The sequence below is a fragment of the Gossypium hirsutum genome, chromosome A04 (assembly GCF_007990345.1).
Source record: "Gossypium hirsutum isolate 1008001.06 chromosome A04, Gossypium_hirsutum_v2.1, whole genome shotgun sequence".
Classification (NCBI taxonomy): Eukaryota; Viridiplantae; Streptophyta; class Magnoliopsida; order Malvales; family Malvaceae; genus Gossypium; species Gossypium hirsutum.
The window spans coordinates 76,986,029-77,058,117 of NC_053427.1; the positions used below are offsets into that span (position 1 = coordinate 76,986,029).

The 72,089-nt window shown below is 31.3% G+C and overlaps 1 protein-coding gene, 1 long non-coding RNA gene and 1 other non-coding gene across 3 annotated transcripts in view; all 3 read left to right on the forward strand.

Moving 5' to 3' along the window:
- Positions 1–504, forward strand: part of LOC107950832 (uncharacterized) — a 1,099-nt gene extending 595 nt beyond the window's left edge. Inside the window, exon 3 of the long non-coding RNA XR_005925694.1 lies at positions 287–504. This is a non-coding gene — a long non-coding RNA (uncharacterized lncRNA). The remainder of the gene's footprint in view (positions 1–286) is intronic.
- A 37,455-nt stretch (positions 505–37,959) lies between these two features.
- LOC107948585 (GDSL esterase/lipase CPRD49) lies at positions 37,960–42,563 on the forward strand. The gene is made up of 5 exons (XM_016883194.2): positions 37,960–38,226; positions 41,030–41,107; positions 41,241–41,381; positions 41,841–42,055; positions 42,192–42,563. Exons 1-5 carry the CDS (start codon positions 38,116–38,118, stop codon positions 42,364–42,366), a joined length of 720 nt encoding a protein of 239 aa, XP_016738683.1. The 5' UTR covers positions 37,960–38,115; the 3' UTR covers positions 42,367–42,563.
- A 26,655-nt stretch (positions 42,564–69,218) lies between these two features.
- Positions 69,219–69,325, forward strand: LOC121228636 (small nucleolar RNA R71). Its single transcript, XR_005926212.1, has one exon. It is a non-coding gene; the product is annotated as a small nucleolar RNA R71 (small nucleolar RNA).
- The last annotated feature ends 2,764 nt before the right edge of the window (positions 69,326–72,089 follow it).

Below are 72,089 nucleotides of genomic sequence, written 5' to 3' on the forward strand. Positions count from 1 at the left end.
TTGCCTCCGTTTTCTTTTCCAGATTTAATTAGAATGGTTTTAACCCACTAATGATTTCAGGTGAAGAATATGATGGTTAGATTTTGGTGTGAATTTGACGTGTTTTATTTCTTTGGTGTGAATTTGACCTGTTTTAACCCAGTAATGATTTCTCATCACCCAATTGCCAAATAATTTGCTGTTTGCTGTGACTTATTTCTTTTTAAAGATGGGGTGATGTGATATAAATGTAGTTTGCTTTGGTTCTGAAATCTGGATCTGGTTTTTGTCTGCGTTGCTTTCTTAGCTTGCTGGGTTGGAGCTCGTTTCATTGCTGCCAAATTTGGATATTCTTTGGCGTGGAGGTAAATTTTGTAAAGGCAAATTTTATGTTGCAAATAAAAGGTTTTTAGTTAATCATCTTTAGTTAATCATCTTGCTGTTCGTGGTAGTTATATACCCGTTGCATTTTGGTCAGCCTGTCATGTATTATGCAAATCCCGAAATGGTTTTAAGCAAGTGGACTTTGTTTATTTAGTTATGCACATAATACTTTCATATTTTATTTGTTGTAGAAGTTGGTATCTCACAGTTTCTCATCAAATGTATGCGAGTAGTATCGAATGCAAATTGTTTTAACAGCCATTTGATCAATATATAATTATTTATTGTGATTATTTTGTTTAGATTTTTTTTTGGAAGAAAACTCATAAAATAACTTAAAGTTTATTAGCGTTGTACATGATGGATTGTGGGTGTTCTTCAATAAGCAAAGTTTAAGCTAAGCTTGGCAAGTTGTGGGTCACTTTCTTTCCATCTCCTTTAATAAGGAAGATTTGGCATTCTTCAAAAGTATTCATCTTAGCCTGCTGTTTCTCCATTACAGCGATTTTTGGAGAAGCATAAAAGGGTAACTAATGGTAGTATTTGGGTAACTAATGGGTAACTAAATTTGAATATCTCAAACTATGGGTAACTAGTGGGTAACTAATGGGTAACTAATGTATTATCATCTTTATGGCTGTGGATTCTAGAGTTTAATCTGGGTTCCTTTTAAACATATGTGGCAACTAGGACAATAAGCAAAACTGTTTTATATGTCAGTATATATGTAGTCTTGGTTATTGTGTTATCGAGAATATATGCCTTTCTTACCAAATTGGGGAATCTAGTTTGCCTTTAATACATTAAACAACCTGATTATTTTGGATTATATTGTGATTATTTTGTTTAGATTTTTTTTTGGAAGAAAACTCATAAAATAACTTAAAGTTTAATAGCGTTGTACATGATGGATTTTGGATTTTGTTATATTTAAGTTTTATACTAATTCTTTCCTGTTTATTTGGAACTAACTTACTTATGTTTTCCTTTTTATTTTTATTTTTTGCAGTAGTTTGCTTCGAAGTCCAGGAAATTGAGGTATTTATTCCTATGTTTCCCACCTCGGTTTTCTTAAAAAAACACCTCCAAATGTTTAAATTTTGGATTTTGTTACTTTAATTATTATTTTTGAGTTTTAAAAGGGAGTTTTAATTAAAAAAAAATTTTTTACGCTGTGGGTATTGGTTTATTTATCATTTTTTATTTATATGTTGCTGGCTCAATTTGCATGTTACTTTGCCAAATTTTTCCATAACTGCAAGGTATAAACTATGATTGTAATTCTTGTACGTATTTTTTACCCAAACAAAAATAATTACGCAAATGATTAAAATTCTTAAATCAGTTTATATATTTGAGTAAGTGAATAAATTATGGGCAAATAGTGGATTCGTTTTAAAGTGAACAAATTATCGATTTTCAAGGATCTTGTCAATTAATAAATTATCGACGTTAGTTCTCATTTATGCGATTGAATGTTAAATTTATTACTAAAATACATTACTTACTAAAATAAATTACTTACTAAAATTTGTTTAAATTTATTACTAAAATACATTACTTACTAAAATACATTACTTACATAAATTTGTTTAAATTTATTTCTAAAATACATTACTTACTAAAATTTGTTTAAATTTATTACTAAAATACATTACTTACTAAAATACATTACTTACTAAAATTTGTTTAAATTTATTAATTACTTAAATACATTACTTACTAAAATTTGTTTAAATTTATTACTAAAATACATTACTTACTAAAATACATTACTTACTAAAATTTGTTTAAATTTATTACTTAAATATGTTACTTAAATTTATTACTTAAATATGTTACTTAAATTTATTACTTAAATAATTATAAATAAGATGCATAAAAGTGCTATACTTACATCATACATATCTTACGTAACCAAAAGATTGCTATAAATAAACCATTTATTAAAGAGTATACCTTATAATTAAATTTTGTTATCATGTTATCATAAAAGATAAAATAAAATATAAAAAAATATGTGGAATATTAAAATTGACTATTAAAATAAAATGTTATTTTATTAAATATTATTAATAATTATAAAAAAATATGTGGAATATTAAAATTGACTATTAAAATAAAATGTTATTTTATTAAATATTATTAATAATTATAAAAAAATATGTGGAATATTAAAATTGACTATTAAAATAAAATGTTATTTTATTAAATATTATTAATAATTATATTAGTAATGTTATTAAATTATATATTATTTTATTAAATAATACATAATAACTTACAACTTACATAATACATTTAACTTACATTACTTACATAATACATAATAACTTACAACTTACATAATACATAATAACTTACAACTTACATAATACATTTGACTGACATAATACATTTAACTTACAACTTACACAATACATAATAACTTACAACTTACATAATACATAATAACTTGCAACTTACACAATAATTATAAATAAGATGCATAAAAGTGCTATACTTACATCATACATATCTTACGTAACCAAAAGATTGCTATAAATAAACCATTTATTAAAGAGTATACCTTATAATTAAATTTTGTTATCATGTTATCATAAAAGATAAAATAAAATATAAAAAAATATGTGGAATATTAAAATTGACTATTAAAATAAAATGTTATTTTATTAAATATTATTAATAATTATAAAAAAAATATGTGGAATATTAAAATTGACTATTAAAATAAAATGTTATTTTATTAAATATTATTAATAATTATATTAGTAATGTTATTAAATTATATATTATTTTATTAAATAATACATAATAACTTACAACTTACATAATACATAAAACTTACATTACTTACATAATACATAATAACTTACAACTTACATAATACATAATAACTTACAACTTACATAATACATTTGACTGACATAATACATTTAACTTACAACTTACACAATACATAATAACTTACAACTTACATAATACATAATAACTTGCAACTTACACAATACATAATAACTTGCAACTTACACAATACATTTAACTTACAACTTACACAATACATTTAACTTACAACTTACATAATACATAATAACTTACAACTTACATTTAACTTACATAATACATTTAACTTACATAACTTACATAACTTACCATTGCAATTTCTGGTGAAAATCAGACTTCAAGATCTAAGAAATGGACCGGTCTTGGATGAATTTGTTAAGGGTAAGCGACGGTTATCGAAATGGAGTACAGACTTTTCTAAATTTTGCATTTCAATATGCAAGCCAAGAGAACATGATTCTTTGCCCGTGTAAGAAGTGTGTCAACATAAACTGGCATTATCGTGAAGTTGTATACGAGCATCTAATTGTTGATGGGTTTGTTCGGGGTTATAAACAATGGTTATTTCATGGAGAATGCCCGCCTAGTACTTCCTCTTCAAGTATGGATGTAACTTATCCTGATACTGCTTACCATCAGTCTGGTAGAGGGGATGACATGGAAGGTATGTTGCGGGATGCATTTAATATGCACAATCATGGTGTCGAATCATTCCCAGCGGACTTTATGGCCTCTGATGATTGTAATATTGGTGGAAATACTTTTACCGAACCGGGAAGTAGTGTACGTCATGAAGAGCCGAATGGAGAAGCGGCGAAGTTCTACGCGCTACTTAATGACATGAACGAAGAACTGTATGAGGGATCAAAATTTTCAAAGATGTCCTTCTGTGTTCGTCTTTTTCAATTAAAGTGTTTGGGAGGGTGGACGGGAAACTCGTTGACAATGCTGTTAGAGTTTTTGAGAGAAATGTTCCCGTTTGCAAAAATCCCTCGGTCCTGCAAAGATATGAAGAAGATGATAAAAGATTTAGGCCTTGGGTATAACAAAATCCATAGTTGCCCAAATGACTGCATGTTGTATTGGGGCGATCGGAGAAACCAACAGTGCTGTCATGTATGCGGCCACTCTCGTTGGACAAGTAGAAACACAGAAGATGGGAACGACGATGAAAATGATGCACAGTCACGGAAGAAGCCAGCCAAGATTTTACGGTATTTTCCGTTGATACCAAGGCTTCAAAGGCTTTTTTATCGTCGAAGACAGCGGAGTCAATGACATGGCACCATGATGGACGAACCGTTGATGGATTACTAAGGCATCCGGCAGATTCTTTAGCTTGGAAATCATTTGACAATAAATTTACAAGCTTCGCAAGTGATCCTAGGAGTGTGAGGCTTGGGCTAGCATCTGATGGATTTAATCCTTTCAAGATCATGAGCACTGCCTACAGTACTTGGCCAGTAGTGCTTGTTCCTTACAATCTGCCTCCATGGATTTGCATGAAGCAATCTTCCCTAATCTTATCTATGATTATCCCTGGAGAGAAAGGGCCCGGGAATGATATCGACATTTATTTGCAGCCACTTATTGAAGAGTTAAAACAATTGTGGGTTGGTGTTGAGACATACGATGTGCTGAGAAAGGAGAACTTTAATTTACGTGCAGCTTTAATGTGGACCATTAATGACTTTCCCGCTTATGCCAATTTATCTGGTTGGAGTACCAAGGGTCGTTATGCGTGTCCTTGTTGTGCTGCACAAACATGTTCGCAATGGTTATACAATGGGAAGAAGTTCTCTTACATGGGGCATCGTCGGTGGTTACCGGAAAATCATAGATTTAGATTTCAGAGTTCTGTATTTGACGGTACTGAAGAGTTCAGAGAAGCTCCTTCGCAGACCAGTGGCTCTGAAATCTTGTTCATGTTGGAAGATATGAATTTTATTTATGGGAAGATGAACCAACCGCCAAACACGCAAAGAAATAGAAGATCCAATGATGAAGCTGATGATGACTCCGATGAAGAGGACGATCCTAATGAGGCGGAGTTGTGGAAAAAAAGAAGTATTTTTTTTCAGTTACCTTATTGGGAGCATCACCTTCTACGACACAATCTTGATGTTATGCACATTGAGAAAAATGTCTGTGAGAACATTGTGGGTACAGTTTTGAATGTCGACGGAAAATCAAAAGACAATCTTCAGAGTCGACTTGATTTAGTCCAAATGGGAATCCGACCTGATCTTCATCCCAATCCACTTCCGAATGGGAAATATCAGTTGCCGCCTTCTATTTTTTCAATGTCAAAGACGGAAAAAGAATTGTTCTGCACGGTGTTGAAGGATATAAAGGTTCCAGATGCGTATGCATCAAATATATCTCGATGTGTTAGTGTTAAAGATAGAAGATTATATTCGCTAAAATCACATGACTATCACATCTTGATGCAAGATTTACTGCCAGTGGCTCTACGATGTTGTATGTCCAAGAAGGTGACGTCTTGTATAATTGAACTATCCAACATAATGAAAGCCATTTGTGGCAAAGTTTTGGACGTTCAAGAACTTCAGAAGGTACAGGATCGAACCGCTTTAATTTTATGCAACATGGAGAAAATCTTCCCACCTTCCTTCTTCACCATTATGGTTCACTTGATAATCCATCTCCCGCACGAAGTAATTCTTGGCGGACCCGTTTTCTATCGATGGATGTATCCCATAGAAAGGTGTTAATTAAAAGTTTTAAAGTTTTCCTTCATTCACCTTTATGCCTTTAGTTTCAATAATTAAGAAATGTTGTATATTATGTTTAGGTTTCTATCCAAATTAAAGTCTTACTGCCGCAACAAGCGATATCCAGAAGGATCGATTGCTGAAGGCTACTTGGCAGAAGAATGTATGACCTTCTGCTCAAGATATTTGGAAGATGTTGAAATAAGGTTAAACAGACCAAATAGGAATGCTGGACTCACGGACCATAACTTAGCCGATACTTATTTGTTCCAAAGTTTTGGAGAACCAATCGGAAAAGTTGAAATTACAGAATTAGATCATTTATCGTGGGTACAAGCACATCGATATGTTCTGTTTCACCACGATTTATTGGAACCTTTACGGAAGTAAGTTCTACAAATTTGATAAATATTTATCAAACTAATAATTGTTTATCTTCTAACAAAGATCACATTTTTTTAACACAGTGAGTACAAACAAATATTGAGATCTCGTTTGCGCTCCCGAAGAACACAACATCGAGATATCAATAAGTTGTTTACAGAATCATTTTATGAATGGTTAAGCCAAACGGTATGCAGTTCGAGCTTCCGCTTACAAATAATAATGTTTTCTCATAACAAATGAATTACTCAGTTTACTTTCCATTCAATAGGTTTGGAGCGGGAAGAACGTAAACGACGATGTTAAATGGCTCTCCCAAGGTCCAAATCGAGTGGTTAAAAGATATAGTGCGTTCCTCATCAACGGATTCAGATTTCATACAAAATATCGCGAGAGGTTGAGGAGAACGCAAAATTGTGGAATTGTTGTCAATTCTGCAATTACGAGTTATGCTAGTGCTAGGGACAATAATCCTGTCGAGGGAAATGTGGAATATTTCGGACAACTTACTGACATAATTGAGTTGGATTACTACGGCAAATGGAAAGTTATCTTATTTCGTGGTGATTGGGCCGATGTTAATACAGCTCGTGGAATTAAGCAAGATCAATTTGGTTTTACAATGGTGAACTTTGACCGATTGATTCATACAGGACAACAACTGATAGATGAGCCGTATGTATTCTCATCTCAAGTCAAACAAGTTTTTTACTCAAAAGATCCAACTGATGAGGGTTGGTACGTTGTACTCCGTAACATCCCTAGAGACTTGTTTGATATGGGCAGTGGAAGTAGAGATAACATCGAAGATAGATCAGTAACTTTACCCTTTCCAGAACTAAACTTAAACGATAATATCCCTAGTACTAGTGCACAATTTGGATGGGTTCGTCAGGATACCGATGAAGATATTTACGAATAATGATGTAGTAAGATTTTACGATTGTTTAATTATATATAATATCATAATTTAAATCTTCGTCTTATTATATGTTTCAACTGTTTTATATGTGATGTTATTGTTGTAATTAGCTATTAAGTTATTAACTATTTTATGTGTATTGTAGATAAAATGCCTAGAAGAAAAATTCTAAGGGGAAGCATTGTTCAAAATAATCCAAACTCGACAGAAACTAATAGTACTGAACAACAGACAGCAGTTGGATCTTCAAATGTTCCGATTACAGCTGAGGATCCTACAGAAGTTCAAAGTAATTTTTCATTTAATTTACATGCGTGTTTCTGTTATAGTTGATTTATTTTTCAAATTCTTATATTATAATATACCATTTGTAGCTGAAAATGGTGGGACGCGCAGAGGTCGAGGACGTACGCTACTTAGAGAGTTGTACGAGTTAGATTCAGTCGAGCGTGTCAAAGTTGGACGAAACAGTTTTGGTCAGCCTGTTGGATCAGAAGCTCGACTTTTAGCTGGATACATGGGCATTTTAGCACGAAATCCGAATATGTTACCTATAAACTACGAGTCATGGCATCAAATGCCCGATAGCAACAAAAACCAAGCCCTCGATAATATTAAGGTAACAAAATGTTAATGTCATCTATAATGCTTGGGAAATAGTTTCATTTATATTTACTTTATTAACTTGTGTTTTTTGTTTTTTGCAGGCGAGGTTTGCTTTAGAGGTCTCGGATGCTTATGTAAAGAAGGCATTGGGAAAAGATGGAGAGACAACAAAAGTACTTTGAAGAAAAATTATTATAAGACAAAAACAACCCTCGATGAGAAATTGCAAAATGTCCCGCCGGGTATGTTGAGTACCAATGGGAAGATGCGGTTAGATTTTGGCATTCGAGTAAAGGCGAGGTCTGACGTCCTTCTAAACTATTGTAATTATTTTGGTTTATAGTATTTTCTATTTACGTACTAAAAATTTCATAACGTAGGATCGTGAACAAGTTGGAATAAGCAGCAGGCAGAAACAAAAATTCACCCACACAGCCGGGTCGAGAAGTTTCGCATGTGTAGCTGAGGCGGAGGTATTTTTAAATTTTTTAATATTGTCGAATATGTATAACTTTCTATTAAATAATATTTATACTACTATATTGTAGGAACGGTCGTCCGGTCAAAAAGTTGGACGCCTTCAACTTTTTGAAATTACACATAGGAAGAAAGATGGATCTCCCATGACTCCTGAAGCTGCTGAAATAATGGTACGTTTACTTAATACGATTTGACTTATTTTAGTTATTTATAGTGTTTATTTTCTAATGGTTTAATTCATTGCAGTTAATGCGACTATTGTTATGTTGCATATGTTTTTCAATATATAATATTGTGTTCCTAACTATGTGATATATTTATTAGGAAAAACTAAATGATAAAAAGGCGGAGTACGAAGCAATTGCTTCTAGTGATAGTTCGGTTCATCTTGAAGATATTGATAATCGGATTATTACTGAAGTTTTGGGTCCTGAAAGGTATGGTCGGGTTCGATTTCAAGGATCTTTTGTTAGCCCAACCCAATATTTTGGATCCAACTCCCACCAATACATGGCTTCGGGGAGTCAGGCTCAAGCTGAAGTTCAGAGGTTAAAAGACCAAATGGCTCAGATGCAAGCGACTACAATTGAGGTTCAAAGGAAATATGAAGAACTCCAGCTACAACTTAAAGCAGAGGCGGAAGCGAGGGAAGCAGCGACTGCAGCGAGGGAAGCGGAGGCTGCAGCAAGAGAAGCAGAGCAGAGCAAAAAGTACGACGAACTTCAGCAGCAGCTTCAGATTATGATGAAGATGTTTAAGTCGCAACTTCCACCTTCATAGTGTATGACATAAATATTTTTATCATTTTAACATTTAACATTTAACATTTTTTGCAAAAACAATATGAATTCACTTTTATTTATTGATATTAATATTATTTTATTCCCTTATGTTAAAATATTATATAAATTTATTGCTATTGGTTGCTTTTGAAATGTTGCTTTTGAAATTTTGCTACAGGAGGGCAGAAAAAATGAAAAATTTAATAAAAAAAATCCCAAAAATAGTGGCGTTTTTGTATAAAAGCGCCACTAAAGAACATGTTCTTTTGCGGCGTTTGTAAAAATGCCACTAAAGAACATGTTCTTTAGCGGCGATTAGAAAAAAAACGCCGCTAAAGAACATGATCTTTAGCGGCGTTTTCCCTTAAGCGCCGCTAAAGAACATGTTCTTTAGCGGCGTTTTTTTCTAAGCGCCGCTAAAGAACATGGTCTTTAGTGGCATTTTTTTACAAACACCGCTAAAGAACATGTTCTTTAGCGGCGTTTTTTTTTAAGCGCCGCTAAAGAACATGATCTTTAGCGGCGTTTTTTTCTAAGCGCCGCTAAAGAACATGATCTTTAGCGGCGTTTTTTTCTAAGCGCCGCTAAAGAACATGGTCTTTAACGGCGTTTTTGTTTGTAAACGCTGCAAATATTTGCGACGTTTTCATTAGCGGCATTTTTTCCGGCGCTTTAAGAAGCGCCGCAAATATCTTTAGTGGCGTTAAAAAGCGCCGCTAAAGGCCTAAAAAAACGCCGCTAAAAACTTGTTTTGGTGTAGTGATTGTTACTGAATAAAGGAGGACTTGAAAGGAGAGTTTTTTTGAAGGGCATAACATAGAAATTTCCCATAGCTAAGATTTTCAGTTGAAAGAACACATGCAAGCCGTTAGTCTTTTAATCCTCACCCATTAATCATTAATTGAAGTGATTATAGATAAAAGAGAAGAATTTTAAAGATAGTGGAATGTGATTCACCATTATTTTGATTTTTTTAAAAATTCATTTTCAGTTTTATTTTATTTATGAAATTTTTATAAAGTGGAAACAACATTTTAGTTTTTAAAAATGTTTGTATAGCACATATATATATATATAACATATTTGGTTTAAAATTATTTGGTCAATTATATTTTATTCTTTACAACTATTAAATATATAATTGGCTTTTATCTGAAAAAAATTTAAATCTTTTAAAGAAGTGTTTATTTTTATTTTTGAGCTCAAGCGAATTTAGCCTTTAATAGTTTGAAATCAAAATTAAGACACACAAGTTGACTAAATAATGATGATTTATCTAATAAAAATGAGTTTCATTCGAATTTTTAATTTCAAGTTTAAATATGAGATTTTAAGTTGGAATTTAAATTGAAAATTTTCAATACAAATTAAAAGTTATATTTTATTCATTTATAAATGTTTTGATTATACCATTACTCACATGACACTATAAAAAAAAATTCAATCTCTTACTCTCATTGATGATAAGATGACTTTTAAAAATATATAATATATAATCATGATTAATTAATTCATTTATAATTTAATTTTTTTATATTTTTAAAAATTTTGCATAAATATAATGGATTTCAGACGTGTATTAAACATTTGATTTCAAAATAAACACATAAGAAAATAAAATTAAACAAACTACATGTGGTTTACTTTCATGTGCAGGTATGCTTCAAAATAAAGTTAAATTGAGTTTTTTCAATACAAATTAAAAATTCTATTCTGTTTTATCAGAAGGGTTTTGATTACACCGCTACTCATGTGATAATATGAAAAAAAAAATCCCAATGATGATAAAATGACTCTTTTCCTTAAAATATAAAATACATTATCATCATTTTTAAAATTCTTGCATAAAAAAAAATATAAAAGTTGAGCCTACATTTGCAATTCTAGAACATTTGATGATATTATTGTTAGAGATTACTTGATTTGAATTTTGTTACTTGTTGAACGAATAAATACAATGATAAAATAAGGAGATTTGTGGGGTGAAATTAGGGCTACCCGGTCTGGCCCGAAGGCCTGCCCGAAAAATAGGAGGGTTCGAGTAAAAATATAAGCCCGAAATATGGGTTTGGGTAAAAAAATGAGGCCCGTTTAGAAAACGGTCGGGCTCTAGTAAAACTTTTTTTGCCCGGGCCCGAATTAGATACTAAATATATATTTTTTAATTTTTAATTATATTTATATTTTATTTTCAATTTTAATATAATCACTTTTTACTATATTTTTAATTTGTGTATTGTTTTAAGAATTATTTTAGTATCATTTTTTATTTATTTCTTGTTTTAATATTTGTTTTAAATGTATTTGATTTATTATATTTTTTAAAAAAATTATTTAATGAAATAAGCTAAAAAAATTTAATATGGGCCTTGCCGGGCCGGGTTCGGGATTAACAATTTTATTTCGAGCCAGGCTTGGACAAATTTTTAGGCCCATATTTCGGGCCGGGTCGAACACGGGCCTAAAATTTTGTCTGGGCCCGGCCCGGCCCATGCACATCTCTAGGTGAAATAACTCTGTATAGAACTATTTTTCTTTTATTTGACTTTGATTAGAATAGAGTTTTTCAACCCTTATTAGATGTAATCGAAACTCTTTTTATATCATTCATTTTTCAATATTAGTGAATTTCTTCTTCTTTGACCGTAACTTTTTACCGAGAGGATTTCCACGTAAAATCGGTGTGTTCTTAATTTTTTTTCCTCTTTTCTTATTGCCTTCCAATCATTCTACCGTAATTATCAATATTTATTATAACAAGAACAATTTTAAAACAAACCAAATTAGGCATTACATACTTTCACGCATAGGGGCAGTATTTCTTAGCAAGGATTTTCATTCAAAAGTAATCAATAAGTGCATATAAATAAATAGTTTATATTTCAGTACCATAACATGCATTTCATTTCTTGATTATAACACTATATAAAGAAAGAAGAGGAAATCATAGAAAATATGCAAATATTTACAACAAAATTTAAAATATGAAAACAAAATGAAACATAACACTCTTAAAATAAAGAAAATAAAATACAAAGTTATTGTTTTCAATTCTCCTTCAAAAGGCCAAACAGCTTATATATAACAACTCTTAGATTAATAGTTGCAATTTGCATTGAAAAAGGAACGAAAAGAAGATGAAATTAAAGCTAATAGCAAGTCATCGAGAACAGGCTGAGATTTACCAGAGCTAGTGTTTGCAAGCAAAAGACGCAAGAGCTCCTCCACCAGTTCCATTTGCCTAAAGGGTTGACGCCTTTGAACCATCTCAATAAAAGACCACAGGGTTTATTTGGCTGAAACAAGAGAAGACCTTCAAGTATTTGTTCAAGGAACTTGGGCTCACCTCCTATGGTGTTGAAATTACAGCGTTTATTGGAGATCGTCAATTGAAGAAGTTGACTGGTGTTAAAAGCAATGAGATGATGATTTGGATTATTCTTTTTGATGTTTCTGTGGATGATACGAAAGTTCCTAGCAAAATTTGTTTTAGTAATTTGATGGGACTGTCAAAGAGCTACCCAGTGACAACAGTTGAAGATGAGCGCCAAAAGAGATGAAATGACTTCTTTTTAATATTATTAACTAGAAATTGAGAACACTTTAATTATGTTAGTAAAGTTTAATAATTAAATAAAACTTTCTATTGTTTGTTTGGAAATGATACAATGCTGTCTATCGTATGGTTGGTATATTTGCTATTTATGTAGTTTTAAGAAAAAAAATATTTTGCTGATGTTTGTCGTTATTCTTTTTCGGTTGAAACTCAAATTAACTTTACGAATTATTGATATATTTGTGAAATTTTTAAGTTAGTAAAATACGATATTTTATTTAAAGTTATTACCAATCTTTTTTGACTAAGTATGATCGGTCACTTTAAAAAAAAAATCTTTTATAAAGAGATTTTAAGATCCTTTTAAAAAAGAAATTTTGATATCTATGTTAAAGTCCACAAAAAATAAGTGGACTCAAGAGTCGGTTACACATTTTTTTTATTTCACTATTATTAAGAATAGAGAAATTACTATTTTCATTAACATCATTTAACCAGCCAGGCAACCATATGCTTCGACTCGCATTGAATGTTGGACCATTCATTGAAGATAAAAGCACATCGAACCCGTATGAAGTTTTACCATGAGCAAATTGGATCCATTGGGAAAATATGAGTTCGATCAAGATTAGTTTCTCCAAATTCCCAAAAGCAAGCATGACAACATTATGGACATAAAGTCCCAAAGTATGGAACCTCAGAAAAAGGCTGGCCCAACTTAAATGGGATATTATAGCTTCTTTATGGTCTATCATTCTTGCCAATACATTATCCTCATTCTGTTTCGCATTGTAATAGCTAATAAGAAATATAGCTCCGTGGGCAAAAGCTTCTGTCATGATGAATTCTGCGATTTATTGGTGATGGGTATATAACGCAACTTGAGTAGTAAAGTCTTGTGCCATGAACGCATAAGCAGGTAAAGAGTACATGCGTTGAGCTACGAAAGACGTAATAACCCCTAAAGAAGCTAGAGCAAGGCCTAATTGAAAATGAATTGAATTATTAATTGTGTCATAAAAACCCTTATGCCCTCGCTGCAATCGTCCTCCCGAAGGAATATGTGCTTCTAAGATCTTTTATACTGTGACCAATTCCGAAGTTAGTTCTATACATGTGACCTACTATTAGGAAAATGATTGCAATAGATAAATGATGATGTGTAATATCAGTCAGACATAAACTTTGTATTTGTGGATGGAATTCCCGATAAAGGTTAAAATGGCAGTTCCTGATCCTTGGGAGGTACCAAATAAATGACTACTTGAATCAGGGTTTTGAGCATAAAGATTCCATTGACATGAAAAAAATGGGCCTAACCCTTGGGGATGCGGTAATACATCTAAAAAATTATTCCATTGAACATATTCCCTCTAGGATCTAGGAATAGTGACATGGACTAAATGCCTTGTCCAAGCGAAGGAACTTACTCCGAACATTCCGTTATGATCCAATATTTGACTGATCACAATTCTGTATATTTCATTTACTATAGTAGTTCCGAGGGATTCATTAAAGGAATGTTTCCAATAAGAATTGTTTGTTCTTGCATATCCTTACTGGTTTTTCAAATTAATCCTGCGGATACATATAATTCAAAAGAATATGTGAGTGATTCATATACAACATCCCTTTCTTTTATTAACGGTTCCACCAATTGATCTGTTTCCACAAATAATTGAAATTCAATTTCTTGCTTTGTATCTTTTATTTTTGGAAACTTATAAAGTTCTTTTGTTAAGCCCCGATCTATGAACCCATAAAATTTCAAATTGTATCTAATCCAACCCAAGTATTGTAGACATTTCCCCATTTTCATCCCCGAGCATTTTGAATTTCCCATTTCCAAAAAATTCTCATTCTTCATTGAATCATACAAATCGATCTAATAATGATAGAATTCAATTTCTATTATGTTTACTGAATCACATGAACTTTTATCTAACTCCATATACCATATAATATATGTGGAATGTATGAAATATGAAATGCGTATGAATAGAAGAAGAAAAATTATACTCAAATTTTAATTTATATTTATAACAAACAAATACAGAAAAGAATAAATAAATGCCATTTAGCCATATGGAGTTTTGTATAGAATGTAAAAAAATTTTCAATTTCTACCATTATTATGATATTACATATTCCAATCCGAATACTAGAAAAATGAAAGGAATTCCTAACTTGATCTGGTCGTTGAGATAAAGACTAAATAATCATAATATATATAGGGAGAGAGTTGATTTTTCTAGTGCTTTTTTTTTCATGGACTCCATTGTTCAAAAAAAGGTTCGTAGAGAAGATAGATTTTTTACCCACTTTTTAGTTTTTTTATTTTTTAGTAGAATATTTAGAATATGATTGAAGTGCATACAAAAAGAGGGCTTATATTTATTAAACATGTGTAGATATAGTATTTCTATTTGTATGTCTTTCTTTTATTCCATTATAACGCTCTAATGGAGACAAGACATGGCGTGCTCCATCAAAAATTCTATTTTTTCTTTTATTTTAATCTAATCAATGAAAAATTGAAACACGATAATTTCTTGCTAATTCCCTATGGACATCATATCTAGATAGATAAAATACATTATTAGATAACTATAATTGTGTAACAACTTATGTTCTGGGCACATAGACTCACAATTGTTGTTATATTATTATAATACACTTGGAATTCAGAAAGTTTTTTTATTGAAAAATTCAATACTGATTAATTATGTATCCAATTTTATTTTCTTATACCATTAGAAAAAGACAAGTTAAGAAGAATCGTCCATAAATTTGCAGTCAATAGTTAATGGTTCCAATTTATTTGTCCTGAATTTTGACTTATGTAACTGAAAATCCACATTTTCTTTTTCAATAGAAAAGGAAGGGAATTTTTTTAGATATTGCGTGTATTAAGATACTATAACCAATTGAAGGATGAATCCAATCTAAAAATGGAAAATAAAATGGAGATACTCTTAATTTTTTTTGTTTGTAACCTTTTGGTGACATAGTCGAGTGGTAAGGCGGGGGGTTGCAAATCCCTTATTCCCCAGTTCAAATCCGAGTGTCGCCTGATCAATAAAAAACTCGAAATCCTAATGTCTAGGATTCAAGGAAAAACTAAAGTTGTGGAAGGAAATTAATAAATCTTGATATGGGAGCCCCCCCTTACTAATGGAGTGGCTACTAGAGGAGTCTTGAATTAGATTGGATAACAGGAGTGTCTGATTAACTAATGAATGGTTGTAAAAGGGTTGGAAGATACTTTGTATATAGACGGATGAAAGTCTCTAAGTGTTCAGGCATCCAATTAATATTAGATTGGATAGATAATGGGCTTTTACTTAATAAGGGACACCAAAAGAAAGAATAAGTCTTATTATTAATACATGTGAGTAACATTCTTTTGATACTTCCAAAAGTGTTATTGCTCATTTTGCTTGTGCTTAATGGTTATTGATTTTACTCAAAACCATATAAGAGCATATTATAAGCGGACTTATTCAAGTGATTCATCAACAGTGGTGCATCACAATTCCTTTTTCTTTTTAGCTCAGCGCCAGTAATTCCACTATTATTAGTGAACAATAATGGAAAATTAAATTCCTTCATATTTGTTTCATATTCATAGAGATAAGGGACATAATACACATGGATATAATAAGTCTTGCTTGGGCTACTTTAATGGTAGTCTTTACATTTTCCCTTTCAGTCATAGTATGGAAAGAAGTGGGCTCTAGGGTTACTCCTAATTGGGTTGAGGAATCAAACTATATCAATTGTTTTCTAGATCGTTTTGCAAAGCTTTTTTTTTCACTATTTTATTAGTCTTCATTTCAAAATTCTTGGATTCTAGTAGAGTAATGTATTCTATGAATAACATCATTTCAATCAATATCAAACTAACATTTCAATAATCCCTATGTTCATACTTCGAAAGTAAAAAGGATCCAAATGATAGGAAATTAAAAAATTTTCTTCCTAAATTTTCTATTTTGATGAACCAATTCTTACCAGAGTTATAAATGGACAATGAGGAACAAGGAGCCCCCTTTGTTTTCTATATTTGCTTGTTTTTATTTCCCTCCATCTTTACTGTTCAAAAAGAAAAAAAGAGTCTTTTTTATTTATTTAATAAGATCTTGCCTTAGTGTAGTCACATATTAGACACTTACCCCTTATTTTATTTGAATTTCATTTACGAAATACTTTATTGACTCATATCATATGATGGATGAAAGAAGTTAAATTCAAAATCGGCAGGGTATACCCTTTTCTCGGAACGAAATACAAAGAAAAGTTACCATAAAACTCTTCGGACCATCTATCAGTTGCTCAACGAATTACTTCTTTGGAATGTTCAAAAAATATTACTTGATTTTCTTTTTTATTATTAATTTAATTAATATATTCTTATTCCATTCCATTTCCCCTTCATTTTTTATTATTTTAATTGAAAATTAACCTTAAAAAATTATCTTGTGTTTTTTTAATATTTTACTATACACGGTAAAACACTTGTCAACATCTAACCTTATTTGTGAAGTCTAAAAATTACATTAACAATATAACAAATATTATTCAATATATAAATACTTAATAATATAAAAAAATAATAGGCCAATAAACCCGATTGAGAAAAAAAACCAATAAATGGGCAATCACTCAAAATTAATTAGCCAAAAGACATACGAAGCAAGTCCAATTAGTCCAAAATTAAATAGGAAATTTAATGGGTTTTTAAATTTGATAATTAAAATTGGATTAAATCCAATTAATTGTAAAATATTATTTTACACCCAGACGAAATTCAATGTCTACAATGTATTATTTTTAATTTTGAATAACTACGAATTTAATTTTTAATATTTATATATTCTATTAATGTTGTCTATTGTATAATTGGTATCAAAGGCTCAAACTAATTAAATTTTTTTAGAACGTAATAATTGTATTTTATTTACTATTTAAACGCAATAACCAAAATAATAATATTAGAATTGAGTTTAGATACGGAATGTTAAATCAAGGTCATGACTTATTTGTGAATAGCTTAGGGTGGAAAGGTATAAAGAATTTATTGAAGGAAAGGAGATTATTTTTTCCAAAGGGCTAAGATTTTAGTTGAAAGAAAACAGGCAAGCTGTTAGTCTCCATTAAAATAATGCTAGGTGAAATCCTCCCATTTATCATTAATTTAAGTGATTGTAGAAGAGAGAGAGAGAAGGATTTTAAAGATAGTGGAATGTGATTCACAACCGTTCAAGGCCATTGAATTTCTCCAAGAATTTCATCATCAATGGATTAGAAACAATTAGAAATTATTTAAATTTATTTTTAGGAGTTAGTCGGGGACTAGGGGAAAAATTCCATCAAGGACCATAAAGGAAATTAAATCAAAATAAGGTGAGTGGAGCACAAGCCCCATCACCACCGATTAATGGTCTTGTATTACGTGATTCTTCTGAAAATTGGATGGGAGGTTTCTAAAAGTTTGTTGGTAGAGGCTCGACAATGAATTCAGACTTGTGGGCTATTCTATATGGTCTTCAAATATTCTGGATTAGAAAGACACAATAAGGCGATGATTATTGAAAATGATTGTATGTTGATAGTGGAAATGATTAATGATTGCTTGGGAAGTATGTCATCGATGACTCTCATCAGAAGAATAAAAAAAGTATCTTGATAATTTGAGTATGTTAAATTCCATTTTGTGAAAAGTGAAGGAAATTTGGTTGCTGATGGACTAGCCAGAACATTTCATCCACTGATGTTAATTTACGTATTCTTGATGTTCCTACATTTCATGTTAGGAAATTACTTTTAGAAGATAAATTTGGTTCTCCTTATGTAAGAATAAATTGATATAAGGCAATATGATGTCTTCTCCTATTTATCAAAAAAAATGATAATCTATGCCATGGTCATTACTGAGTATTTAGTTAACAATGAAAATTAGTAAAAGGGTTAGTTTATTGTTAATTGTTATGACAGTAATCTTATTATTAACTTCCCTTATGGTATTTAGTTTTGGCAAAGGAAGCTTCAATAAGCTTAATCAATGAAATGTGAGTCTCAAGGTAAGTAAATTATTATGGATTGTTTGATTTGAGTTTTCATTTTATTGTAATTTATTGACATTGGTTTCATTAAATAACGAGAAAATACAATAAATATTCTGACACTAGTAAATTAATTTCATGCTTAAGAGAACTTAATGAAAAAACAATGAAACTTCACATTGAGCCTTTGTAAATTATAGTGTAAGTTTTGTCAGGTATAGTTGACATATCATATGATAGTAGTACTGTATCTTTATTGCACCAACTAAGAATGCTATGGCAAAGATGCTGCGGCAACGAATTGAAGGTCTACGATGTTGATTTGAAAGGTTGGGACTACTAAGAATCTGCTCTTACTTTCAGTAATATCTTAACATAATTGTACTTAATCTACTGCTTAGAATAGACCTAAAATGACCTGCTTCTTTTGAGAGCAAGGTCTCAAGCTACTTGGCATGTGTCTATAGGCCTTATCACAGTACACTGCACTGTTTTGTCTTCATTCTATACAAATGCTGCTCTATGTCTAGAGTCTGCTGTGAGGATCGAATACTCACTTGTACCATTCAATTTTGGTTCAACTAATCCAACCTTTTCAGAATTTGATTCAGTTTATGGGCATGCTGCACATTTATCTATGTCTAGAGAATATACGAATACATTTAGAAAATAAAAACAATTGAAAGAACTAGTAGATTAAATAAAATACATACTTCAACCATTAAAAAAATAAAAGTTTTCGTCATGTAATCCCAACCCTATGAGATTTAGCTCTTGGATTGGTGATTAAAATTCAAATTCGAAATAACGTCCAATATCGTTTTGATCAAATTAATCTACGTGAGAATAGATTAAGGAATAAAGTAAGAACTTAGGAAGATGGTTGTTGGCAAATCTATCCTTAATCCAGCAACACAGCATTCTGTGATGGCTGAGAGGGACTGCCTTTGGTCTCCTCTTTTCGTCTCTACTCAGCCACTACCCTCAATTGTTGCCCTCGAATCTCTACACTTAGGGCTTCTTCTTTCGGCTTTTTATAGACTTTTTCTTCCTAGAATAGCTCTAACAGCCCATAATATATTTTCCTCTTTTTTAGGCAGATTTTTTTGATACAGATAGAGTTGGGCTGAAACTGGTATGCGCTGAATGTTTTACTCGGTCATCATCCTAAATTGCTACGGCATACAAGATGGCAAACTGTTCAACCTTTTGCCCTAACAAACCTTCACTCTATTTCTTTCTCCATATCCTGCACCTGCCAAACCACCAAACACAATCATTCCACACGCAATTAAAAGTATCTAATATGTAAACACAGTCCAAGCTCCTAATGCAAATGATAAAATACTAATAAAATGTCCTAAAATGCCACTAATTGTACTTAAGTACAAACATTTAGCTAGGTCTAAAGGCATGAAATATAAATATTTTCAAGAGTTATAAGTTGTTCGATTCATAAATCCTTCATTTAGAAATACCATGGTTGGCCAAATGGTATAGTGTTTTATTTTTATTGAAATATTTTATTATTTGTTTATCATAGTACTAATACAATTTCATAACAACTTGAAGGATCAAACAACGCCAACCTAAGAAATCCTTAGTGAGTTGACGAGTACATCGAAACCAAGTCTTGATTTAAGGGTAAATGATGGTAAGAACTGTTTTGAATGATTAAAACTTTAAGTATTAAAACATATCTGGTAGATTTATAACTAAAGAAAGTGTTTGGTGCGATAGATTCATATACCGGCTTAAATCCAAATAAAACCTCTTCTAGTAGGATTGTGGCCATCGGATCTACGGTTTAAGGTGTGGGATCTAAATCTTTGATTTGAGTATAATCTGCCATTATTTTATTATTAAATAAAAAGCTATTAAATAATTATTTGATAGTACACTAAGTACTCAAAGCGGTGTTGAAAAACTCATTAAAAGGGAAATTCCAAGTAAGTGTTCCTAAAATTATTAGTTTATGAAATCTATGATTCGTGACATGTTGATGCATGTGATGATATGTGTGCAAATCCCATATCTATGTTATGTGATACATGGCTTAATTGATATGTGATGATTTAAATATGTGTTATATATACATGTGTGTGATGAGATCCATGATTTAATATTAAAATATATTAAATCATGCTAAACTGAATAAAAAGTAAATAATATGTGATATGTGATATGTGATATGTTTACATTCAAATGTGTAAAATTGAGAAATATGTGCTAAGTGAGACTATGAGCATGACTACATGCGAAAAGTGATTAAATATGTTAAGTTTGAAAATGGTCATATCACATGCATAGGGTAAGTCTTGTGAAAGCTGGAAGTTATGTGGCAATTCATCTACGATTATGTGGTTGTTATCAGCAATTATGTGGTGGCTTGTCCATAATGTGTTATGTGGCCGTTTATCGGTATTTATGTGGTGACTTGTCCACAAATGGTGTGTTATTGGATGGACGGGTTCTTGGGAGCTCGATATTGTGTGTAGCGGAGATAAGTAGGAAAATTCTTCAAAATATGCTTTGTTACATAAGCATGTCTCGATATACTCATGTATGTGTGTTGGTGATGATATGAGATTTCTTTTAAAATGACATATATGTTAAAGTGGATGTGTTTAATTGTTGTGTTGAAATGCATGTTATAAATATTATGTAATGATCTTACACTGAGCCTTTTAAAGCTCACCCACATTACTTGTGTGTTTTAGATAATCCTTATGGTTAAGACTTGGATTCGAGTTCGGTCATCGAAGAGACTCTTAGAATAATGGTTTCTTGGTTGTGGATTTTTAAGGTAATTTGGGACTTTTATGGACTTGATGATTAGATTTTAGATTTTATCATGTAGTAAATTATTGAACTATGGCATGGGGTTTTTCATTTTAAAAACTGTGGATATTGAACTTTTTGCATGAATTTTGATATGGATTAAATGTTTTGGTGATTTCTTAATTAAATCCATTTTCTGTAAATTTAATTGATCGGACATGAATTTTTTATGATCAAACCAATGTTTTACAAATGATAAGTAAGTTTTCTTTCGACATAATATTTTACAACAATGTATAAAAATGAAATATTAGAACTTGTTTTCAAAGACTATATCCATTTATTTCAACTAAAAGTTTTCACCATTTCTATGAACCATGTAATCGCTTAGATTGGGTCGTAACGTCTAGGACCGATTTGAGGGGTTACAATAAGGTTGCATCTGTAACTCCACAACTATAGTTGGCAAGTATTGTTGTATTGCGACTATCCATCCCTAAAGTTCATTGTACAATGCATCTCGGTCACTAGATAATTGCGTTATTGCCATCTATTTTGCCCACTATGCTTTGTTGTATGACACCCGGCACTAGAACTGAGCTTGCATGTCAATAATAAAGACCGATATAGGAATGGTGGGCATGTCCTTCACCATCAGCATGATGCAGTTGCAGATTGTTTTCACATCTATTTTGTGATGGCCTTGCATCATATGTGTGGACGTGAATGTATGGGGCTCTTCTAGTTTCCGAATGCATCAATGTTAAGTCCTCTACCCCAATGCAACTCAAATTCACCATTGGCACCTCTCCCAGACCTCCAAAATTGTCCAACATATAATGTTGGTGTAGACTTGATAAATCTGTAGTCTACCGACACCTTCATGTTGTACCCTTGATAGTATGTACACAATCTTGTTTATTTGGGAACCGCTACCCTATAAACAAATCTTTCATTTACGAACATGCCATTAACCAGTGAGCAGATAGTATATCTTCGTGCTTAGGAAACTTAGGTGCATGTTTCGCATCAGGGTTAACACTGAACATGCCTACCTCAGGGTCATTTCATCTAATAATCTCATAACTCGGGTACTCGACCAAATAGGGTTGTAAATTTTTACCCTCCTCTACTTCATCATCGACAATATTATCCGAAACTTCATCTTGATCAAGGTCACTATATTCTTCACCATCATGGTGAGAATGAACATCATTATCGGACCCTTCTTTATCATCTGCATCAATGCTCCTCACATTAAGATGTATCTCTAAACAACAGGTCAAAATTAGGTTATTATACGCTGTCGACCCATGCTATGTATTTTCAACCCTTGTTGATGGCCCTCTATAACATTTTTGTTCCATCCATCTGACATTGAAATCAAAGTCAAACCCATGTTTTTTACTTAATGGAGTGACATTTTCAACGGGCTTAAGGTAGACTAACTCGGCAAGCAATTGAATTGGTTCAGTGTTGTTGTCTCCATTCAAGTAATAAATTCCCACCATTGTGTCCAAGTTTTCTTTGTCTACAAGTTCCATCCATTGAAATTTCAACAAATTGAAAGAAATTGGAAATATGTAAAATAGTTTGGACATTTTCCTCCCACAACGTCAAGCTATTGTGGCACCAATCCTTTCTTTCATTTCTTGCACCCCTATATTTTAAACGAACCTCATTCCAACCTTTTGACGAGAATCAAATACACAATCAACCATTCTTTCTAAAATGATTATGTCAAAATGAACGAAAATGAGAATTTGGTTATTCATTTTTTATACAATTTTTATACTGCACACTCCAACTAAAAGAAAAATATTATTTTTTCTCTCTCTTTAATTGTTAGAATTAAATGACCAGAATCTTTATTTAAATAAAATACAGTTGTAAAATAAAATGAAAGTAAAATCCATATAGAACTATACTTTTTATTTTATTTTAGAATAAAGTTTTTAAAACCTTATTAAACTTCATCTATTTTATATTGATTAGAAGAAGGTGTTTCGATCTTACTAGAATATGGCTTAACAAGCCTATAAATAGACATAGTCTATTCCTCTTGTAATTATTTCGAATTCGACATAGTGAATTTTCTTTTCCTCTGCCCGTGATTTTTTTCTCGAAAAAGTTTCCACGTAAAATCTGTGTGTTCTTTATTTTATTTTATTTTATTTTATTTTAACATATTGGTATCAGAGCTTTCGGGTAGTTCATCTCGATCACGATAATGACATCTTTGAAGTATGAAATTTCGTTGTTAGATCGTAATACCAGATTTACATTGTGGCAGATTAAGATGCAAGCAATTCTTGCACAGATGGATCTGGAGAATGCCCTACTAGGGATAGATAAGATGCCCTCGACATTAACAGATGAAGAGAAGAAGCGTAAGAATCGAAAGGCGTTAACACAATTACATCTGCATTTGACCAACGAAATTTTGTAGGATGTGATGAAGGAGAAGACCACCACTGTATTATGGAAGAGGTTGGAACAAATATATATGTCGAAAACTCTAACAAGCAAGTTGCATATGAAGTAGCGTCTTTATGCTCATTGTTTGGAAGAAGGTGCGTCTGTACACGAACACTTAACAGTGTTTAAAGAAATTCCCTCAAACTTGGAGGCCATGGAGGTTCAGTATGACAAGGAAGATCTAGGGTTGATTCTACTTTGTTCATTGCCCCCGTCTTATTCAACCTTTAGAGACACGATTTTATATAGCTGCGAGTCTCTCACAGTTGATGAGTTTTATGATTATTTGACCTCGTATGATAAGATGAAGCATCTTATAGTTAAACTCGACTCTTAGGGAGAGGGTCTCATTGTTCATGGGAGACAAGATCGGAATGTTGATAATGATGATGGTGGAAGGACACAGGAACAGAATCCTCGCAATAAATCTAAAAGTAGATCGAAGTCTTCAAACAGAGGTAAAATTTGTAACTTCTGTAAGAAGAAATGGCACAATAAATCTGAGTGTTATAAGTTACAGAACAAGATTAAAAGAGAGGCTACAAATCAAAAGGGAAAACAACCAGAAAATTCTGGTGAAGCTGATGTTGTAAAAGACTACAGCGATGGTGAACTTCTAGTCGCTTCTGTCAACAATTCTAAAGTGAGAGATGAGTGGATACTTGATTCAGGCTGCACCTTCCACATGAGTCCCAATTGGGATTGGTTTGCAACTTACGAAACAGTATCTGAAGGTATTGTTTTGATGGGAAATAATGTTTCATGTAAAATCACAGGTGTTGGAACAATTAAAGTTAAAATGTTTGATAGGATTGTCAGAACACTTAGTGACGTACGACATGTTCCAGAATTGAAGAGAAAATTAATTTCATTGAGTACTCTTGATTCAAAAGGGTACAGATACACAGCTGAAAGTCGAGTTTTATAGATTTCCAAAGGTTCCCCTATTGTGATGAAAGGGCAGAGAAAGACTACCAAGTTATATATTTTGCAGGGTTCTACTATTACTAGTGATGTAGCTGTCGCTTCTTCTTCCTTGTCAGATGATGATATTACTAAACTTTGGCATATGGGCCTAGGGCATATGAGTGAGAATGGCATGGCAGAATTGAGCAAAAGAGGACTTCTTGATGGGCAAGGAATTTGCAAACTCAAGTTTTGTGAGCACTGTGTTTTTGGGAAGAAAAAGAGAGTTTGATTCACTAGAGGAATCCATAACACGAATGGAACGTTGGAGTATATTCATTCTGATTTGTGGGGGGCATCTAGAGTGCTTTCGAGAGGTGGAGCTAATTATATGATAACTTTTATTGATGATTTTTCCAAAAAAAGTTTGGACATTCTTCCTGAAGCAGAAAAGTGATGTGTTTTTCCCATGTAAGTCTTGAAAAATTATGATTAAAAAACTAGACGGGAAAACAAATAAAATACCTTCGTACAAATAATGGTTTAGAGTTCTGTTCTGATGAGTTTAATAGACTATACAAATCAGAAGGGATCGTGAGACATTTGATAGTTCGTCATACTCCACAGCAAAATGGCGTTGCAGAACGAATGAACAGAATGATCATGAGAAGATTCGATGTATGTTGTCAAATGCCAACTTACCGAAGTCATTTTGGGCAGAAGCAGCCTCTACTGTATGTTTTTTGATCAATCGATCTCCATCCGTTGCCATTGAGAAAAAGACTCCACAAGAGGTATGGTCTAGTAATCCTGCTAATTATTCTGACTTAAAAAACTTTTGGTGTCATGCGTATGCTTATGTTGATAATGGAAAATTGGAACCGATATCCATTAAATGTGTTTTTCTTGGTTATAAAGCCGGTGTAAAAAGGTATAAGTTATGGTGTCCTAAAAATAGAAAAGTTGTGATTAGCAGATATGTCGTTTTTGATGAAACTGCTATGCTACTTAACTTATCTCTTAAAGACTCTTCCAATAAGAAAATCAAAAGCAGGTGGACGATCAGATTAATATAGAGTTGACTCCTCAAACCAGTACAAAAATTAAGAATAAAGTTGCTTCTTTACCACAATACTCTATTGTCAAAAATATAACTAGAAGAGAAATTAAACCTCCAAAGAAGTATGCCGAGGCTGATCTAGTTGCTTATGCTTTAAATATGGCTAAAGATATGATGCAAACCGAGAGCCATCTAATTATTATGAGGCAACTAGCTGTGAAGACTCAGAAAAGTGGATGTTTGCTATATAAGAGTAGATGGAATCACTCCACAAAAACTGAACATGGGATCTTGTGAAACTTCCTAAAGGTAAAAAGGTTGTTCGTTGTAAATGGGTGTTTAAAAAGAAAGAAGTGACTCTAGGAGTTAAAGAACCTAGATATAAAGCAAGGCTTATTGCAAAGGGTTACAGTCAAATTCCAGGAGTGGACTTTACAGATATGTTCTCCCCAGTTGTGAAGCATAGTTTGATTCGAGCTTTGCTTGGTATTGTGGTCATGCATGATTTAGAGCTTGAGCAATTAGATGTAAAAACTGTATTTTTGCATGGAGAACTTGAGGAGGACATTTACATACAAAAACCAGAGGATTTTACAGTCTCGGAAAAACAGGACTATGTTTGCTTGCTGAAAAAGTCTCATTACGGTTTGAAACAGTCACCAAGACAATGGTACAAGAGGTTTGATTCCTTTATGACTTCTCATGATTTCAAAACAAATAGTTTTGACAGTTGTGTTTACTTTAAGAAAAATAGTGATGCTTCTTTCGTGTATCTACTTCTTTATGTTGATGACATGTTGATAGCAGCAAAAGAGAAAGAAGAGATAAGAAAGGTCAAAGCCCAACTAAGTGAAAAATTTGAGATGAAAGATTTGGGACCAACAAAGAAGATACTCGGTATGGAGATTCTTAGAGATAGAAAAGTAAGTAAATTGTACCTAAGTCAGAAGGGGTACATTGAGAAAGTTCTTTGCATGTTTAATATGCAAAGTGCTAAGCCTGTTAGTGTAATGACCCGAATTTTACCGTTACCGAAAAAGTGTATTTTCGGGTCTCTGTTTCTGAAAAATAGATTCGTAAATATTTATTAAAAATATTTACGAAGTAAAATGAGTAGTTAATTAGAGTTTAATTAAGTGAATTTAATTTAATTAAGAGTAATTAAGAAAAAAGACTAAATTGAATAAGGGGTAAAAGTTAAATTATAGATTAAAAGAAAATAAAAAGGACTAAAAAGGAAATTATACAAAAAGAATAAATTGAGGCGGTGTACCGTGAAGAAAATCTAAGATTTTTTTTATGTTTAATATATTATTATATTATTATATTATTATATAATAAAGATATTTTATGTTTTAATTATATTATATTATATTATATTATATTATATTATATTATATTATATTATATAAACTAAAGAAACAAAAGAAAGGAAATAGAAACAGAATGAAACGAAACAGAGAGCAGGGGAGAAAAAGAAAGGGAGAAAAGAGAAAATTGAAGGTTTGAAGCTTTAAACTTTAATAGGTAAGTCAATCAAGCCCTTTTTACTTAATTTTGATGTTTTAGAAGTTTTAGAACAAAGTTTTGATGAAATTAAGTTGATATTTTGAAAGTTATTAGATTTCTAGATATTGTCCATGTTAAATAAAATGATAAATTAAGGGCTAAATTGATAGAAATTCAAGTTAGAAATGATATAAGGATTGAATTGTAAAGTGATTCATAAGTTTTATGCTTTAAGGACTAAATTGAAAGAATTTCAAAATTATGGTTTTATGATGAAAAATAGATAATTATGTCTAAGTTTGGTTAAAAAAATTGAGTAGAAATAAAATATGAATTAAGATAGAAAAGTAAGTGAATTTAGTTAGGATTAAATTGAAATTAAAGTAAATCAATATTTTGTACTAAGACTATTTTGGACAGCAGCAGTAGTCTATGTTTGAAAAATCACCAAAAATTTTAGAAACTGAATTAGAGGATGAATAAAATATAGAATTAAATCTTATTGAGTCTAGTTTCTTATAGAAGAAACGGTATAAGCAATTGAGTTGTAAATTATGAGATATAATGAATTTTGTGAGATAAGGTCAGAATGAATTCGGGTTTCCCTGTTCTGACTTTGGAAAATCACCAAAAATTGAATAAAAATAATTAGAGGCTTAAAGTTATGTGTTTAGAATCCATAATGAGTCTATTTTTAGGAAAAATCAACGGGAATATTATCCAAGTTCTGTACTGTAAGATAATTAATTTTTAGTGAAGAAGGGACGAAACTGTCAGACAGCAGAATAGGGGTGAATTTAAAGAATAAATTGTACTTAATGGCTAAACCAAAAATTCTGAAAATTTTATTGTAAGAAGATTTGTGAGTCTAGTTTCAGGAAAAATTAGCGGATCTTAATTTAGAATTATGTAACTCAAGATATGAATTAGTAATGTATTAATGATTATGAATTGTATTAATTTCGTAGTCAATGTGGTACCGAAAATCTCGGCTAAGAAAGGACAAGACAAAGTCAACGGGAGTTAGCTCAAAAATTACGGTTTGTATTTCTATAATCCGAACTTAGTTATTATTTGTTATATTTATATACATATTGCAATTGTTAGTGTTAGAATTATGATGTTTTACAATTGGAATGGATTGATTTTGGTATGCGATGAATTAAATTGAATTATATAATATATATGATTTATGTAGAAATTTGAATATTGAATGAATATTATATTGAAAAATATATTGATTAGAAATATGAGGAAATTGATATGAATATATGAGATTGTGATATTTGAATATTTGGTATTGAAAAGTAAATTGAATTGTATTGAATTATGAATTAATGTGCATAATTGAAATATATTTGTTGAATTGAATGAAATTGTATGAATTGTGAAAATGGGTAAATATGTGTAATTATCGGAATGAGATATTGATGAAAGAATTATTAAATTGAGAAAGTGAATGAAATACCCTATTAACTTGTCAGGCTGAGTCGGATATAATTGGCATGCCATAGGATATGGAAGAGTACGGGTTTTGGCCGGCTTACTGATCAGGCACTTATGTGCCAACCACTGTTACTGTTACTGTTACTGTTACCGATTCTACACTTTGTGTGTCGAATACTGTTACCGTTACTGTTACTGTTACTGTTTCGGATTTGTTCCGATGAGGTACTCTGTGTACCGTACTGTTACTGTTACTGTTCCAGCTTCGACCGATGAGGCACTATGTGCTGTACTGGTGTGTTGGTTGGAATCCGTGTATCCGCCGTGTCCGAGTCAAGTTAATAGGGGCAAATGAAATAAATCTACTGATAAAACTAAATTTGAATGATATGGCATATGTGAAAGTTGAGAATTGAAAATTTAGATATGAAATTGAAAATATGAACCAAAGGTTCATGAAATGATTGGAGTTCGAATTGATGATATATGATGCCACTTGATGAATTCAAATGTGATTTGAGATATATGAATCGTATGTATATACTGAAAGCTATCAAGGATAGTAAGTTGATATGATATAAATGAAATTGACTGTTATTGAAATGAATTAAAATGGAATATGATTGATAAGTGTATAGTTGAATATAGTTTAATGATATTGAATTGTGAGTAAATTAAGGAAAGCTATACCGAGTAGTAAGTGAAAGAATAGAGTAAATAATAATGGATTTAGTTAAGAATTGAACAATTATGTTATTGTGTTTATTATATGATTTGTATAAAATTTATATGGTAAGTAGTTGAAATTTATCTATGAATAAATAATTTAATAATTGTAATTGTTATTATGATCTTAAGTATTTGTTATATTATAAATTGTTCGGATTATAGAAATACCACTAAGTATACCATACTCAGCGTACGGTTTGTTTCTGTGCGCAGGTTAAGTAAAGATAGTACGTTGAATCAGCATCCCAGGACGATCCCGAATTCATTAAGGTAAAGTATGTTGAGTATTGATAATGGCATGTACCCAGGATGTTTAATGAGAGTCATTTAGGTTGTAAAAGTATTGATGAAATGAGTAAATTATGGTTGGCAACGGTATGTAATATGAACTTTGAAATTTACTAAAAATTCGTAGTGATTCTAAATTAGTCCCGAATTGAAATTACTGTTCATATTGGACCGCAAGGGCCCATTAAAGGGACGACATCTTAAAACTAGGATGTGTGTGAATATTTATTTTAATTAATGATCGAAATTGGACTGTACTGACTGGTAATGTCTCGTAACCCTATTCCGGTGACGGTATAGGGTTAGGGGACATTACAGTTAGTACTCCTTTAGCAGCCCATTTCAAACTTTCATCGGCTTTGTCTCCACAATCAGATGATGAGATTGAGTACATGTCACATATTTCATACTCTAGTGCAGTAGGATCTCTCATGTATGTTATGATTTGTTCACATCCAGATTTATCATATGTAGTCAGTGCAGTTAGTAGATACATGGCGGATCCCAGTAAAGAGCACTGGAAAGTAGTTCAGTGGATTTTAAGATACTTACAAGGTACTACTGATGTCTGCTTACAGTTTGGAAGAATTAGAGATGGAGTCATTGGGTATGTTGATGTTGATTTTGCTAGAGACCTTGATAGAAGAAGATCTCTCACAGGTTATGTCTTTACAGTCGGAGGTTGTGCAATCAGTTGGAAAGCCACTTTGCAAACTACAGTCGCTTGTCTACCACTGAAGCTGAGTACATGGCGATTACTAAGGCTTGTAAAGAAGCTATTTTGTTGAAGGGACTCTTTAGTGAACTCAATGAAAACCTTCAAATCAGTATAGTATTTTGTGACAATCAAAGTGCAATCTTCCTTACAAAAGATCAAATGTTTCATGAGAGAACAAAACACATTGATGTTCGGTATCATTTGTTTGTGATATTATTGCTCGTAGTGATATTGTTGTGAGCAAAATTAGTACTCATAAAAATCCTGCAGATATGATGACTAAGTCACTTCTTATAACCAAGTTTAAGCATTGCTTAGACTTGGTTGGAGTTTATTGTTGAAGTTAAACCCTTAAGGGGTTTTATGGAAAAGGTGGAGAACTTGTTCGTTGAGAGTTCTCGATGAAGAACTTGTTCATTAAGAATTCGTGTCAAGGTGGAGATTGTTAGAATTAAATGACCCGATTCCTTATTTAAATAAAATACAGTGGTAAAATAAAATAAAAGTAAAATCCATATAGAACTACACTTCTTTTATTTTATTTTAGAATAAGGTTTTTAAACCATATTAAACTTCATCTATTTTATATTGATTAGAATAAGGTGTTTCAACCTTACTAGAATATGGCTTTACAAGCCTATAAATAGACATAGTCTATTCCTTTTGTAATTATTTCGAATTCGACATAGTGAATTTTTTTCTCCTCTGCTCGTGATTTTTTCCCGAAAGGGTTTCCACATTAAATCTATGTGTTCTTTATTTTGTTTTATTTTATTTTATTTCCACATTAACAATTAGCAATAAACACAGATAATGAATTGTGCCCAAGATGGGGGCTTATATAAACATATTGATTTTGGTGCCGCCACATTTACAAGCGACACCTAAAAATTAAAAAAAAATTTACCTGGTGCCACCATATCTAGAGTATGGACCAGGAAAAATGAATTTTACTCATTCTGGTGACTCCACATTGAAGTAGCGAGACCGAAAAATTTTAAAAAAAAAATTTACTGGTGCTGCCATATCTAGAGAAAGGACCAGGGAATTTTTTTTTTACTATTTTGGTGACTTTGTGTGAAGTGGCGGCATTGAAAAATTTTTAAAAAAATACTAGTGCCACCACATTTGGAGTAAGGACCAAAAAAAAAATTTTATTTATTTTGGTGACTCCATATGAAGTGACGGGACCAAAAAATTTAAAAAAAAAACTTATTGGTGTCGTCATATCTAGGGTAGGGACCAGGAGTTTCTTTTTTTACTTTTTTAGTGACTCCATGTGAAGTGGTGGCACCGAAAAATTCAAAAAAGACGACACCAACAAATATTTTCTTTTATTCCAATTTGGTGCTGCCACTTATAAGCATGCAACCAAAAAAAAATTTATTTCAATTTGGTGCCTCCATTAAAAGAGGTGGCACCAAAAATTAATTAAATTTTTTTTTCTTTTTTACTCTAAGAATACTTGTAAAAATACAATATTTGATAAAACTTACACCAAAAAAATTATTTCTTTTCATCTAATGATTGAATTAATTATGAGACAATGATTAAAGGCATTTTTGGCGTGAATTTTTAAGCTGTTTTCCTAAAAAATTTGATACATGATTATTTTCGGTATTTTTTAATATTATAAGATTAATTTTCTAAAAATGCCTGTCTTTCTTGTCTAACCCTCTCACTTCCACAGTAGCAAACCATACATAATAAGGTAATTTGGCAATCCATTCCATTGTCACTTAAAAATAAATTTTCCACCAATTTAAGCTTTGCTTGACAACTAGGTGTCATTAAGCCTTCTTTTCTTTTTCTCTTGTAGTTTCAGTGGAGAGAGCATGAAGTTTCAATTTGGTTTCTGTCGCCCACTAATAGCATATTAATTAATATTAACATTAATCTATGGTTAGTGTTTTTCACATGATAGAAATTAATGGAAATGGATGGTTAATATCAAATTAATCTACTAACAAATTTTTAATAATGATTTAATTACTCCTAAGCCCTTAGTAAATTTCACATTAAGTCCTACCAATTTTCCCTAGTCAAATTTCACTAATTTAATCACTTTATAATTTAATCTTTATACTAATTTCACTAATTATTCAAATAAACCATCTAATATTTCTAATTGCTAATTTCCTAGTCAACTCATAAATATCACCGGTTTAATAATCGGACTGTTTCAATTTAAGGAAACTCGGGCTTGAAATCAATCTTTCCAACACCAATGAAAATCAAGTCGTTACAAATTATTGAATGACCTCCTCTAAGACCGAGTAAAAATAATAAATTCCTTTTTACAAAAATAATAAAAGCCCCTTACTTTAAATAATAGTGGAGAATTCAATTCAATCAAATAATAAATTATGATTTTCAAAAATATTTTAAGAGTGTTAAAATATGACTCCTATTTTCAGTCAAATTTGAAAAATAGTCTTTCAGTTAAACTCTGTTTACTTGTTTCAATCAAACACTGATTAGTTTAGATTATTTTATTATTATTTGATTTATGAATTTAGCCTATAAATAGGCTCTTTTACAACCTTAGAATATACACCCATTAAAGATTAGAACTCATAACACGTTTAGAGAATTTTGTGTTTACGTTTTGTGGGTTCTTTGTTTTTCGGGTTTTCGGGGTTTAGTTTTTATCTCCATCTTTTATACTCTTCGTTCTTTTGCCATTATAGTAAAATTATCTTTGCCCGTGATTTTTTTTATCCTTTTTGGAAGGGTTTTTTCACGTTAAATTTGTATTCAATTTCTTAATTTATTCTGCTATTTTCTTGTTCGCTACTTAATCGGGCTAAAATCCTAACAAGTGGTATCAGAGCTAGTTTAATTTTTACAGATCAGCCCGTTCAGAGATGGCAACAACAAGGTTTGAAATTGAGAAGTTCGATGGTGAGACAAATTTCAATCTGTGGCAAGTTCGGATAATGGCAATTCTAGTTCAATCAGGCTTGAAAAAGGTTGTTATCGGGAAAAAGCCTGAGAATCTAAATAAAACAGAATGGGAAGAGCTTGATGAAAAGGCTTTATCTGCAATCCAGTTGTGCCTCACGAATACGGTATTGCAGGAGGTATTGATGGAGAAGACCTCATCTGCCTTGTGGAAAAGGTTAGAAACTCTTTATGTGACTAAGTCTTTGGCTAACCGTTTAGTGTTGAAACAACGTCTATTTACGTTTCGCATGAACGAATGTGAGCTTCTTAGAGATCACATCAGTTAATTCATTACTCTTTTAAATAATTTAAAGAATGTTGAGGTTCATATTGACGACGAAGATCAGGCTATGCTATTACTGTGCTCTTTACCCCCTTCATACAAGTCTTTCAGGGAGACCCTGATTTATGGCAGAGACAAACTCTTGTTTGAAGATGTGAAGGGTCATTTGTTGAGTAGAGACAAACTCGACAATGAGCTTCATTTGGATAGCAAGACAGATAGGCAAGCTTCCATTTTGGTAGCATCAAAGAAACGAGATAAAATGTGTCGCTATTGTAAAAAGTTAGGTCACGTCAAAGCAGATTGTTATAAACTGCGAAATAAAAAAGCTGCTGAGAGTAATGAGGAAGATGTAGCTGGTGCTAATTTGGCCGATGAAAATGGGGATGATTTCTTGTTAGTGTCAACAAGTGATAACACCAAGCTCACGTCCGAGTGGATCCTAGATTCAGGATGTCCTTTCCACATGTGTCCCAATAGAGAATGGTTCTCCACATACAGTTCGATTCAAGGTGGAGTTGTGCGCATGGGAAACGATTCATCTAGTAAGGTAATTGGTATTGGTACTGTTAAAATTAAGATGCACGATGGGACGATTAGGACACTCTCAGATGTCAGGCATGTACCTGATTTACGAAAGAATCTTATCTCCTTAAGTATTTTAGACTTGAAAGGATGCAAAATCAACATCGAGTTGAGCGGCATTAAAGTATCTCATGGAGCTCTCGTTTTGTTAAAAGGTAAAAGAACTGGCAGTCTTTATATTCTGGAAGGTTATACAGTGACCGGTGAAATCGGACATCCCTCATCCGTTACGGAGTTGAAGTCAAATTGTTTGGAGCGGAGGCAACTTGGTCATAGGAGGGAAAAAGGTATGACTATTTCGTTGAAGAAAGGTTCTCTTTTGGATGTAGGTTTTGAAAAGTTAGGGCACTGTGTTCGTGAAAAACAAACCCGGGTTAGTTTTGATTTGGCAGTGTACAAGTTGAAGGCTAGAAGTCTTCTAGTTTCTAAGCACAAATTTGACTCAGTTAATTCCCTGCATAGTTCAAGATAGGCTCGTGGCGGGCTTTGGCAAAGATGGCGTTGTGGAAATATGAGCCAAGGTGGAGATTTGTTAAAATATGACTCCTATTTTCAGTCAAATTTGAAAAATAGTCGTTCAGTTAAACTCTGTTTACTTGTTTCAATCAAATACTGATTAGTTTAGATTACTTTATTATTATTTGATTTATGAATTTAGCCTATAAATAGGCTCTTTTACAACCTTAGAATATACACCCATTAGAGATTAGAACTCATAACACATTTAGAGAATTTTGTGTTTACGTTTTGTGGGTTCTTTGTTTTTCGAGTTTTCGGGGTTTTGTTTTTATCTCCATCTTTTGTACTCTTCGTTCTTTTGCCATTATAGTAAAATTATCTTTGTCCGTGGTTTTTTTTATCCTTTTTGGAGGGATTTTTCCACGTTAAATTTGTATTCAATTTCTCAATTTATTCTGCTATTTTCTTGTTCGTTACTTAATCGGGCTAAAATCCTAACAAAGAGATCATAACTTGTTGAGGGTGAGTCAGCTTGTTCGAGAGAGTTTTTCGAAATTTCATTTGTAGGGGTTTTGTTCCCATCCTTCACAAAGGGCCATATCCGTTCATGAAAGGGATGCCTCAATTTGTAATACCTACAAAACTCGAGAGAGATGTTAGTATTGAGCATAAGAATAATTATAAAATTAGTTGAATAAGTTTTATTTTTCCCTCGTCTTTTTTTTTTCCAAACAAGTAAATATAAAATTTATTTTACTCCTTTCCATTTCTTTCACTTCTTCACTCAATCAAATATACCTTAAAATTCTACCTATAACAATAATGATAAGGAAAGTAATCAACTAATTATGGAATCATGTTCCTTGAAGAACGAAAAGGAAATGAAAAGACCAATATAAGTATTACATATTAGGTAGTGTGTACTTTAATTTTAATTACAAATTTCACTTTCCAATTTTATAATCAAGAATGAAACAGAATAAGGTTCCTTTTTAGTGTCACAAGGAAACCTTTAAGGCCAAATCTCTTTGTGGATTATAATTAAATATTTTATTTCAACTTTTAAGAAATCTATTCTTTTCAAGGTATAACAAAATAAGACATTGTTCTTTTCCTCCAAATGGGTACAAGTGAAATAACGTTCTAACAATGACAATGTCGCGGGGCGAGATAAATGTTTACAATTAAATCACTACTCCACAATTAGTATATTTTGCTCTATCATTCACCCCTCCACTTTTATTATTATTATTATGTATCTATAATCTTAAAAATAATTACCACATTAATTAATATGGGATACATTTATTCCCTCTTTGCCCTTGAATTTGATTTTTGTTAATTATTTTTAAAAGTTTTAATCTTTTTAAAGGAAAATAATATTAAAACATTTTTTTAAATATTTAAAAATAACATATAAAAGCTTTTTTTAATGCATATTTATATTTATTTATAAAAGATAGAGACTTTATATAGTAAATGAGGTAGAAAAAGATAAACAACTACCACAACCATTTTATAATTATTGTCAAAAAAAATCCACTTTAACTTGTATCAGTAAATAAATTTAAAATTACTTGAGTTTTATTATCCTACGTATATTCTTATTTAAAGTAATTTATAAAAAAAAAACCGAAATAAAAGGTTTAAATGTGATCCATCTAAATGTGGTCTTAAAAACAGAGAATTTAGGCCTATGAAACCATAAATGGATGACCCCTTCTTTTACTTTTTATCGTAAATGGTTAATGGAACTGACGGAACCATTCTAAATAATTTTGTTTAATACTTGAATTTAATACTTTATTTTAATTTGATATCTAATTTCTTTTCTTAATTTGATCTTCAAACTTGACACTTTTTTTAAGTTTGTATTTAATCTTTTTGGGGTTCAATTTTAGGGTTCATTTGTTTTCATGTAAAAAAATTTTACGAAAAATATTTTCTGCATTTTCCTATATTTATTTCACAGAAAATAGTTTGGTCAACTGAAAATGACTTACAAGTGAAGATAAAATAAGCCATTTTCCCTGTAAAATGACTTACCGAAAAAGAGCTCATCTATAGATAATTTTATTTTTATATAAAAATTAACTTCAATCAAGCTTAATATTATTATATTGATAATAAATTTTATTTTTATTTTTAAAAATATTTAAAATATTATATTTTTTTAATATTATTAAACATAATATTTAATTATTTATATTTAGTCATATAATAAATTATTAATATAATTTATTATTTTAATAAATTATTTAATATTTCAATTTTATTTTAATAATAAATTTTAAAAATAATAATTTTAAATAATAGTATTCACATATTTTTTTAAAATATTCAATATTAATATATTAATAATAAATATTTATTACAATTATAAATATATTAATAATAAATGTTGTGTAGTATAAAAGTTAAAATATGTCATAAGTCACAGATTTGTAATTTAGTCATTGTACTTTTATTTTTAAGAATTTAGTCCCTTTACTCTTCAAATTTGAAAATCAAGTCCAATTGTTGAAATCATTAATTTTTTTATCAATTTTGTTGATGTCACATTTTTAAATAAAAAATACTCACTTAGTAGTCGTGTAATTAAGAAATGACGTTATAATGAATCTGAATTTAACATAATATTTTTAATATATGCAAAAACAATGCAAAATATAAAATTATAGATAAAAATAAATTCAATTAAACAATGAAAAAAATAAGAAAATATCAAATGTATGTTTGTTTAATTGGAAATAAATCTTATGAAATATTTTTAAGAAATCTATCAAACAACAGAAAATATTTTACACAGATTTATCTAAACACTAGAAAATATTAACTTTTCTAAAAAAATAAATTATTTTCTGAAAATCATTTTCAATGAAACAAATAGAGCCTTATATTTGAATTTGACTCTTCTTCGTTTGATACTTATTTTTTATTTTTCAAAAAAAGTTATATTAAGCAAAATTAAAAGAAAGTGAAAATCTTTCAAAAAATATATATATAAATATTATATTAACCCAAAAATTGTCTTAATGAACTCCTCCATTGAAGTGAAAATATACAAAGTAATATAAAAACATTATCACGTAGAAGTCACTACTTTTGTCTGAAACAACACACACCAAGAACGAGAGAAGGCCTTCAAAAAACAAAAAACAAAAAAAAAAAAACAATTAGAACATCAAACATGATTGGTCCAGGCAGACCTCTCTTCGTCCTCTTTGGATCTTCCATCGTTCAGTTTAGTTACAGCAACGAAGGTTGGGGTGCAATTCTTGCTCATGCATATGCTCGCAAGGTATTTCCTTTCATCTTATTCTTCTTTGCATTTATTGTTTTCTGGGTTAATATTAGCACAGCCCAGATTTCATATCAGCTTTAAAAAGCTCTAGATTTTGGTGATTTCTTTGTTTGTAGCAGTTATCAGCTGTTTTGGGTTTCTCCTTTGATGAACAGAGAAGAGATTCACACTTTTTTTTTTTCTTAGTAGTGGGATTCAGGTTGCTTTTTCTCAAATCTTTTTAGGAAGAAGATTATTCATATGGATTCCAATTAGCATCTCTCTTTTTTTCTTTCTTTTCTGATTGCTTTTTCCTGCTAGTCTGATTTCAAAATGGATAAATTGTTATGAAAAAGCTGATGGAGCCAAGTTAACCAATTCTATCCATATAAAATGGATTGGTGAAGTAAAAGTTGGCCCATTTGTAGATAATTTAGCAACCTTTTGTTGGGGGTCCATTTTACCTTTTGGAAAGAGAAGGAAAAACTACCGGATGGTCATTTTACTTTCATTGTCTACTTTTAAGCATCCTCCTCATTCTAACCTCATTGCCCTTTTCTAACTTGAAAAAGAAAGGGTAACTATCCCAGACATAAAACTAGTTGATTTCGTTATCTTTACATTTTCATTTTAGTCACTTAACTTTTAAATCGTTTTTACTTTGGTCATAAAAAAATCATTTTTTAAGTATTGATGATAAAAACGCATACAGAATAGGATTGCAAGTTTATCTAAGTTGCAAATTTGACTTAAAGCTTTAGACAAATGTGAAAAATTGAAATTTGTCAAAACCAGAAACGTATACTAACCAAGTTAGATCTAAGTAAAATAAAAGGGCAACAAATAAAAACTAAATGATCAAGTAAGAAAGAACAAGTAAACCGAATTGAAAACTTAGGGTTCTTGAAAGTCCAAGTCAGTTTGAAAAAGAAAACTTGTTCTTAATGAATTTAGATCAAGTCAAGACTCTCAATTAATAGAAAACAATAGGTTTGAACAAAATTGAAAAAATAATGATTAAAATAAAATGAAATCAAAAGAAAAGAGGAGAAAGTAGTTTAGCCAACCAAGAACAACAAAGATCTAATTATTTAAATATGTTTTGGGTCGTTCTTGATTGAGAATAAACTGTCAAATTGAGACATAAACAAAAGAAGCAAAACAAATTAGCAATTGAATTAAATTGAATGAAAAAGAAACCTAGAAGTAAAGAAAGAGAGGGATGGCTAAAAGAGTGTCAAAGAAAGACTAAATTAGGGTTTCTTGAGTTAAAAGAAATTGTTCTCGAACTTCAAGGAAGCCCCCCCAGCATATCGAAAAATAAAAGAATCAAACAATTTATTAGAATGAAGAATTAAGTAAAATAAAAATTGTTTTGATAACAAAAGAATTCAAAACAACAATAAAAGAAAAGAACTCCTATTTTTGAATGATTCTTGATAAACTAAGATGAGAGAAAAGAAAACTTAAAAGAGAAATTATTGAATGATTGAATGAATAAAGCGGAGTATATCCTATTTATAGCCTCTCAAACATTAATTAAGATGTGATAAGTATACAAACTAATCATGACAACTCATCAACTAACAAAAAAAATGTCGAAGTGTGAAAATATGGCAGGAAATTCAGCCAAGGGGTCAATTGGGCTCCCTGGGTCGAATTTTTACAAAGTGATTCATTTATTTAATAAAACTTAGACAGAAAAATTAAAAGTTTTACAAATTAGGTCACTTTCACAATTTGGTTATTCAACTGAGTCCTTCTTCAAACTTTATATTGGGTTTGTCGATATCCCAATGGGCCAATTTTCAAGAAGTTGGACTTGTGATTTGTTCGCTCCTTAAATTGGCTCATTCAAGCTCGTAAGTGTAATTCACCGTGCACCGACTTCGATAATTGATTTCTTGGGCCAATAATTCCAAGATTTCAAATTTTGATTTTCTTGATTCTAGAAATCTTCCAAAACAACAAAATTGGACCAAGATTCAATTTCTTAATTTTCTTGAAAACAATAAAGTGAATCTTGATTTTCCTTTTGCTCGTATGCACGTCTAGGGCCTTTGTAATGAAGTATGGTATGGTTTCATTTGAATTTGCTTTGATTTTTTTACCTTTAACCTCGTTATTGGGCCTTAAGGTAGTGTGAGCCTAACATGTCCATAGGCCTGAAATTGAGCATTGAGCCTCGCATCAATTTATCAAAGTTAAAAATAAAAAAGTATTAAGGATTTAAGTGAAAAAACAATAAAAACTAAAATAATGTATTATTTTTTTTTCAAATTGTATTTGTTTATCCCCTGTTAAAAGTTCTATTTTTTACAAAATTAATTTTATCAAATTAAATAATATTGAAAAAATAAAGAAAATTTGAACTTTCAGTAAAGGGGTAAACAAGTACAAATTGACAATTTATACATTATTTTAATTTCTACCACTTTTTCAGCTTAATCTTTAAGGCTTTTTACTTCGACCAATACTTTAAAAAATATTTTTTTGGGTGAATAAAATAAAAGTGAGCTAGAAGTTGAGTAATTAAAATAAAGTGCAAATATGTGGCGTGTACAGTCAACAAATACTAAAGATTTAATGTCTAGGTAACTAAAATGAAAAGGCCTAAAAGTTAAGTGATGAAATTGCAAAAATTTCTTTTTAAGTGAGCTAAATGAAAGCAGCCTAAAATTTTGAGTGTCCAACCGGATGGTTTACCCAAAAAGAAAACCCATTATTTGCATAAGAAAATGTAGATGAACAAGATCAATTTGAATAGAGATCTAAGCACACATAAATTGCATTATTTGGTGCTTTGTTTTAATGGTGATAGGCAGACATAATACTGCGAGGATACGCAGGGTGGAACTCGAGGCGTGCTTTGGAAGTTCTAGATAAAGTTTTCCCCAAGGTATCGTAAGTTTTATTGGAGTTTATCTTTAACCCTTTTATTCTCAAAGGCATGCCACATAAAAAATAAATAAATAAAAGCTTTATTTTAAATTATTTGATGTTTCTTATTTTTCTCAATTATATGAATGGAGGATGCTGCTGTACAACCTTCATTAGTGATAGTTTATTTTGGTGGCAATGACTCAATTAAACCCCACGCATCTGGCCTTGGTCCCCATGTACCTCTTCCAGAATATGTTGAGAACATGAAGAAGATTGCTATGCATCTCAAGGTACATTATTATTACAAGTAAAATTCCTTGGAATATGATTTCCTTATCTGAATTCTGATATCTACTGACTACTAAGCTTTCCACTGCTTTCAATTGGATCTGTCACTTGGTTTGGTTTTGGATGGGGATTACTTCGGGTTTTACAGTCATTTCAGATTTGAATCATTTTGTATTCCGATCTTTCAAGTTTATTTGGGTTGGATTTTTTCGAGTTGCTCGTTCGAGTCATATTTCAAGTTTAGGTTGGATTAATTGAACTTTTTATGATTAAATTTGAAGTTGAATTTGATTCAAACTAATCAGATTGAGTTTTGGTGTTCAAGTCAGAACGGATGGGTCTAGTTCTAATCCTTCTCTTTTTATGTTTCTTAATTACCTAACTAAACTATGAAACCTGAAGATTGATAGTTAATCTGGTATAAAACCATGGCACTGTGTCACGTATCATTTGATCATCAGGGCCTATCGGAGAACACTCATGTAATGTTCCTTAGCACTCCACCAGTGAATGAGGAACAAATACTAGAAACCATTGGTATACGCGGTCGAACCAATGAAGGTAGCCTGATTTATTCCGAAGCTTGTTTAAAACTATGCCAAGAAGTGGATATAAAATGTATTGATCTTTGGACTGCAATCCAGCAAAGAGATGACTGGAAGACAGTTTGCTTTAAGTAAGTTTACTTTTATTCCAATAAAAAAAAGAAAAGAATTCCTTATTTTGAATAGGATTTGAAGATTTCATTATGTGTTTAAGTGATTCCATTGAAACATGGGATGTTGATCAAATGTTGGTTCCTCTGATTATAGGGATGGCATCCATCTATCCTCCGAGGGAAGCAAGATAGTGAGTGAAGAAATATTGAAAGCCCTGGCAGAGGAACCAAGTTTATGCTGGAGATCATTGCCGACTGAATTTGATGAAGATTCAGTCAATGATCCTGTCGGTGAAGATGGGAAGAACATTAACATTTCAAACCTGTAGTTTTCCACCATGTGCCAAATGGGAATAATTCCCTTAAGCCCTTATCAAGTTTGGTTGCCTTTTTCTTTTTCCTATAATGCTTGACTTTATAGAGAAACATATGATTGCAGAGAGGTCTTCCTAGTATCTCTTCCATGCAATATTAAACTGGAATTGTAAGTAGGCCACTGGATGGAAATCAAATGAAATTCCTAGTATCTCCAGCCCTGCAATGTCTCCCTCCAAAATAATAGAAATCAGACCTTGAAATCGAGGGAGTAAACACAGGCAATTCCTCAGAAAATTAGATAAGAGACAAGTAGAGATAGCTGAAACTTACAAAGGCAAGATAATACACAAAGGTCAATACAATCACAACTGATAAGGTTAAAATGGGGATTTCAAACAGTATACACTCATTTGTACAAATATTTACCCCAGAAGAGATTGCAGAGCTGGACCTTAGTTCATATTTTAAATAAATCCAATTTTTTTACTTTTAAGTCAATTTTCAAGTTTAATGTTTTTGTCCAAAGTATCTTAAATTTTAGTCGGGCTTGGATTGAATGAGTAATCTGACTTTTGAAATGGTTTAATCCTATCATGTTTTACAATAATTAATTATAATTATAATTATTTAGATGTATATTTTGTAATTCATGTTGTGACTTCCAAAAAAAATAAAAAAAAATACATAATGTTAAAGATATAATTATATTAGAATATGATGTAATTTATAATTGAACTTAATAATATTATAAAATTTATAACTAATTAGATTTATATTATTTTTAATTGAAATTTATTGAATTTAAACATTGAAGATAACAATAACATATAAAATAAAAATTAATTATTAAAGGGTAAATTTGTTGTTTTATTTAAAATACTTAAATAAATATTATGGACATTGATAATTTTTTCATCAAACCTTCTATAGATAAATAGATATTTTTCAAAGGAGTGAATTTCTTACCATAGAATTTGTTTGGAAATATAGTACCTAATAATTTTGTTTGGATAAAAGGAAAGATTGGGGAGTTTGGTTTAAACCCAATTTCTTTCCTTCCAACTCATCATTTTCCCAAGAGAAACTAGTTAGAGCACCCTCATATATTAATTGCATCAAGTAAACCTATAACTATAAATTATAACTATCATTTTGCACTGAATCCTTATTTGTCTTCCGTTATTAGTCCCTATATTTTATAAAAATTACGGATTTAATCTTTATTCAAATATTAAAATCTTAGTCTTCATCAAATGATAACCGTTAAATCCATTATGTTGAATTCTATTATTTTCAAAATTTGATGCAGAAAACATATTATCATATGTGAATGACATGTCAACTTGTTATTTTCACAAATTCAGTTATTGGATTAACAATTATCATTCGAGTCAAGATTGAAAATTACAAAATTTAAAAAATATAGAAATTTAGAATAATCCAATCAGAGAATGTAAACTAAATCTACAACTGTATTCATAGTATATAATTAATAATTAAATTTAACTAAACAAATTTAACTGCTATTATTTAACCGATTGCATGGTTGAGTAGCTGAAAGCAGAATCATGTGCGGACAGAATTAATAACCTTTTAGCTTATAATAACTTAGCTTAGTGTATTTGTGGTGTTGTTTTTTTTATAAAAAAATTAATTAAAAATTAAATTCACAAACTTTTATAAAATTAAAGAAATAATCGCAGAATGTAATATTGTATTTTCCTATATGCTCTTTCGTATTGCATGGCTGGAATATACTTTTTTTTTTTCAAACTCTCTAATTGGAAAATTCGGAATCCATTAGTATTTACTATTTTATGAAACATGCACATATATATGCCAGTTTTCGGCAACTGACGTGGGGTTTTAGTTGATTTTCATTCCCCCGCCCTTGTTTCTGTAGTTTAGAGAAAGAGACAAGGATAATGGCATTGGGTTAAAATTAAATTATAATTTTTTAGAGATATAATTGTAATTTTATTATTATAGAAAATAATTATTTTGTGAGAAAAAATAAATACAAAAATGAGAACATGAAATTACTTAATAAAAACCATAAAGAGTTTCCGAAAGCTTGTTAATTCATTATAGAAGGTGAGTGTATGAAATATTAAAGAAAAACAATAAACACACTTTCACTTTCTTTTTGAGCATGTAAATCTAGCTATAGGATTCACAACTTGTTGAATTTCATCCTGATGTTGTACCATAATCCTACAGCCTTCCATCCTTGTCTGAATAATAATTGTCTAATGTCACTGCGTTTATTGTCTCCCTCTCCCATTTCCACAAACTCCAACACCTGATTATCCTTCTCAATCTCTCATTTAATCCTTCCTAATTTCCCCCTAATTTATAAAATTCATTCCTACCCACCCAACACATTCCGTTTTCCTTCCCACTACTGTAAAAGTAACTCACTGCCATTCCGTTGCAACTTTCGCCCGTTTTCTTTCATATGTCCTCTCCCCTCTTTGGCTAACGGAGTTTTGCTTCTCGCGGTTGTACTAATCTTGCGGACAACACTACCTTCTTTTTCTGTCAAAGAGGATATATTGTTCACTAACTATAGAATAGGTTTTTTTTTTTTTTGTCTATATCTAAGAAAATCTAATTTATATACTTTTTCTCTAAAACAACATTGAAGAATGTTAGAAGAGAATGGAAAGCAAGTCAGTGAAGTAAATTGTTTTTAATAAATGGCATATAATCCAATTTCAAAGAAGTCGTTTTGACTTTTGTTACCAATTTATGTCCGATGATGTAATGGTCTGCTTCTTGGATAATAAAATTCTAAATTATCTAAAACCAAAATTTGAGTTAAAAGTAAAAGAATTTAATTTTAAATGTCATAAAAGTATAGGGACTGAAAATAAATTATACCATTAGTACCGCCAATTTCACACAACGCTATTCAGCCACGGTAACCATTAGTTCCACCAACTTTCTTCTAACCACAATAACAAGATTAATATGCAATGTATGTGTAAATTTTTCTATCCACAGGTTTTACCTTACAAAATTCTATCCACAGTTTTTCTATGAATTAAGTCTATCCACATTTAGACTTGTTCATAGTCGGGTTATATGTCCATGGTCTGTCCAAAACTTAAGAGGGTTTAAGTAAAAATATTAGATCTAAAAAATAGGCTTCAATAAAAAAATTAGGCTTGTTTAAAATATGAATCGGGCTCAAGCTTAAACATTCAAGGCCCAATTCCAACCCCGGAGACTTATTTTTAAGTTTATATTACTTTATACTATGTTATTTTTATGTAATTTATAACACATTAAAAAATAAACTTATACTAAATATATAATACTACTCTAATGTAAACATTAAAATAATGTTAAGATGACTATATAAAAATTTTCAATAAATCAAAAAGATATAAAATAATTAAATATTAAATTAAAATAATATAAATATTTTTAAAAAAATTAAAAAATAATATGGGCTAGTTTAAAATGGGCTTGGGTTAATTTTTTGCAAATATAGATGGGTTTGGGCAAAATTTTAGGCTTATATTTTAGGTCGGGTTGGGTTTAGGCTTGCATAAACTATATTAATATTATACTTAAGCCTGACCAATGAGCACCTCTAATCTACAATTAATGATAAATTTTGCACTAGTATCTTCTCTACTTGTCAAAACTTCTCATCCTAATAATAAATTCAAACAATAAATTTTAGTTTTTAATTACATTTTAAAATAAAATATAATCATATAATTAAGTTATTGGATATAATTTATAATTTTAAAATTAATATTTTCATATAAATATGTGTAATTCAAATACATTTACATATTTAAAAGATACAAGTAAATTAGAAATGATACATCAAAATACTTTATATTAGTATGTATCTATACATAACAAAAACGATATGATTCTCAAAGGCAGAAGTAGAATAAAGTTTTAAGGGACTATAATTGAATTATAAATTCTTGAAGTCTAGAGACAATTTAATTATTATATTAATTTTTAATTTTATATTTTCAAGGCTTTAAAAGTAATTTTACTATTTAGGGGCAAGGCTTCTACCCTTGGATTCACCAATAATGGTATTGACTATCGACTACCTTACATTTTATTAAAAAATAGTAAATTAATAAGATTTTGATTTGAGTTAAATTAATATTTGATTCTAATTGTAATTGTTACTATAATTAATTGTAATTTGGAAAAAGAACTCTTAAAATTAAATGAAAAAAATTCACGACTTATTCCATATAACCATGCTTCGGTGATATCGATCTAACTCATCTCATGTTATTTTAGTAGAAGAAATTGAAGTTCAGTCTGATCTATCTTATGAAGAAGAATCGATTGAAATCTTAGCTTGAGAAACGAAAGAGCTGAGGAATAAGCACATGCCATTGGTGAAAGTCCTATGGCGTAGTCATAGTGTTGAAGAAGCGACCTAGGAATTGGAAGAGGCAATGAGATCTCAATATCCCCACCTCTTTCTAGGTAAATTTCAGGGATAATTTCTTAAAGAAGGAGAATTGTAACGACCCGATTTCTTGTGGTGTCAGAAAATGAGGCTTTGAAACCTCGTTTTCATAAAACGAGTTTGTAAATATTAAATAGGGATATTTATGGAGTTAGTGTATATATGAATTGAAATTTGGATAAGTAAATTAGCTAAAATTATAGTTAATTAAGGTCAAGGGACTAAATTGTAAACGTTTAATCACTATAAATTTTAATTAGGAAAAGGATTGGGGGCTTAAATAACAATTATTCAAAGGACCAAAATGGCTAATAAACTACTTTTAAATAGTTGATAGTGGATAATGATGTTGGATGTCATTAACTTAGCTTAAACATGATTAAATTTTATTAAACTAGATTACTTAAGCTAATTAATATTAATTAATGAAATAATCATAATATAAAAGCCAAAACTTAGTGGAAGATGTTATCATCTTTTTACCCAAGCTGTGAAAGCCAAAGAAAAAAAAAAGAAAAAGGTTTTAGGTTTCAAACATTCGACCATCTAATTTCAAGTAAGTTCCTAACTATTTTTCTTTGATTTTAATAGAAATTGAATCATGGGAGCTTGATTTAGTTATCCCATGTACCAATTTGTAAAGATGTTAAGTTTTTGAAAGATATCATTGTTGAGAAATGAAAGAATTTGGTGTGAATTTGATAGAAATTAAGCTTGGTTTTTGAAAAACGACTTAATTGTAAAGCTTAATTGTTAGTTTCATACATTAGGGACCAAATTGAATAAAATAAAAATATATTATAAAATTTTGGTAGGAGTAGAAAGTAGGAAGTCCCTAATGAATATATGTGAAATCAGATTTTAATCCGAAGCTCTCGATCGAAAATTAAGTTAGTCCCAGGTTTAGGGATTAAATTGAATAAATTGTAAAATATGTATGATTTTTTTATTGTGATTTGATATGGAATTTGATATTTTTTTTTGTTGAATTATTATTCATACCAAAAGATGATGGAAGTCCATCGAGAGGGAATAGAAAGGTGAAAGCTGATGACAAGTGACATGAGCTATTAGTTTGTATTTTTATGACTTAAGATCAATTTAATTGTTGCATATTTGTGATATTTTGCATAATTTGACATTGAGATGAGCTAATAATGATTATTGGAATTGAATTGCTATGATTGATATTGATTATCGAGATAGAGGACTAAATTCAATAAAATGAAAAATAGTATAGCTTAATGATTTATGGTGTTTAGTATGAAATTGAGTTGAGATATGCTTTATGAAATGATGAACTGACAATAAAATAAGATTGACCAGAATGTGAATTGGACTTTATATTGAAATTGGAAAAACTGTTTACCCTATTAACTATTAAGGCAGAGTCAAATATAGTTAGTATGCGATAGGATAGATTGAGTATGGATTACTTTGATTATTTGTCGATGAGTACCGGGTAGAACTTTTACTTCAGTTATACTTATTTCTAGTGGTGTCGAAAAAAATGATTTCAAGACCCCATTTTTGGAAACCGAGTTCATAAATATTAAGTAGGAATATTTATGGAGTTAGTATATTGATGAATTGAAATTTGGTTAAGTAATTCAATTGAAATTATGGTTATTTTAGGCCTAGGGATTAAATTGTAAAAGTTCAATCAATATAGATTTTTAATTAGAAAAATGTTTGAGGACTTAAATTGCAAATATCTAAAGGGGCCAAAATGATTAATAAACTATTCTTAACCATGTGTCAGTGCCATGAGCAGTGGTTCAAAGCTCGTGACCAAATCACAAAGAGCGTCCCATGGAGGTCTACATATTAAATGGAGCTCATTTGACCCACTTGAACTGGCCCAATTTTAAGAACAAGTGATAAAGCCCATTGACCACCTCTCGACGTACCAACGTTAGAAGTGAGAATACTGCAACTAAAGATATGATTTAAGGCGATGTTTGCAAGTATATGGGTTAGGTTGTAATATATTTTGTTTACAATGAAACACTTGGTAAGTCTTCCAAGGATCGTACCCTAGGGATTGCAGTTTGGGGAAAACTGCTATTAAACCAATTACCGAAAATAACTACTCATATACTTGAGTCACGAATTAGTAGTGTTAATTTGGAAGCGAGATGATAATAATAATAACCAAATAAATTGAATTAAACCTAAATCTATTCCTAAGTTCATGTATTGCCTTCTCCTATCCCTTGTTTTCACTATGCAAGTTCCTTTAGCCTATATCGAATTATTTTACCTGATTAATTTTTAATGTAGGGTTCTAAATAGTTGGTTACAAATTAACCTAGTAGGGCTTCTTAGCCTTCTACCAACCTAACTGGTCAACAAGAACTACTCATCTCTCGATGACATAGTTCAAATCGGGGTAGGGTAAGGTTTTCAAGGATAGGCAATACTAATTTCGGGTAAATTCCCATCTATATAACTTCCTAAGGTTGTCAAGCCTAGGGTTTAAGTTCTTCCTTCCCTAACCACTGATCTATTGAGTGATGCTTGGTAGGAAATACCGATTTCGGGTTAATTCCTACCTAAATGACTTCCTAGGGTCATCAATCCTAGAGTTTAATTGCACTCAATTAGAGCTAACCAATCCAAATTGAATTCTACCTGTCAATCAATTAATTAGATTAGTACAATTGAAACATGCGAAAGATGTATAAAGTACAAATTAATTTTAATCTTTACACAAACATTCAATTAGCAATGCTAAAGAAAGAAATATAAAGAATAAAATAAAGGAAAGAAATGCTCATGGATTTATCAATGAAAACGTGGCTCCAGAACAATCTCTGCTCGTGAAAGTTCACTTCGAAATAGGATCTTTCGATTACAAGAACATAACTTCAATTAAGTAAAAACTAAGAATGAAAATAAAAACCTAAGAATCCCCCTAATGTGATGTTATGAGCGAGGATTTATAGATTACATGTATTATGACCAAACTAGGTCAAATAAGGACAGCTGATTATGTTAATTTAGGTTGTGTAGATGAAAACACGCTTACTTATTAAATTGGCTTCGTCGCAGCTATGTCACAACACCCTCAAGCTTGTGTCACGGCATCGAAGGTAGTTTGTTTTATTCTTGGTGTCTTCAGGGCTATGTTGCGATATTGTCTCGCTTGTGTCGTGATATTCTCAATAGACTACTCATTGGATATTCTGCTTGCTGTGTTGTGACATCTCAACTCCATGTTGCAACATCGGGAGCAATCCACTATATTTTGGCCTCGAATGATGTCTTGCACACTTAATCAACATGTTATCAATCTCTTAGGCCCAGATTGGCTTAGAAGATCATAAAACACATAAAGATGCTCATTTTATTCACTAGGTCCTAAGAATGGAAACTTAATAAAAACTATATTAATTTGTTATAAGACCAGCTCGTTAACTATAAAATTGGGCCTAATCTGTTACAAGGAATAGTGGCAGATCAAACCCCCCCCACACTTAAGTCATTGCTTGTCTTCAAGCAATGTAAACATATAATTAAAAGTAAAAAAATAGAAAAATAAAATTAAAGACAAATATAAAAAAAATTAGCTGCAAATAAACATGAAAAAAATAAAAATAAACAAAAAAGGAAAAATAAAAAAGTTGACTTGGTTTCTTTCATTAAACAAGCTAGAGTTAGTGACGATGGAAGTAAATAAGAACCTCACACCTAAACTCCCCCACACTTAACTTTTTTTCTCGTCCTCAAGTAAACGAAGTCTAGACATATAGTATGAAAAAAAAAGACGTCCCCTGGATTTTATTACTACTACGAACATGGTTGTCAAATATTAAAGGTATAACAATTCTTATCTCACATGTAACTTAATCTTGATATTTTGATGCTTTGAAAACTTTTGAAAGTAAATTAGGATTAGTTTATAAAGTTGCATTACTAACAACTTAGAAGTAATCCTCATGAAAAAATGTTTAAGAATATCACCATTAACATCAATCAAACAAATATGTAGTAGACACAATCATGCGAATAAAAAATATTCATTAAGTATAATTGTTAGTAATTCTAGAAGATTATGCATGGAGAACGCTTAAGTCACATTGGTCTTCTAAGCTTGTAATGTTCTGAGGCTTAGGACGGTAAGAGTTTAAAGAAATATATAGCTTAAAATGATTCGAATACTAAAAATAGTTAGGCACATGTCATTGCTCCCTCTATTCCCCCTAAGTGTCTCTTCCAAGCTCACCACCTTTTATTTCATTCTTTCACCTTCCTTATCTATCCATGTAGGAAGATACAATACAATACTAGCAAATATGGTCAGTTTAACAAGTTTTGGTGCATTGATGATTGAGTGTTATTTTTCACTTTTATTACTTTTTGTTTTGTCACTTGACTTTTTACTCTTTTCTCACTCACAATACTTTCATTTTTGTTCTATACTTTTTCTTGTTTTTACTTTTGTTTTTTTTTTTTGGATTTTTCTTTGTCTTACATTTTTGTCTAACCTATAATTATTGTATCACATTGTTTTTTCCTTTTTCATTTTTTCAAGTCACCATGATGTATCTGCCTAAACCCTTATTATCTTTGGCTTGAAGTCTATTTTGTAATGTATTAAAGGACCAAGGATAGGGAAGAGTTCAAGTTTTCAATTTTTGTTTGGCTTTTGGGTTTCAATATCGTTGGTTAATCAAAAAGGAGTTATCAAGCTCAAATAAAGAGACTAGGGATTCATAGCAATGGTAATTTGAGAACTAGCTATTCAAACAATGTCTTAAGTCATCCCTAAGCATCCCACCATACACAATTTCTTTCATACTTCGAATTAAACTGAATGAATAATAATCAATTCAAGCATTCATGTTTCTACAACTATCTATAAAACTTATATCTCATATGGCATAATCAAATATTCGTACTTAGGTACTTCTAATCTATTATGCAATTTAACTAAGTAACCTAATCATTTTCTCTTAAAAGTAATCAAATTATCTCATACCAATAAAAATTTTCATACTTGACAAAAATCATTACATGTTTTATTATGTTCAACCACTATTCACAATGTTAATATAATCCAAGCACCATGTAACAAAAACAATAACATTTTTTTTTGGTAAATAATCAACTAAAACAAATTAAACACACACAAAAAAACTAATCCTATGTGCTTTCCCCCACACTTTAGAACACACATTGCCCTTAATGTAAAATAATTAAAGTGCAAACAAAAAAACTTCCCTAAGTAGGCCGAGTCCTTATTGTTATGATAATCTTGGAATTTGTGTGCTCTAAGTGAATGGAAAAGTACTTAAAAAAATTCTACGACAAAAAATATGAATTATAATGTAAAAAAATAAAATAAATATAAGAAGACAAAGAAGTATTGATGATGGATGGCCGAACGTCTAAATAAAAGAATTCGAATAAACTTGGCCTTTCAAAGTTGTGATATAGCGTTCTGTCTTGGATATCGTGACATTAGGGTGCAATGTCACAACATCGAACCCAATTTCTGGCTTATTCGATTTTTCAATTTGTTACTTAATGGAATCTACAATTGCTTTGGAATTTCTTTAAAAACTAAGGAGATCTATGTCGCCACCATATAAGAACTTCCAATTGGTTCTTGACATTTTAATTCAATGTTTGTTTCGCTATCGATATATATGAATCAACCCCTTTGGTTGATTCCAATGATGTTGTCTTATTTTTAACCGATGCGACATCCACATTACAAGCCATTTGGTACCAAATTCAAGCCAACCCCAAATCATTTTCTAGGGTATTATTGCCTTGAGTTTCCTCCCCTCCATATCGCGTAAAGTTCTGGTCACTCGAGCTTTATTTCCCTTTTCGGATGAAAATGAATTGACCTCATTGGTCTATTCGGCTGGTACCTTCTCGATTGTGGCCAAAAAGTGTATTAGCTCTTCTACATATTCATTCAAGATTGGTTTAAGCTCCAAGTTAGTGGTTACTTCTACTTTTACGTCAGCGGCTACATCTATTGTTATGTCTGATTCAACATTAATTGGGTCGAGAATAACTTGGGTTATCTTCAATTCATCATCACAGTTGTCAATTCCAAACTCTTGTTGATTTCCATCATCTAAGTCTAGAAGATTTTCGAAAATACACCGGTCATCATGGTTAGAGTTGAGAACATCATGTACGACCTCTTCTCATGGGGCTAACGCCTCTAATATCTCTCGGAGTATTGTCACCGTTTCTGCCACCATATCTGACATGTTTGATAACATCTTAGATGTTTCTTTGTTGGCTCGATAGATTTTATCACACTCAGATGATGTTTTTTCGGCTCACGTTAGGGTTCCTTCTGATACTTGCTTTTGTCTCCGTAGTCATAACTCCTATATGCATTGTAAGATAGATCGTCTAGATGTTCGGACTCCGTTCAACCAAATTTGTCCTCTATTATTATGCCAATCATCATACCAAAAGGACAACTCATCTGACTCAGACCAACCATCATCATCATCAAATTTATCCATGCACGCGCCTATATTTTGGGCTGAAAGTTTGTCAAACTCAATTGATTCATATGACATTATTGCTTGTGGATTACAAAGAGACTCGGTTGGGTATTTGGGCATATAAATCTTTTTACTATCTAACTTATACAGAGATTCATATGTATACCCTTCTTTTTCACATTTGCTATTCGAACTCCATTAGTCCATCAAAGTTTCGTCATCGTATGAATCATCGCACGTTTTGCCTTCATACCAACTATAATCATATTTAATTGCACTCATTATTAAATTTGCTTAATTAACAAGGAAAATAATAAAAATAATTAAAACGAAAGTAAAATTGGAATAATAAATAAATAAAATTAGAACACAATCTAACTCATTCGTCTTTTAACTAATATTATTTAAAGTAATTGATTCAATAACAATTATCACTATTGTAATCCCCAGCAATGACACCAACAACTTGACCGCCTCCCGGTGTACCAATGTCGAAAGTGAGAATACCACAACTAAAGAAATGCAAGTATACGAGTTGGGTTGTAATATAGTTTGTTTACAACGAAACACTTGGTAAGTATTTCGAGGATCATACCCTAGGGATTATAGTTTGAAGAAATCTGTTCTTAAGCCAATTAACGAAAATAAATACTAATATACTTGATTCACGAATTAGTAGTATTAATCTGGAAGCAATATGATAATAATAACCAAATAAATTGAATTAAACCTAAATCTATTCCTAAGTTCATGTATCAGCTTCTCTTATCCCTTGTTTCAACTGTGTGAGTTCATTTAGCCTAGATATAATTATTTACCTGATTAATTATTGGTGTAGGGTTCTAAAATAGTTGGTTACTAATTAACCTAGCAGGGCTTCTCAACCTTTTACTAACCTAACTAGTTGGAAAGAACTACTCATCTCTCGATGACACACTTTAGACCAGGGTAGGTGAAGGTTTTTATGGATAGAAAATACCAATTTCGATTTAATTCCCACCTATATGACTTCTTAAGGTCGTCAAGCCTAGGATTTAAGTTCTTCCTTCTCTAACCACTAATCTGTTGAATGATGCTTGGTAGGAAATACAGACATCGGGTTGATTCTTACCCAAATGAATTCATATGGTCATCAATCCTAGGGTTTAATTGCACTCAATTAAAGCTAACCAATCCAAATTGAACTCTACTTGTTAATTAATTAATTAATTAGATTAGTACAATTGAAACATGTGAAATATGTATAAAGTATAAATTAATTCTAATATTTACACAGACATTCAATTAACAATGTTAAATAAAGAAATATAAAGAATAGAACAAATGAAAGAGATGCTAATGGATTTATCGATAAAACTGTGGCTCTGAAACAATCTCCACTCGTGAAAGTCTTACTTCGGAATAAGATCTTCCGATTACAAGAACATAACATTAACTAAGTAAAAATAAACAATGAGAATAAAAACCTATGAATCCCCCTAATGTGTTGTTCTAAGTGAGTATTTATAGATTACATGTATTATGACCTAACTAGGTCAAGTAAGGACGACCGAGCATGTTAATTTAGATTGTGTAGGTGAAAACACCCTTGCTCATTAAATTGGCCTCGTCGTAGCTGTGTCATGATAGCCTCATGCTTTTTTCTTGACATCAAAGGTAGTTTGTTTTATTCTTGATGTCTTAAGCTGTGTTGCAACATCCTTGACAGGCTACTCCTTTGGTATTCTGCTTGTTGTATAACGACATCCTAACTCCATATTGCAACATCGGGCGTAGTCCACTTTCTTTTTGCCCTTGAATGATGTCCTATACACTTAATCAACATGTTAGTATTTTCTTAGGCCTAGATTGGCCTTGAAGGTCATAAAACACATAAAATTGCTCATTTTATTCACTAGGTCCTATGAATTGAAACTTAATAGAAACTATATTGATTTGCTATATGACCAACTCGTTAAGTATAGAATTGGGCCTAATTTGGAACAACGAATTGTGGCAGATCACCCATCTACTTGAAGCTTTGGTGGCCCAGTAAAGCACTATTGGAAAATTAGGATTACCCTGGTAAATACGAAACATAATCTATTCATTTTGTAATTAAAATTAAATCCATATTTTCACAACTCATCCATTAACTTTATATATAATATTAACATATTCATATATAAATTAATCATATAACCATTTTAATATGGCTTACACTTAGATTAAGTTAGGTAAAATAAAATTCTTGAAGTATTTACAATCAAGCGCTTGGTTGAGCTTTTTTCTTCCTGTACTCTTTTGCTACTTATTTCCCCCTAATGAAGACCTTGTCGATCACCTCTGTTCTCTTTCTCGTCATTAACATATCACACATATACAATATTTAATATCAAAGCAATAATCACATATCATTTCTATGCACTTCTAATGAAATAAACACGAAATCTTTAAAGAAATCTCATTATTTGTTAGAGTTGAGTGACTTGAATCCTTGTTAAAATAAAATACAGTAGTAAAATAAAATAAAAGTAAAATCCATAAGAAACTATACTTCTTTTATTTGACATTGATTAGAATAAGGTTTTTCAACCTTTAAATAGATGTAGTTGAAACTCCTCTTGTATCATTCAAATTTCAACATTAGTGAATTTTCTTTTCTTCTGCCCGTGGTTTTTTCCTTAAAACGGTTTCCACGTAAAATCTGCATGTTCTTATTTTTTTCCTTTTTGCTGTGTGATCGTTTTATATTACAATTTTTTACAAATTGGTATTAGGAACTTTTCAGGTTGCTGATCTCGATCACAGTAATGGTGACATTGAAGTATGATATTTCGCTGTTAGATCACAACACCATATTCGAATTGTGGTAGATAAAGGTGCAAGCAATTTTTGCGCAAATGGATTTGGAAGATCCCCTACTAGGGACAAATAATATGCCTTTGACATTGACGAAGGAAAATAAAAAGCGTAAAGATTGAAAGGCTTTAACACAATTACATCTGCATCTTTTAAATGAAATTCTACAAGACGTGATAAAGGAGAAGACCATCACTGCATTATGGGAAAAGGTGCAGTAGCTATGCATGTCAAAAACCCTAACTAGAAAGTTACATATGAAGCAACATCTTTATGCTTGACGTTTGGAGGGAGGTGCATCTGTGCACGAACATTTAACTATGTTTAAAGAAATTCTCTCAGATCTAGAGGCCATGAAAGTTTAGTATGATAAATAAGATTTAAGGTTAATTCTACTTTGTTTGTTGCCCTCGTTTTATTCAACCTTTAGAGATATGATTTTATATAGCTGTAAATCTCTTACAATTGATGAAGTTTATTTTTCCTTAACTTCATATGACAAGATGAAACATCTTGTGGTTAGATCTGACTCTTAGGGAGAGGGTCTTATTTTTCGTGGGAGACAATAATGGAATATTGATAATAATTGTGGGAGGACACATGAACGAAATCATCGTAGTAAATCTGAGGTTAGATCGAGATATTTAAAAAGAGGTAAAACCTCTAACTTTTACAAAAGGAAAGAGCATATTAAACCTGAGTGTTGTAAGATACAGAACAAGATCAAAAAGGAGGCTACCAATCAAAAGAGAAAACATCCAAAACAATCCGGTAAAGCTGATGTTGTAGAAGACTACAACAATTGTGAACTCTTAGTTGCTTCTGCCGATAACTCTAAAGTGAGCAATGAGTGGATCCTCGATTCTTGTTGCACCTTCTATATGAGTCCAAATCGGGATTGGTTTACAACATATGAAACATTGTCCGAAGGTGTGGTTTTGATGGGAAATAATGCTTCATGTAAAATCGTAAGTATTTGCACGATCAAAATTAAGATGTTCAATAGAGTTGTCAGAACACTTAATGACGTACGACATGTACCAGAATTGAAGAGGAATTTGATTTTGTTGAGTACTCTTGATTTAAAAAGGCACAAGTACACAGCTGAAAGTGGGGTTCTGAGTATTAGCGAAGGTTCCCTTGTTGTGATGAAAGGGCAAAAAAAAAGACTGCTAAGTTATAAAGGTTCTACTATTACTGGTGATGTAGTCGTCGCTTCCTCTTCCTTGTCAAGTGATGATGTTACTGGATTTTGGCATATGCATCTAAGACATATGAGTGAGAACAACATGGGAAAATTAAGCAAAAGAGGACTTCTTGATGGAAAAGACATTAGCAAATTGAAGTTTTATTAGCACTGCATTTTTGGAAAGGAAAAGAGAGTTTGATTTACCAGAGGAATCCATAACATGAAGGGAATGTTGGATTATTTTCATTCTGATCTTTGGGGACTATCCAGAATGCCTTCGAGGGGTGACACTAATTATATGTTGACGATCATTGACAAATTTTTTAAAAAAAGTTTGGGCATTCTTCTTAAAGAAAAAAAGTGATGTATTGTCCACGTTTAAAAATTGAAAGACTATAATCAAGAAGCAGGCAAGAATACAGATAAAACACCTCTGCACAGATAATGTCTTGGAATTTTGTTCTGATGAGTTTAATAAATTGTGCAAATCAAAAGGGATTGTGAGACACTTAACAATTCATCATACTCTATAGCAAAGCACTGTTGCAGAAGGAATGTATAGAATAATCATGGAAAAGGTTCGATGCATGTTTTTGAATGCTTATTTACCAATGTCATTCTAGGCTAAAGTGACATTTACAATATGTTTTTTTGATTAATCAATCTCTGTCAATTTTCATTGAGAAAAAAAAACTCTACAAGAGGTATGGTCTGGTACTTCTGCTCATTATTCTGATTTAAAGATTTTTGGGTGTCTCGCGTATGCTCATGTTGATAATGGGAAATTAGAGCCTAGATATATTAAATGTGTTTTTCTTGGTTATAAGACTGGTGTTAAAGGGTATAAGTTATGGTATCCTGAAACGAGGAAAGTTGTGATTAGCAGAGATGCTATTTTCAATGAAACTGTTATACTACCTAACTTATCTCTTAAAGACTCTTCTAATAAAGACTAACAAAAGAAGGTGGATTTTTATATTGTTCTAGGATTTACAACAAAGTCTACTTCTCAAGTTAGTACAAAAACTCAAAGTAGAGTTACTTCTTTACCACAATATGCTATTGTCAAGAATAGAACTAGAAGAGAAATTAAACCTCCAAAGAGATACGGCAAGGCTGATCTAGTTGCTTATGCTTTAAATGTGGCTGAAAATATAGATGCAAATTAAGAGCTGTCTACATATTCCGAGGTAGATAGTTGTGAAGATTCAGGAAAGTGGATGATTGTCATGCAAGAAGAGATGAAATCGCTCCATAAGAATCCAAATAGCAAGACTAATTACAAAAGGTTTCAGTTAGATTCTAGATGTAGACTTCACAGATGTGTTTTCTCCAATTGTGATTCGATTCAAGCCTTGTTTGGTATTATGGCCATGTATGATTTGGAGCTTGAACAACTAGATGTAAAAATAATGTTCTTACATAGAGAACTTGAGGAAGATATTTACATGCAACAACCAGAGGGTTTTGTATTCTTAGAAAAAGAGGACTATGTTTGCTTGATGAAAAAGTCCCTTTATGGCCTGAAACAGTCAGCAAGGTAGTGGTACAAGAGGTTTGATTCATTTATGACTACTCATGATTTCAAAAGAAACAGCTTTGACAGTTGTGTTTATTTTAAGAAAAACATGATGGTTCTTTTGCATATCTAATTCTTTATGTTGATGACATGTTGATAGCAGCCAAAGATAAATGAGATATAAGAAAGGTCAAAACTCAGCTTAGTGAATAATTTGAGATGAAATATTTGGGAGCAGCAAATAAGATACTTGGGATGGAGATTCTTAGAGATAGAAAAATATATAATTGTACCTAAGTCAAAAAAGGGTACATTGAGAAAGTTCTTTGCAGGTTCAATATGCCGAATGCCAAGCTTGTTAGTATTCCATTAGCAGCCCACTTTAGACTTTCATCGGCTTTGTCTCCACAATCAGATGATGAGATTGATTACATGTCACGTGTTTTATATTCTGGTGTAGTGAGATCTCTCATGTATGCTATGGTTTGCTCACATACAGATTTATCATATGCAGTTAGTGTAGTTAGTAGATGCAGGGCAAACTCCGGTAAAAAACATTGGAAAGTAGTTCAATAGATTTTTAGATACTTACGAGATACTACTGATATTTACTTATAGTTTGGAAGAACTAGAGATGGAGTCATTAGGTATGTTGATTTTGATTTTGCTAAAAACCTTGATAAAAGAATATCTCTCATAGGGAATGTCTTTACTATTGGGGTAGAACAATCAATTGGAAAGCCACTTGGTAAACTACAATTACTTTGTCTACTACTAAACCTGAGTACATGGTGATTACTGGATCTTGTAAAGAAGCTATTTGGTTAAATGGACTCTTTGGTGAACTCAGTAAAGACTTTCAGATCAGTATAATGCTTTTGGATAGTCAAAATGCCATCTTTCTTACGAAAGATCAAATGTTTCGTAAGAGAAAAAAACACATTGATATCTAATATCATTTTGTGAGTGATATTATTGCTTGTAGAGATACTGTTGTGAGCAAAGTTAGCACTCATGAAAATCCTGTAGATATGATGACTAAGTCACTTCCTATAACCAAGTTTGAGAATTTCTTGGACTTGGATGGTGTTCATTATTGAAGACCACCCGTTAAGGGGTTTTGTCGATGAGGTGGAGAAATTGTTCGTTGAGAGTTCGTGGTGAAGAACTTGTTCGTTGAGAATTCGTGTCAAGATGGATATTGTTAAAGTTGAGTGACTCAAATCCTTGTTAAAATAAAAGACAGTGGTAAATTAAAATAAAGTAAAATCTATATAAAACAATGGTTCTTTTATTTGACATTGATTACAATAAGGTTTTTCAACCTTACTACACTTCATCTATTTGACATTGATTAGAATAACATTTTCAACCTTTAAATAGATGTAATTGAAACTCCTATTATATCATTCGAATTTTAACATTAGTGATGCAACACCCTTTACCCATGTCCGACACCAGGATAGGATATGAGGTATTACCGAACTTTAACATAAGCACTCAGCCAAAATTGGACTATAAAAAAAAATTCATTCTATTTAAAACTTTTTGTTCTCAAGTACAATGTCCCTTAAACGGGCTTACGAGGCGCAAATCATACGTTGAGATAGTTCGGGACTAAACCGAAGATTTTGGGAACATTTGAGGGCTTAGAAAATTTTCATTATAAAATAGGGCATATGATAAACCGTAATTTATACATATTTTTACCCCATGCTTAACGCATTTATGGATGGTTTCTCCTTAGAATTGGTGAATTCGATGCTCCTAATCCCTTAATTTCATGTTTTATACTTAGGTGAGCATAGGAGAGTGAAAGGAACGAGAAACAGGCCAAAAATGGAGACAATGGGCCAACTTACAAAATCAACACGGCCTAGACTTCCTCACACAGGAAGACCACACGGCCGTGTCAATTTGGCAGAATCGAAGCACGACTAACAGGGGTGGACCATATGCCCGTGCCTATTTAACAAGCTTGACCACGGCCTGAAGTAATCGCATACGGGCGTGTCCTTGTTGAGCCCAAATTGAGTCCAATTCAGAAAAGGCCAATTTTGAGGGTTCTTAGGCATTCTAAAGCCTATAAATACACCCTAGAGGAGGAGGAAAAGGGACCATAGAGGAGGAAGCAGGGAACTGCTCAAGGAAAGCCGATTGATCCATTTCAGAAGCCGGATTCATCATCAATACTGAAGATTTCCCTTCAATTTCCCTTCAGGAGTTTTGGGTTTTTCTTTATGTTTTGTATTCATTATTCTTCTGAGATGTTTACCTTTTTAGTTATGAACTAAAACCCCTAAATACCTAAGGGGAATGAAACCTAAGATAGACCTTATTATTATTATCTGAATTGTATGATAAATATTTGACTTGTTCTTAATTATGTGTTCCTAATTATTGTCTTGATATTCTAGGATGTTGATTCAAGTTAAGCTCTTATTAAGAGGAGGAATAGACCCTGTCTAAGAGTACATTTGTCATAATTAAACGGAGTTGATTGTGCGCCTAGAAATAGGGTGACAAGATTTTTCCGGATTAGGGTGAAACCTAATAAGGGGATCCATAGATCGAGTTAAAACAACTCTAGAGAGTTAATTAGAAAGAGATTTCAATTATTCAACCTAGGGTTAGGCGTTTTTAGTCTCGAGAGGGATAATAATATAACTTAGGGATTTCTATGGATCAAGTCAAATGAATAAATAGTCCGAAAATTTAAATAACAAGTGAAGTCTAGGTCGATTTTTCCTTAGGTATTGTCTTAATTCAATCGTTTTTCCAAAAGTATTTTCCCTAAATTTCTTTTCTGTGATTTCTTAGTTTAATTAATTAGTTAGATAAACAAAACCCTTTTATTTTTTAGGCTAGATAATAAAAAGGAAGTTAATACTAGTACTTTTAGTTCCTTTGGGTTCGATTCCGGTCTTGCTAAAGTTATACTACTGTTCGATAGGTACACTTGCCTTCATCGTTATAATAGTTAGTTTCAAGAACGATTCATTATAAATATTTAAAACCTGTCATGAATATCACGTATCAGCACACGCCCGTGTGACCCTATTGACCTAGCCGTGCCAAAGGCCCCTGTGGTTCACACGGCCTAAGCACAAGGGGACACGCCCTTGCCCCGAGACCGTGTGAATTAAATTCCAAATTCGAACACACAGGGGTTTTCACACGGCCTAACACACGCCCATGTCCATGGCCCGTGTCCCTAACACGGCCATGACACGCCCATGTCTTAGCCCGTGTCTAAAAACCTTGACATTCTATTTCTAACTTCAGCAACAATCTAGGGACACACGGCCAAGGCACATGCCCGTGGCCATAGGCCATTTCCTTCACACGGCTGAGACAGACGGTCGTGTCTCCGCCTGTGTGTTTACTACCATGCAAACTAACTCGTAAAATTTAAGTGCAGGGACACACGGCTGGATTCCGCGTCCGTGGTTCAGACCGTGTGTCACACACGGCATAGACACACGCCCGTGTGTCTTCCCATGTGGACAAAATAAGGCTATCTACCAAGCTCTTTGCCACCCTTACTTGTATTAATCTACACAAAATTAACTAAACCAATACAAGCACAAAATATATGACCAAATCAGCCACAACCATTGTAAACTTACATCAAAAGCTTCTAATAATAATTAATGTTAGCCAACATTCATAGTTTATACAAAATAATAGCACATCCATATTAAAAACCAACACATGTGGCTAATCTAACAAGAAGCTAAGCCAAAGGTTTGAGTCCTTATACATGCCAGAATTTTTAATGATTAAATTTAACTATACCATAAGCTTCAAGTGATAGTGTGATCAATGCCTCCGACGTCCCTTGATCCCCGATACGAGCTTGATGGCACTATAAGAAAATAAAATGGAAAGGAGTAAGCATAAAGCATAGTAAGTACATATTTACAAATAATGTATAAGTAAGAACTCATTCATCAGATGGTGATTTATTTAACTTGAATGATATATATCATTTAGAACTCTATATCTTACTCTTACTCTTCACTTCATTTATTCATATTTGTTACATCTCGTCACATGATAAAGCCTTATTCATAAGTTTAGTATACATACCTGTAATCGCCCGTAAAATGACTCAAATTCAGTTTCTGTAATGACATACCTCATTGGAATTATCACCAACTCACTTTTTGAGTTACCCGTTGAACACATAGAATACTAATGGATACACGGGAAGTTCGCACCTAAGTGCCATATAAGTAACCAGAGCTACACCATGCTATGTAATGCTAGCATTTTGAGCTACTCACGGGCATTTTTACCCAGTCAGTACCTAGACCCCATAGCACTGTCATGTAACGCCTACTCATTAAGCTACTCACGGGTCTATACACAAAGTCAGCACTCGAACCCATATAGCGTTAACATGAAATGCTCACTCAGCGAGTTACTCACGGGTTTAGTCACAAAGCCATTACCCGAATCCACATTACATATAACATTCATCTCATGAACTCAGACACAACTCATGAGTTCAGACAACATAGTTTCTCATGACCTACTTTGTGTATCCTATACTATTCCTAAGGTTCAACGGGATTTCAAATCTAACCCAATGTCACTGCACTTACTCATAATATAGGTTACTTTTATATGACATTATTCATACTTTCATGGTAACAAATAAGTTTATGATACATGATAACAATAAAACATTTAAATATATATATTATCAACACATTTAAAAGTAAGCTACCATGACACATTATTTACATATGTACTTACCTCGGTACAAAATGATGGAAACAAGCTTAATCCTCGTAAACTTTGTTCTTTCCTCGATCAAGGCCCGAATCATGTTTTTCTTGATCTAAAATGTCAAATTTTGGCTTATTTAGTACTCAAATCATTCAATTTAATTTAAGACTCGTATTTTGGTAAAATGACTGTTTTGCCCTCAAACTTTGCAAAAATTATGATTTTACCCCTAGGCTCGTAAATTCGATTTTATCGAATTTCTTTAAGTATTAAGCCTAAAAAAATTCTTTTTATACTGTAATCAGCCCATAATTCCCATTAATACACACATTCACCACATAATTTATAACTTATGCAAAAATGGTCCTTAGCTAGGGTTTCCATGAAAACTTCTTCACAAAAGTTGTTTGTTTAACAACCAAGATTCATTTTCTTCCCTAAAATTTCACTAACAACATACATGCTTTCGTGGTAAAACCCTAGACCTTCATCCATTTTGCAAAATAGTCCCCTTTTTAGAAAGCTCATGTTACAAGGGGTACAAAAATACAAAAATCTTCAAGAACAACATTCAAAATGACTTACTTGCAAGAGATACAAATGGATGATATTTTGAGCTCTCTAAACCCCCTTTTTGATGTTTAAAAATCGGTGAAGAAGAAGATAATGATGAAGTGATATCATCCTTTCTTTATTTTATTTCTATTTTGTCAATTAAGCCACCAAAACCCATCTAATATTTGACCATTTGAATTTTCCTTGTCCCTTGGCCGGCCATCACTTATCTAATGGCCTAATTTCTCTTTAAAGACCCCCAATATAGGTTTCCTAGCAATTTGACACCTTTGGCCATTAAAACAATACTTTTGCACTTTAAGCGATTTAGTCATTTTTCACAATTAAGCTCGCAAACGCTAAAATTACTACACCAAAAATTTCAAATAATCATATGACACCAAAATAATAATAAAAATAATTTCTCAACTTCAGATTTGTGGTCCCAAAACCACTGTTTCGACTAAGCCCAAAATCGACTGTTTCAAGTGAATTTTCTTCTCATTTGCCCGTGGTATTATTCCTGAAAGGGTTTCCACGTAAAATCCGTGTTCTTATTTTTCTTTCTTTTTGCTTTGAGATTGTTCTATATTGCCATTATCGACGTTCAATTTTTTCATCATCCTTACCTTGAACTCTATCCAAATCCCTAACTTCACTTTTATCTCTCCTCCAATGTGAATACTAGTTAACTTTACAAAAAACTTAGCTTGCTATGAGGTTGTTCCATTGATTTCACTAAAAAATTTAAAGTTTTTAAACTTGAGGTGGTTGGAAATGGTGGAAAGGACTAAAATGAAAATTGGCTATAAAGAAAAAAGAGAATGACCTGAGGATGGATGACGATGGAAGAGGTTTATAAACTCTTATATAATAAAATTCTATTGAATTAAACATTAAAAATATTTAACTAAAAAAAATCTAAACATTAGCGTATACATTTAGTGGCTCACAGTTAATTTCAATCTGATCCACACTTCATAGCACTCTCTTGGTTAAATTGCACTTCTAATCCTACCTCTTTTTTCCTTCACTTCAATATAATCATTCTTATTTTTAATTCTCATACTTTTGTCCCAATACTTTTTACACTATTACAATTTAGTTAATACCTCAAATTAATTTCTCTTAATTCAAAAGTCCTTTTTATTTCCTACGATTCCTACGGTATCCAACTACCTTATCAACTGACACTAATAATTTCTATTTTATTTACTTCGAAGGTTCTAACACATGCAAATCTCGAAATAACACCATTCTCATCTCAAGGAGTGTTAGGGATGTTACATTATTACTAGCGTAATGGTAAAGAATTTGTTTATATATCCATTAAACATGAGTTCAATCCTTAGACATCTTAATTTTAGTTTTTTTTATTTAAAAACTATATAAAAGTATGAAAAAAATCATCAAAATAATAATAATAGTCATTTAATAAAAAGATAAATTAATCATTTTCTAACTGAGCTAATACCCAATTAACTTGTGAGATCAATTCAATTAAAAACTCTATTAATAGTCTAGATAATTAAATTTAAATATTGTATTATTTAATTTGAATTCAAATTCAAGTTCACCTTCACCTCCTCCCATGGAAAAAAATATATTTGCAAGTGTACTCAATTCATTCTTTTTAATTGATATATTTAAAATGATTTATCCAAAAAATAATTTGCAAGTAAATTTAAGAACGGCCTTAAATAAAATTTTATAAATTTTAATTTTTAAGTTAAAAAATATAATATATTAGTTATAGTTTAATACAATAAAAATAAAAAATTCAAATAAGTAATTTAAAAAAAACGTTAATATAGAACAAATTTATTATTAATCACTGATTAAATTATTCTTATTTAAAAAAGTATTAAATAAAAGATAATTAAAAATAAATTAATAAGTATTTAATTGATTAATATACAATATTTATAAACCATAATTATAGCATGGGATTATTACTAGTGTTGATTATTTTTGAAAAAATGTAAATCATAATTATATATATGTGGCGGCTTTTCCTAGTTATCCTTCCATGGGGTGCATTGCGCACAAGCGGATTTTATTTGGTAGGTATAGCTGTGAGTTTCATTCAGTCATCTCATAATTAGCATTTAGCAACAACTGAACAAACTGTTTTTTCTTTTAATTTGAGGGTTTATTATTATTGTTGTGAAGTTGGAGAAAGGTTTTGATTCGGTCAAAAAGATAAAAAGGAGCGTCATTATGTAAAGCACATTGATTACTATAAAATAAAAATAAAAAGGAACAGATTTGACAGAAGAGGTAGAACAAAGATGACTAAAAATGTATGTTAATTTGACGATTGAAGAAGAAAAGTTGTATAACGCTTTCCTTCCCTATCCTTTTCCTACTTTTTCAACTTGGGGCATCAAGACAAGACTTAGGATTAGAAAAACAAAAAACTTGGTTTAAGAAAATAGGATTTCAAAATGCTTTTTTTTTTCTCCACCAAATAATATTTAGTATTTAAGGTGAAAAAGTGATATAAAATTATAAAAATATATATATAAATACATTTTAAAACAATAAACATTTAAAAAAATGTGACATTTTTAATTTTAATTGAAATAAATAAAAAAAATTTTGAATTTTGATTTGAAATGTTTTTTTAATTATAAATCTAGGGCGGTAAATTATTCGAGTGTTCTACTTAGAATTATCCATAATCCTTCCTAACCCATAAATAGGAGCATAATACGCTTCAACACATTTAAGCTCACATCTTTTTATATCGTTAACAATGAGCATACTAATCGAACAAAAACTGAATCGAAAATTATTTATAAATATTAAATAAATTTCAAATATAAATTATTAATTAATGTTGTACATTATATATCTGCTAATTAAATTATTTAATATATATTAAATAAATTTATTAATATATGTATATATATCTTGAAAGTAAAATATGCTACGCATAATTTATTACCAAGGCATTAATTAGTAAAGGTCTATATTAAACAAACTCATTTTTTCTTAAAAAATATTATTTTGGCGGTATAAGTGAAATCCATCAATACACACCGAGGGTCTCACAATGAAGAGGAACCTAGACTTTGTTGGACCAATAAAGAATTGATTCTCATGGTTTTTATGTGATTTTACATTTACTATGTGATAAATTTTTTATTTTATAAATGATGCATAATTTAAATTAATGAAACTTCTTTTAAGATATTATCAATTAAATTTCAATTTTCAAATTAAAAATAAAGAGACAAAAATATTGAAAATAAAAAATTTAAATATAAAAAGGAATCCACATGGAGAGTATACTTAAAGACTTTTTTTAGATCCGGATAAATATTAATGTAAAATCAGTTGGTCATGTATATACATGAACCACAATTCAAGTTTCATGTGTATAATTGCACTAAATCAAAGTTCATGTATCAAATTGCACATTGGATCGAAGTTTATGTATAAAGTTGATATTTATCCCTTTTTAGATTCTAATGATTTTATGTATACTTCATTGTAAAAAGTGTCAAAAGCTAGAAAGAGTGGAAGTGGACTTCTTTCCTAGGCATTTGAATCAAGTTCAAATCTTAAAGTCATCCTTATTGGAAAAGTTTTACTTAAGTACCATCTCCAGCCCGAACAAAATTGGTATCAAACTGTAAAATAGATGAAGACACATGTGACTATAAGAAGAAGAAACTAGTGCCAAAGTTTAAGATAAATAAGCTTATGTCAACTATTTTAAAGAATTAAAAAATAATCAAAGATAAAAAAAAATGATCATTTGTTATTATTATAACAAAACTCTTTTAAAAGCTAACAACATTTTATAGAAAAAATAATAAAAATTATTAATAAGATATTGTCATTTGCAAAGCCGCAAGGTTGGCTCGCATAAACTCGGTAAATTACTAACTCATCATACTGAAGAAGGCACTTTTCGCCTCATTTTCAAAATTTTGTGGAATTGGAACGCTGTGACTCAGTCCCTGATCAGAAGTTAGAATGTTACTATAACACCCCATATTCAACTTGATCGCCGAGTCCGAGCTACAGTGTGTCACATCTGTTGCCAAGGTAACTATAAGTAATTTATATACGAATACATTGCAATTCATATAACTTACTTATGAGTATATAATAACACTATTAAATAAATTCAATAAATACTAATTTTATACTTAAGTTCATATAAACATAAATATATGTATATTAGCAGTGACTCATCTAAATAGGTACATGCCAAACTATTCGAAAACGCAAATACACTAACATTGCTGAGTTCAGGATCTTCTTTGGATACTGAAGTCGAAATTCATTATTTTGAATATAACCTAACATGTGCACGAAAAACAAATCGTACGTCGAGTAATCAACTCAATGGCATCTCAACAAATTTTGTCACCTATCATGCTCATCAATTTGTCTTTTGATATCCTCCATCATGTTCATCAATTGGCCCATTTAATTTTCAAGTTTAGTCAATATCCTTGTAGAGTTGGTGTAGTTAGACTGCACCTGCTTTATGTCTGTTCTCATTGACTACATTTCTCCCTCGATTCTATCCAGACATTAACTATATACATTATGGTCACTTGGGTTGGTTTTACCTTGAGGTTTCTGCAAATAATGAGGGTAATAGTATTTTTAGCTTGATTTGAACTATTACCTCCTTGATTTCCTCCCCATCTTAGGTTCAGGTGATCTCTCTATTCGGGATTGTAGGTATTTGAATATGGGTTTCCACCTCTATTTTCGATATAATTCATATCCTCGGTAGGAGTACTGATATAATGGAAGAGCGGTTTGTCTCCTCCATACATAGACGGTGTATTATTAGCATATTCAATGCAGTTAAGTCTATCCACTAACTGTTAGTACTTTTCATATTCTTGAATAGCTTTTACCATAGTAGGTTTCTGGCCATATGTGAATTGTTTAATGGGCCATTAATAGGAGTACAATGTCATATTTTCAATTATTTTGTACCATCCTCGTACGTTCTGTTCATAAGAGCTCCTCCTACTGCTCTGTCTAATTTGGACCTTGTATTTGCATCCAACCCATTGTAAAACACCTGTAATTGCATCCACTCGAGGAATCCATGGTGCGGTCATTTCTAAATCAATGTTTTAAAGTGTTCCCAAGCCTCGTGAAAACTTTCACCTTCCAACTGTCTAAAAACAACGATTTCTCTTCTTAGTTGAACCGCTTTACTAATAGGGAAGAACTTCTATAAATACTTTCCAACGAGCTCATCCCATGTCGTAATAGACCTTGGTCCCTGTGTAAAAAGATATATATATACATATATATATATATGAGGCGGTATCAGTAAGCATACGGGTACATTTGTAATATAGTTACAAGGGAGTGGGTAAGTACTCCAAAGATCGTACCAAATGGAGGCTAGTGCTAGATTAATTTTAACCTAAACACCAAAAGATCTAATTAGTACTCGAAATAAGATATAGTACAAAAATATAAATAAAAGGAGTTTTTAAGATTTTTATAATTATATAATATAATAAAGAAATAAATAGCAAGAGGTTGAAAAGTAGAATTAAGCAAATTTGGTTATGGGTGATTAGTTTGCTTCGATAATCTTTATCATCTGTTGCTTCAGGTTCCTCGCCAATCAACTAGTTGCTACCCCAACAGGATCTTCTACTAAATAACGAGTCGACAAGGACTACTTATCTTTCGACCTCACAATCCAAATCGATTTGGGGTAAGGTTTTCACGGATAGGTCATACCAATTTTAGGTTAATTCACACATTGATGACTTCATAAGGTTTTCAGGCCTAGGGTTTAGGTTCTTCCTTTCCTAAACAGTTGATCTGTTGAGTAACCCTATAAAATAATTAACAGATCATACCTCCACTCGCTAATCCCCCACAGAGGGATTAGTTCCTCATGGCTTTCATAAACAATATAAAATTGATATAAAGAGTAAACATGATAAAGGAATCGAAAGTATAGAGTTTAAGAAAAAGTCTGATTTCTATTAAGAATGAAAATGAATCCACAAAGTTTGATTGTCTCCACAAATCAGATATATCAAGATAAAAACAAAGAACAAATTGAAAGTAAATCTAAAACCTAAGAACAGAGAAAAATTAAACTAAAATTAAAACAAAAATTCTAAGCTAAGTAATTGATGTCCATAATATGTTATAAACGAGCTTATTTATAGATTTCAAATGGTCGTTGTCCTTAACCCTAAGTTAACTGACGTTTTTGAGCTTTAAGTTTGATTGTACGAACCAAAACACCCTCTGGCTCGTGTTAATTCTCGTCCAAAGTCGATGTTGTGACAAATCAGCACCTGTGTCATGACAGAGGAGTCAATATACTCTTCTTGGGATGTCTTCAAGGGTATGTAGCGATACCTTTAGTCTGTGTCACTACATCGAAGGTAGTCTTGTGATTTCTCCATTCTGTTCCTTATGTTGTGATGTTGATCATTCTGTGTTGCGACATAGTGACTAGTATCGGTTTAGTACGCCTTCTAATAGTGTCTTACACACTTAAAAATTTCAATCTACACACTTTCAAGCTCCTAAAGTGCGAAAAATAGTTTAATCTGCTACACCGAATTACAGCAGATCAAGTAATTCTTGTACAAATTTGATGTTGAATAACTATGTAACTTAATTGTTTGATTTAGTCCGTGGGTCGTCTTTTTGCATGTTTTGTGTGTTTGCTTGAGGACAAGCAAAGACTTGAGTGTAGGGGAATATGATTTGCTATAAATTTATATGGAAAATTAGACTTTTTTTACACACTTAAAGAGCTTTTTCTCGAGAAAAATAGAGTTTTTAGCTTAGTTTTTCCTTATTTTCATCTTTTTATATTTTTCAGGTAATAAGTGAAAACCACTCATTATTTTCTAATTTTTTACCCAAATTGGCCGATAGTGCCATTGGGAGGTCTAATGTGTGTTTGAGTGATGTAGGGATGTGTTAGAGGTCGAAAACGAGTGTGAATGGCATCTAGGGTAGAGGTATCGCGATATCCAATCCTTGAAGCCGCCATACCTCCTGCTATATAGAAGACGAAAAAGACCCTTCAGTGGTATTGCAACATCCTCCTTGGGTACCGTGATATCCACCTCTTAGGGAAGACCCCCAAGTTTAATACTTCCTGAGATATCGCGATATCCTTTTCTAGGTATCATGGTATCGCCTTAATCAAAGGGACAAACTTGGACAAAAAGGGTAAGCTTTGTCTACTCGACCCACCAATCACACAAGGCCCATGTAGGGGCAATTTGGCATCGAAAAGTCATCATACTACCTTTCAAAACATCCAAAAAATTTTAAGGAGGAGAGAGACATATTTAGCTTAGTTTTAGGTTTAGTTTTCTGTAAGTTTTCTTTAGTTTTTCTTTATATTTTTCTAGGGTTTTTATTTTTCTCTTCTTCTACCTTAGATTAGAGTTTATTTTTCTGCAGTTACTTCTTGTTCATGATGTTCTTTGTGTTAGTTAAGTTAGTTAACACTGTAGCTAAGGTTTATTTACATTTCTAGTCTTTGTACCTTGCTTTCAAGAATCTTTAGGCTTTAGTCTAATATATTTCAATTTATTTTACTTCAAATCTATTAAAGCTTGTTCCTTTATGTTTCTTGCCTTAGATTTCTTTGTTAAATGCTTTTAGTTTCATGTTATTTAAGTTTTCTTGTATAAAAATCTCAACTTTCACATTTTTCTTAAACTTTACTTTCATGGCTATTTTGTTTTCTATTGTTAAGTTTTTTTTTCTTAACTTTGAGCATGTGTAGCTAAATCCTTAATGAGATTGGTTGATGGAGATGTGGATAAAGTAAAATCTTTGGACAAAAGACTAAATCGTAATAAATTAGACTAATTTGAATAGAACTATGAACTTAGATAGTAACGCTTCTAAGGGAAAGTAAGATAAAGTGAGACAAGAAGGTAATCTTGTCGCGCACCCATTCTTTAGTC

Excerpts from the sequence above, each read along its gene's own strand:
- LOC107948585 (XM_016883194.2), top strand. The coding sequence starts at position 38,116 with ATGATTGGTCCAGGCAGACCTCTCTTCGTCCTCTTTGGATCTTCCATC. Across the intron at positions 38,227-41,029 it reads CTCATGCATATGCTCGCAAG|GCAGACATAATACTGCGAGG; the intron begins GTATTTCCTTTC and ends TAATGGTGATAG. Across the intron at positions 42,056-42,191 it reads TGGAAGACAGTTTGCTTTAA|GGATGGCATCCATCTATCCT; the intron begins GTAAGTTTACTT and ends CTCTGATTATAG.